Below are 66,990 nucleotides of genomic sequence, written 5' to 3'. Positions count from 1 at the left end.
TTAAAGTTAGTGCCAAGATGGGAAATATTGATTATTGGCTCTTGAGCCCGTGCGAAATAATTTTGAACACCGGCTTGCTCATTTGACGAATTGGCCTGATTAGCGGAAATTGGCCTTGCAGGATTTGAAGGGCTTGAATTGCTGAAAAAGGGGTTGTTTCGGTGCAACAACGTGTGATGCCGGCCACGGCAAGTAAAACAATGTGCGTGCTTTTGCTGATGTCCCTTTGCAAAGCAGTTTAAGCATAACTACTTCCGTTTAATGTAGGCTGACCGGTCGTCAACCGACATTTGGAGAAAACGCGGACATACACGGGACAGGATGGTTTTCCTTGTTGCACAAGTCGCAACTTTTCGATTTTGGAGCCACTTTCGACTCATAGGAATTTAGTTTTCTAGAGGCCACTTGAGTTCATCGCTTTGGAGTGCGATTGACTTGGTACGGACGGTCTCACATCATCGATGGCCTCTAGGGTTCGATGACGTTCTGTGAGGAAGGTGTTCAGCTCTGCCCATGTCGGATGTCGGCTTTCTTATGGAGCGACTGCTCCCATAAGGAGAGAGTTATCTTCGGGAGCTTGGATGAACACAGATATACCAGCAGGCAGTCGCAGTTCTCAGTGTTGATGCCTGACATTTCTAAGGCAGTCAAGCAACCTTGAACAGTACTTTGCAGTACCTTCAAGGCCGCCGCCAGATTCCTGTGGTATCGACTGCACATTAAACAGTATTTTCAATTGACTGTTTACCAACAATCGTTTATTTTTTCGAAACGCTCTATTAGGTTTTCCCACGCAGAGCGGAACCCTCGTTGGTGAGAGGCGAAATCGAAACGATGGCATGCGCGTCGCCACTTGTTTTGGCATTTAAATGGAATAACTTTTCAACCGGAGTCAGCCGTGGATTATTGATATAAATGGATGTGAAAAGATCCCGGAAAGTCGGCCAGCGAAGATAGTCGCCTGCGAAAACTTCTGTATCGCATGGAGGCAACCGACAACCAGAGGAAATGTAGGCCTGGGGCGCAGCGTTCGCGGCTGGGATGGACTGAGACGTGCCCTGCTCGATTTTATCAACGAGCTGGGCAACACACCTTTCATAGACTGAAAGCAATAACTGTATTTAGCCCTGAGAATAGGCATGTTGCCGCTTCGCCTGCTGACACAAGGCACTCTGAGCAGAGGTCGCATACCTTTTCAACTTTGTGCCATAGGGTTCGGACTTGGTCCCGACGGACGCTGAGCATCGTGACGGTTGGAGCTGCGGATTCCGGAGTGTTAATCTGAGCCTCAAATTCGCTTAAGCGGTCAGAAACCGAAATGAATTTGGCTAGCGCTAGATCGGAAGCAGCCATATTTTTAGCTAATAGACCTGGGTTTGTCAGCGGACAATTTCTTCTTATCGTCCCCGATGGGCATAATCGAAGAAATGAGAAATGGAAGGGAAGCGGTTTTGGAGCCCGGTCACACTTTTGAAAATGTAGACCGATTCCTTAGACTGCACTTAATAAATTTAAGCTTGCCGCCCTAAACGGTATAAAGCAGCGGAAAAAGACCGTATAGGATGTATGGGTGAGAAAGTGGTGTAAAATTTACGAAGTGGAAACGCCGTAGTTTAGACTAATTGGACAGGTGGCTCGGAGTGAACAGCGAATTGTATAAATGACCTGTGATTTATGGTAATTAGGTCCACCTGATTTACGGTTGGAACACTTGGAATGTGGAACACGGTGAAAAAAAATGTTTATTAGAACGTAGAAAATGTTATTTTTTTGTTTCAACTGGAAACGGAGAAAATGGAATAGTAGAATTGGAGTCTTTTCTCCGCGTTGTAAGTACTTCTAAAACAAACACAAATTATTTTTTTTATTTTAACAAAATTAAATCTAGTATACAATACTAAACCTAATAAATTTAATGAGTACTAGCTACGGGGGCCTTCGACTCGAAACTTATGGTTTATTTCTTTATATAATAAACTGAGCTTTTTGGACAAATTTGTTAATTTTTGAGATATTTTCACGAGAGGGGTTACTTAAACAATTTGAAAGACTGTGTGTACCAAATAATACAGATCTAATTGAGTGCAATCGACTGCAGGCGTCGAGAATATGGTCAACGGAGAGATAGTCCCCGCAAAGTTGGCATGTTGGTTGCGCCGTTCTCGTCAGTATGTGTTGATGTGTGGATTGTGTGTGCCCGATGCGTAGGCGGATGAAGGTCGCGCATTCCCGTATATGTACGTTCGGTGGTGGCTTAAACATGATGCAATTTGGGTTAATAACCTGGTACCTGTGCATGAAGAGCGCCCATTCGGAGAGTTTTTTTTTCTTTGAGGTATAGCTGTATTCGACTTTGGATATCCTTGCAGTTGAAAGGGGTGAAGAGAATTGACGGTGTAAGTCTCATCTCTTGGGCGGCTTTGTCAGCGAGTTCATTTCCATGGATTCCTTGATGACTGGGAACCCAGAGTAAGGTGATTTTTGTTGGATGAGAACTTAGAATGTGCCTGACTTCTTGTATTGTGAGGTCATTGTGATTCCTGTTGCGTATAGCGGAAAGAGAGGAGAGGCTGTCTGTGCAGATAACAGATTTACCAGCGTTTTTGGAGGCGAATTGGCATGCTTTGAGAATGGCGAAGGCTTCGGCTGTGAATATGGAGTTGTATGACGGGAGCCTACCTCCTGCAATTATTTTACGGTTGCAGTCGACAACCGCAAAGGTGGTTGAGGCGGTGACTTTAGAGCCATCCGTGTAAATCCAGTTTTTCTCACCAAGATCTTGTTGAGCACTCCAAAAACGTTGTTGGTATTCTAAGCGGCATGTATCCTTTGTAGCAGCATTGTAGATTTGAAGGTTTATGTTAGGCTGTTTTGAACCCCAATGTGCTGGCGATTTGAAAGACCTCCTGGGCTTAGGCAAGGGGAGGTCAAGTTCCTTGATGTAGTTGGCGCAACGTCTTAGAGTGGATATACACTTCAAATTCCTCTTTTGTTTGAAAATGGCTCCGAAGTCTTTGGTTAGCAGGCAGTTGGACGTGGTGTACAGCTTCGGGATAAGCATCAATGTAGTTTCTTCTACGCGTGATTGGATACTCGGAAGACCGGATTCTGCCAATGTGCACGCTACTGGCGATGTGGGAAATGCGTGAATGGCGCGACGGACCGCTCCGTGATATGGGGCTTGTAGCTTTTTTAAGTGCGATTTAGCACACCCGAAGATTGGCAGACCGTAGTCAATTCTAGATAACATTAATGAGCGCGTAATATCTATGAGAGTTTTAATGTGTATGAAAGAATATTTAGATGATAGAAATTTAATAATGTTAAATCTAGTTTCCAATTGTTTTCTTAAAATCTGACAGTGCTGTTGGAAAAGTAGTTTGGAGTCGAAGGTTATCCCCAAGATTTTTAAAAAGTTTACATTTATTATTGTGCGGCTATTAAAGTTAATGTCAGAAAGGTTACAACGTTGTTTCCGACAAATATGTAATGTTTGGCATTTTTCAATGGCAAGAGAGGCTCCAGAGGTTGCTCCCACAAGTTAATTTCTTGCAATATTTCTAAAAATTTTGTTCTGACTGCATTAATATTTTTTATTTTTGTAAAGATGATGGCGTCGTCTGCGTATAGTGAGATGTAAATATCTTTGTGCCGTGTTACAATGTTATTTATTTCCTCAATTGCTATCATAAATAAAACCACAGAGAGTGGCGAACCTTGCGGAATTCCATTGTGTAAAATGTGGGAGCTCAATGTGACATTGTTCATTCGAACCCTGAAGGACCGATTGGTCATGAAGGCTTTAATTAGGTTAAAAAGCCTTGGACCAATGCCCCAGCGCTCGAGTCTAAAAAGTACGGCATGAATCCCCAGCGATCGAAGGCTCTTTCAAAACCGTCGCCAAGATAGAGACGTGATTTTTGGTCGAAAGAGCGTTCGACGCGAAGTGTTGGATACGCAATAACGCGCCCATCGTGCTATGATTTCTTTTGAAAGCAACTTGATTATGGGAAATAAGGCTGTGGCGTTTAATGAACCAGATAAGTCTTTGTGCTATTATTTTCTCTAGGGTTTTACCTAGACAGGATAACAGGGAAATTGGACGGTAGCTGTTAATATCGGAAGGAGCTTTGTTTGGTTTTGGGATAGGGATAATGGTAGCTGATCTCCATGTATGTGGGTATTTTCCAGTGTTTAGCATTTCATTAAATATATCCAGAAGTTTTGTTTTTAGGTGGGGAGATAGGTTTTTGAGCATAGGGTATGATATTCTGTCGGCCCCAGGGCTTTTTCCTTTTGCTTTTGCTACTGAATTTTCTATTTCAAGCAATGTGAAATTGGAATCTAAGCATGTGGCCGCCGGGGAAAGTGAACCGATGAGATAGGGCTCTGAAAGATACCGATTTTTTTCTCGTATATACTCAGTTGAAAAACTTTGGTCAGAAGAGTATTCAGACCAAGATAAGGCAAACTCTTCGGCGATGTTAAATGATCCAGTTAGAGTACCTGAGTTGGATTTTTTATATTTAAACGGTGTGGGAGGGATGCCGGCTAGGCGTTTTATATCGGACCAGACTTTTTTTGTGGAGGATACTGGGGAGATTTTGGAAGTAAATTTTCCAAGGGAGGTACGCTTGGCCGAAACTACGGCTTTTTTAAAAGGGCGTTTGCTTTTTTGTATCTGATGAGGTTTATATCATTCATATTGGCTTTGTAGGACGAGAACAAGCATTGCTTTTGGTCGCGAAGCTGTTGAAGCTTAGCGTTCCACCATGGCACTTTGGCTTTGTGGATCACCCTTTTCGTTTGAGGAATGCTGCAGTTTGCAGCTGCTCGTATGACTTTCGTCAATTGTGCGACTTGCTGATTTAGGCAGCCCTCAGTCCAATGTGCTGCTGATTTTTCGCAATTTTTATTAAAGCATTCCAGTTTGCTAGGTCTGTCTTGTATTTAGGCAGGGGTAGAGTATTATCGGGGCGGGTAGGTGTGTTTATGTGGATGGTTATGGGAAAGTGGTCACTTCCATGGAGGTTATCTGATATAGACAGCTGCACCTATGGGCTATCTGTGGAGATATTAGTGAGATATCGATGTGGGTGAAAGTGTTGTGAGTTGAAAGGTGAGTCGGGGACCCGTCGTTAAGGACAATTAGGCTGTTTTCTAGAATTACGCTTTCGATTTTTATACCCGTTACTCGTAGAGTAAAAGGGTATACTAGATTCGTTGAAAAGTATGTAACAGGCAGAAGGAAGCGTTTCCGACTATATAAAGTATATATATTCTTGATCAGGATCAATAGCCGAGTCGATCTGGCCATGTCCGTCTGTCCGTCCGTCTGTCCGTCTGTCCGTCCGTATGAACGTCGAGATCTCAGGAACTACAAAAGCTAGAAAGTTGAGATTAAGCATACAGACTCCAGGGACATAGAAGCAGCGCAAGTTTGTCGATTCATGTTGCCACGCCCACTCTAACGCCCACAAACCGCCCAAAACTGCCACGCCCACACTTTTGAAAAATGTTTTGAAATTTTTTCATTTTGTATTAGTCTTGTAATTTTCTATCGATTTACCAAAAAACTTTTTGCCACGCCACTCTAACGCCCTCAAACCGCCCAAAGCTGCTACGCCCACACTTTTGAAAAATGTTTTCATATTTTGTCATTTTTATATTGGTCTTGTAAATTTCTATCGATTTGCCAAAAACTTTCTGCCACGCCCACTATAACGCCTACAAACGCCAAAAACTGCGTTTAAGACTCTCCTTCTCCCTTCCACTAGCTGAGTAACGGGTATCAGATAGTCGGGGAACTCGACTATAGCGTTCTCTCTTGTTTTACCTCTTGAGTTTGTGCGCGGCGAGCCCCATAGAGGACTCCATGAGTTTAGGTCACCAAGGAGTATGGTGGATCCATTCAGATTTTGTAGAATTTCTGATAACTCAGAGGATGAAAAGGTTTGACTTGGCGGGATGTACGCATTAACAATAGTAATAACTTGTTCAAAATTAAGCTGCAATGCGGAGCAGAGTACGCTGGAGTTAATGTTACGGTATGTATGTGGGACGTTCTTTTTAATAAGAACACCTATACCTTGTTTGGCTGAGGTGTTATAAGAAAAATTTTGAAAATAACCAGTATATTCTTTGGGGAAAATAAAATTTGTAAAATTACATGGAAGGTTGGTTTCTTGCAAAAATACAATGTCGGGAGCATAGTCTTTTATAAGTAGTGTTAGTTCGTTGTAATTATTGAAAATACCGTGGATGTTCCATTGTAATATAGTAATTGTCATGATTAAATTTTATTGTATTATATTATTGTTTATTTGTGGTGTGTATGAGTATGTGTATATGATAGTAAGGGTGAGAGGATCGAGACTAAGAGTCGGTATCATCCATAGTGTCGTCTGAGTCTGTTGTGTTGATTATTGTTTGTAGGTTTGAGGTGTGTGAAGCAATTGATTCGTTTGAGTTGGATCTTGAGGTCATTGATATATTGTTGTCGTCGTTGTAGGTTTGTCCGATTAGAGCATTTGCTTCCTCCCTAAGGGCGCGAGATCGTTCCATACATATTTTTAGTTTACTAGTTGGGCTAGAGTAAGAGAAATCAGTTTTGGCAGAGTTGCTTGGTGAGGAAGTAAGATTCTCTTCGAGATTCAAAGAGTTGGCACGAGAAGTGGGATATGTTGGTGAGAGAGGAGTTGGTACTTTTGCCGAGCTGGTGGGCAAGTCGGTGTTTGTAATCGCGTCTGGGTTTCGGGTTTTTGTGATAAGAACAGCGGGTGCTGGGTTCTGGCTTGCGACGGTCAAGTAGGTAGGCTTGGAGTTAGTTGTTGTGTTTTGCTGTTGATTTAGGATCGTACGAGCTTCACGGAAACTGAATTTTTTGCTTGTTTTGATGTGAAGAAGTTGTTTTTGTGTTTGATATTGTGGACATTCGGGTGAGGAAGCTGGGTGTCCGCCGGCGCAGTTTGCACAGAAAATGCGAGTGCAGGGCACGGGAAGGTGGGGGGTAAGATTGCATGATACACAGGCGGCTGAGTTCTTGCAGTGCTTTGATGTGTGGCCCAATAATTGACAAGACTTACATCTCATCGGGTTGGGTATATATTCTGAAACCTTAACTGTGTGCCAGGAAACGGTTAGTTTACTGGGAAGAGTAAAACAGTCAAACGTTACGAGGATTTTTCCAAATGGTTTGGGAGTGCCGTCGATCATTTTGGTGAACTTAAAGACGCTGTGTACATTTTGAGATTTTAGTTCCTCAACAATTTCGTTTTCTGGAATGTTAATAAGGCAGGGTGCATAAATGGTGCCTTTGACAAAGTTAAGAGTGTTGTGGAGTTTGCACTCGATTTCGCATAAGCCGGGTAAAGAGGTCACTTTGGTGAATTTGTCACTAATTTCCCTGGAGTTGACCAGCAGGAGAAGGCTACCATCGCGAAGATTAGAGATGGATATGATGTCTTTGCTGATATACATAAGGGCTCTATGGACGGCAAAGCAGTTATACTCGGATATGGTTTTCGGAGAGTTTATTGATGAGACTATTAAGAATCTCGGATTCTTGCACTGTGTTTCAGGGAGGTCTGGGAAGTCAACTGGTAGTTTCTGAAATGGTCTTTTTTTCTTAGCTTTGGGGCTAACGCTGAGGCTGGCAAAGCGATTATCCCCTAAATTGGGTGGCCCGGGGGCCATGGTTAACAAATTTATTGAAAAAAGAAAATGTGTTTTTTTGGATTTGCACGTGCGCGGTGAAAAGAAGATCAATGGAAAGGCGATAAGCTGGGCGATGGTAATTTCGCGATAAGCAAAGCACTTGCAATTGGAAAGACACAGACGTCCGCACTCGAAGAGAGATAGTCGGTGACTGAAAACACAAATTAATATCCAAGCAATACAGGAAAAAATATTTGTCGGGTGAACGACTTATATTTGGCGGGCGTATTATTTATTTATGGATTAAAAAAAATTATTGTCTTGTAGTTTTTTTAAAAAAATTTTTTTTTTAATTTGAAAAATAATTTAATTAATATTGAAAAATTGAAGGAAAACAAAACACCTTTTCCGCGTCGGCACTTGGAATAAATTTTATTTGTGGTTTGGATTTGCCGACGGGAAACAATTTACACTGTGGTATATGTTTAAAGGAATGCAGATAATATGCGCAATGTATGTCGGTAATATATGTGGATGTAATATATGTAATGTATTGTGGCACTTGCGGCAGAGCTAAAACTGCAACGCCATCTAGGTGTCATATTGCGAGGCGTGCGCCACCTGCATAACGCGTGAAGGGATTAGCGGCAGGATCACGGGTCTTACAGGGCTAATTGTCAGATTTCCTGAGAGAGAAAAATCTCTACAAATCTGGCAGATGCTAGGTTGCCGCCTTATTCTGGCGTTATCAGCAGCCATTCTCAAGTTTAAGATCGGCGGAGAAAGTTCGTTTGGTGTTTGTGGGCAATTTAAACCAAATAAGTGCAAGTCCCAGAGGCGAACCAGATTGGCAAATAGTTTGAACCGGGGAAAGCTGGGGTAAGTGGATGGGAAAGGGCTAAGATACCCAGACTTTTATCGCCTAACTCTCGTGCAGGGTTTTAAAAGAACAAAATAAACCCAGCATACTGATCCGGAAGGAAGATGCGCTGCAGCCAGGCAGCGCTAGCAATTGTAGTTTTTTTGTCAGTACACAAAAGGAGAATCTTCGGCTGCAGCTACCCAAAAAGGGCAGGGCAAAATCTGCGACCAAGGAAGGCCAACGGACCGCGGAAGAAGTAGCCGCCGATTAGTGGATTTTTGTCAGTTGGCTCGCGCGCTTCGCCAGCAGCATGTATTCATAAAGATTGAAAATCGAAAGAAAAAGTCCGATCCGCTCGCGAATGCGCTGAACGTGATTTAAAACTAATAAATAATATAAGACCCGCATTTAGGGCAAATTTAAAGAAAGTAAAAAAAAATCAAAAAAAAAAACAGGAGAAAAACCTAACTACGGGAAAAAAAAAGATAATTATGTTTTGTAAATTAGGTTAAGAATTTTTATTATTGTGGAAATGTAATGCGCAAATAATTGTGAGGAGGAGTGTCTGATTTCTTTGCTTTGTGTTTTATGTTTGTGTTAAATTTGTAAGCCACACGGAAAAAAATGTCCCAACTTTAACAAGAGAGGAAGAAAAAAATAACAGGGATACCTCATAAGAATGTGTGCGAAGTAATCAATATTTTTATATTTATAATCAAAAAGAAAAACTTTACTCCCAAAGAAATAGGTGCCGTCGCCGAAAGCGCTTTCTCCGATGGAAGTTACAAGAGAAAAGGGTGAGTCACCAAAGAAAAACCATATTGATTATTTGGCCAAATTAAAGTGAGTTCACCCCTAAGGGCATTAACGTAGATGTCCCTATTGTTTTTTATCCTTGAAACGCTTAAATAAATACTAACGTAAAGAATCATAAAGGAAATGCAAAAGAAATAAACATAATTACACTGAGCGAAATCCGAAACAGTCACTATTTTAATTCACGCATATTATTATCTTGTAATTTTCTTGTAATTTTTTTTTTATATTTTTAATCCTCACTTTTCGTACATTCCAAAACCAATAATTTAATTATATGCAAAAATTCATCTTGTTGCACTTTCGTTCCTATATATCTTATATGCCAGTTTTAAGAATGTTTATATGTACAAGTAATAAAATCCAATTTATAATGTGGTAATTCTCTAAGTTTTTGCCGCAGCTAGCATGAGGCCCTTGCGAATAGCTTAGGTTTCAGAAGGGGCCATCAGGGAAAATTATGATGATGAGATGGCCATTGACAGGGCGGGTCAGCGAAGGCCTCCAACAACACCGGAGGCTGGCCGAGATCGGTTTGGCGATAACCATTTGAACATGTTTTCCTCTTCTAGTTGTCTGTAATGTGAGTTCTCCTACTTCCGGATCAGGTTAGCTTGTCTAGCACGCGAAAATAAGTATTATAATCCGAAATAAGCAATATGGGATCGCAGCAAGACCCCACCCCCTTTTACCGACAAGCAGCAGCCGGACCATCGCTCGCGTGCGCTCGATACCCATCGAACACCATGCCTGACTTAATTATTGGATGTGATACGTTACAGTATATTTGATATATGTGGATGTAATATATGCAATGTATATGGATGTAGTATATGTTAATGTAATATATGTGGGATTGGTTTTTGGCTGTTTACCCTAATCCCACTAGTATGAAACAGCTGATCCCTAGACAACGACAACGACGATAACAACGACGAGATGAAGATGATGGCGAATTAGCGAGGTGGCGAATTCGCAAACACGACGATCAACGAGGAGAAAAAGCGCAACGCTACGAGGGCGAAGTGCTTTACGACAGCGGTAGAGAGGAGAGTTGTTTTTTGCTCGGAGAAGAAGGAAGTTGTGCGTTCTGCCTGTGTGGCTACGAGATCGACAACAATACGACGACGGTGACGATTAATTTCAATATCCTATATTATTTGTTACAAAATTCAAATAAAACTTATATTAATAATAATAAACCCACATTTATAATAAAACCCACATATATGTTGATGTAATATATTTGATGTAATATATGTAATATATGAAACTGGCGGGTAAATGTTTAACTAATATTTTATTTGGAATGGCCAGAGGGTATGTGTTGTTTGTTTTTTCGATAGCAAAGCAAATTGTATTAATAGGACTGCGGAGTTAAAGCATAAATGTGTTGCGAAAAGAATTTGGCTTGCGTTGGACACAGTGAAACGAGAACAGAATTTTTGCCACTTTTGGCGGAGCTTTGGACTTAGAAATTTTCACTGAACTTGGCACAAATTATTTTCACTTTTTCACATTTGGAATTTTGCACTTTTCGGACTGGATGAATATTAAAATATATTCGGAAATTTGGACTTAGAAATTTTCACGAATGAGGGTAAAAGGAGAACGGTGGGTAATATGGCGGCGCCCGTGGAAAAGAATAAGTACTTTTCTTTAATTGCCTTTTTTCGGAGAAATCCGTTAGATTTGACAATAAATCTTACAGCAAATTGAACGAAATTGGATTTTCGATCCTTTTGCTGCAGACCGGCAATTAAAAGGAATGGAGATTTCGTACTTATCTTGTAATTTGTTTGCTGGTGGACAAACTTGAAAATCCAGGTGATCGGGCTCGAATGGATCAGAAATGTTGGGTGTGATGGGGGTTGCTGTCCTGAAATTTTCCAAATCGGCTGAAATAGAAAACACTCGAAAGGGCGAACACTTGACTTTTCTTAGTTGCGCGGGCGCGACCGGGCGTATGTTTATTCGATCGTAATAGTTTTTACACTGAAAATATTATTCTAATTTGCTAGGCTCTCCCAAGCGCAGCGGAGACTCCTTGGAGACTCTGTGGTGAAGAGCGAGAGAGCGTAAGAGGGAGCGGAGATCGGGTGACATTCCAAACCCCGTAACTTGGACACTGCCTAAAGGGTTTAGAGACTTGCTCAGCTATTATTGCCAGAATTCGGCTGTCTCCAGATAGCTTTACATACCTTCGTGCTAGCAGAAAGGGATAGGCTTTTGCATTTAATCTTATGAATCTTTGAACATACTTTAGCACTTTGACACTTTTGCCCATCGCCTGCGGCGGCGACAGAGTCAAGCGATGGCAAACAGTTTTGGTCGGATTTTTAGACTTTGCTAGCAGCACCAGAGTGCCATTAGTGTGTGGTAAGGGGGATCCAAGCGGATCCAGGGAAGCTGAGGTCCTCATTTATGTGTGGCGACTTTGGGAAGTACCCGAGATTGTTGGCAGTTGATGGGAAAATGCGGCTTTTAGATGGTGTATGAATGAATACTACGTGCCTGAGTGGCACAGTTATGGTATATCTATGGCGTATTTTCGCAATAGCTACTTTAATAATACAAGAATATGGAATGGGAAATCAACATGAATATTCCATTACAAGTGCTTAATTGTGAATTGTAATATTAAAACAATATATTTTTATACCTGTTACTCGTACAGTACATGCGTCTGTCCGTCCGTCGAGATCCCAGAAACTATAAGCTTAAAAGCTAGAAAGTTGTGTATGAGCATGCAGACTCGAGAGACAGAGACCAGCACAAGAAATACTTATTCGCTGTATAACGGGTATCTGATAGTCGTAAAACATGACTATATAGTTCTCTCTTGTTTTTATACGACTCAAAAGGTAAATACAAATACTCAACTTCAAATCTCTCTAAACAAATTGACTGTCATTTAAATCAAATGTTTAAAAGCTTCTAGATAATTTAAAGATAAACTAAAAGCTTAAGTCCGCAATTTAAGGATATTTTACTTATACAAAACATGCACAATTGCTGTGAAGGATAAGTTTCAAATTCCGAGACCACACCACATGTATATGCAGCATTTCAAATTAAGAAAAACAGCCTTAAAAACATTGCAGAATGTTTGGGGGATTTAGTTTGTGCTAAAACAAACGTTTGCTTTTATTTTGTAGCGTGCCATTGCAACTAAATGGAAAATGAGAAATTTATAGAAATTCAAATGCAATGGCTGCCCCAAGTAAAGCTGGCTTAAAGACCCGGGCTCCGAATGGGTTACGTTACGGAATCAAACTGAAAAAGAGAGAACGCTATAACCGAGTTCCCCGACTATCTGATACCCGTTACTCAGCTAGTGGAAGTGCGAAGGAGAGTCTTCAACACTGACAGTTTTTGGTGGTTTGTGGGCGTTAGAGTGGGCATGGCAGATAGTTTTTTGACAAATCGATAGAAATTTACAAGACCAATACAAAAATGAAAAAATATTAAAACATTTTTCAAAAATGTGGGCGTTGCAGTTTTGGGCGGTTTGTGGGCGTTAGAGTGGGCGTGGCAACCTGAATCGACAAACTTGCGCTGCGTCTATGTCCCTAAAGTCTGTATACTTAATCTCAACTTTCTAGCTTTTGTAGTTCCTGAGATCTCGACGTTCATACGGACAGACGGACATGGCCAGATCGACTCGGCTACTGATCCTGATCAAGAATATATATACTTTATATGGTCGGAAACGCTTCCTTCTGCCTGTTACATACTTTTCAACGAATCTAGTATACCCTTTTACTCTACGAGTAACGGGTATAAATATATATATAATAATGATAATATTATATAAAATCGCAATAATAATAATTAAAAGAACAAAATAAGATTAGAATGTACAAATAAGTTCTTGGAGTTTACTTTTTTTGTTTTTTTTTTCTATTAATATTTTTCTATTTTACATGTCATCTAATTAGGATCTAGGTTAAAAATTGAGTTAAGTGGGAACAACAAATGAACGGTTTTGTTTAATTAGATTTAATGAATAATGATTCGGTCTTCTACGTCATCAGATACATCCAGCTCGGGAATAGTAGCGCACCATGGTTTCATCTTGTCAGAGGAGAACACAGAACTGTATTTACGTCCTGTAATCTGTATTCCGGGGATATCTCCGACGACGTAGCGATCATTTCTCAGGACCTTGACAACTTGATAGGGTCCTCGGTATCGTGGTTCTAACTTGCGTGATTCTTCCGTTGCAGCCGGCTCATTTTCAATGACTACGAGGTTACCTATGGAATAAATAGAAGGGTTAGAATGTTTAAAGTCGAATCTGTGCTTCCATTTTGCTCGTTCGCATGCGATGTCAGCGACAGCTTGCGTTCGGTTGTCGATAACAGAGTCCTTCTTCGTATCATGTTCCAGATCTGCTTGTATAGCTGCCGTTAAATGGTTTTGCACAACGTCAACAGCATTGAAGTTAAAAACGAGATCAATCGGACTAAATCCCGACGTATCATTCTTTTGTGAATTGACACTCCATTGAAGATTATGTAAAGATAGGTCCCAATCCTTCGGGTTCTCACTCATAGTCCGTACATAATTAAGGATTGTTTGATTCGCACGCTCTATTTGTCAATTTGCTCAAGGTGTTCGTACGGCGTTTTTGATGTGCTGCATCTGGTTGTTCTTACAATAATCTTCAAACTGCTTTGAAGTAAACGCTGTTCCACGGTCGGATATAATAAAGCTAGGCAAAACGAAATAACTTGATATTTCACTAAGGATGTTCAGTACGGGTGCGGTTTTTGTACTTTTTACTGCTTTTACGGTTAGGGGCTTGCTGAACGGATCAGATATAGCCAGAATATGGGTTAATCCTCGTTTGCTGGGAATGAAGGGTCCCAGATGGTCTATGTGAAGTTTTCGAAATGGTATTGGATCGGAGTCGATGTAGTGCATACATCCTTCGGGTTTTCCACCTTTCGACTTGTAGTAGCAGCATTCAATGCATGATGATATGTAGTGCTTTACATATTTTCGCATTTTTGGGAACCAGAATCTTTGTTAAATGCCCTACATCATCGTGACTTGTCCGTACTGTACGCCACCTAACTGCCCTTGAAACAACGAAAGCCTTTCCATTTTCGACTTTGCATACAGACGGTGATTTTCAATGACGTAATCAGCTTGAAGTTGCTTTGACTGATCCTTATGTCGTTGACCCTTTAAGACGGCGATAATCTCAGCAAGCGTTTGGTCATGTAGTTGCATAGTCAAAAGCCAGTCGTCAATGTCAGTTATTATAGTGCGTACTATTTCATCTAGAGGTATCTGAGAACTTAAGTCCGGAGCACGACTCAAGGCGTCAACGTGAGCCATTTTGCTACCATCTCGGTGAATGAATTCACAATGATCCACCAACGAGCTACCTGAGGTATTAATTCTGTATTCACCTTAACTTTGGCAATAGCAGAACTATCAGTAATAAGATGAAACGGTTTACGTAACGAAACGGTAAGCGTCTCTACTACGGCCAATGTCTCGAGTTTGTAGCTGTGGTACTGACTTTTAGCTGTCGGCTAAAATAACAAACAGGTCGCCAATCCTTTTGATCATGTGACTGTAGCAGCACTCCTGCCAGACCCACAGCACAAGCGTCGGTGTGGACCTCGTGATTCTCTGTAAAATCGTATAAAACCAGTACTGGTACAGAGCACAATTTTCCGATGAGTTCATGGAAAGCTTCTTGTTGAACATTCGTCCAATTAAATGTTTCTTGTTCAGTTTTCCGTAAAAGTAGAGTTAGGGGCCTAGAGAGTAACGGGTATAAAAACCTAACCCAATAGAAACAATCTATGATAAAAATTTTATTTTAAATAGTTTAATCATTTTCACAACGATAATATACAATTCTGTTGTTTCCGATGAGTTCATGGAAAGCTTCTTGTTGAACATTCGTCCAATCAAATGTTTCTTGTTCAGTTTTCCGTAAAAGTAGAGTTACGGACCTAGAGATTAAGGAGTAGTTTTCCACAAACTTTCGAAAGAATCCAGTGAGACCTAAAAATCGTCTGACCTCTTTGACATTTGTCGGAACTTTAAAATTTTACTAACCTTATTGTCGCCCGGGGTAGTTCCGTTTTTATTTACGATGTGTCCAGGGAACGTTATCTCCGATTGAAGAAACTTGCATTTGTCATAGCGAAGTGTTAAGCCACTCTCCTTAAGGATTTTGAGAAACTTTTCGAGCCGTTGAATATTTTTGGCAAATTTATAGAAAGTTACAAGACTAATACAAAAATTAAAAAATATTACAACATTTTTCAAAAGTGTGGGCATGGCAGCTTCGGGCGGGTTGTGGGCGTTATGTTGGGCGTGGCAACATGAATCGACAAACTTGCGCTGCGTCTATGTCTCTGGAGTCTGTATGCTTAATCTCAACTTTCTAGCTCAACTTTCATACGGACAGACGGACGGACAGACGGACGGACAGACGGACATGGCCATATCGACTCGGCTATTGATCCTGATCGGAAACGCTTCCTTCTGCCTGTTACATACTTTTCAACGAATCTAGTATACCCTTTTACTCTATCAAAATTAAAACCATAAATAATACTCAAGCCACTCATCCAATGCAATACCTCAATAAAATATATAAACAATTTAAACATTCATCAAGTCCTAAACATGAAACGAAAAGAATTTTGCCGGAGAAAGTATTTTCGTGGGAGAAAACAACATGTAAATGATATCATAAAATTTGTCTCTCTTATTTGCAACGATATATTATGTAAACAAGGCATTGTATTTCTTTTTTTGGTTGTTGGCTCTTCAAGTCTTTAGTAATGCAGCTATTTATATTAAATCTATTCTCTATTAATTCGTTGCGAAGAACAAAACCCAGGCCTGACCTACTTAAGTACAGTCGAAGGTAGCATCATAGTGCCAACTTAAAAACAGCATGGTACAGTGAAGGCCCAGAATATAATCCTACTTACAATTAAAAGTTAATGAATAATACTAATAGTAAATAAATCCCGACGTATCATTCTTTTGTGAATTGACACTCCATTGAAGATTATGTAAAGATAGATCCCAATCCTTCGGGTTCTCACTCATAGTCCGTACATAATTAAGGATTGTTTGATTCGCACGCTCTATTTGTCCATTTGCTCAAGGTGTTCGTACGGCGTTTTTGATGTGCTGGATCTGGTTGTTCTTACAATAATCTTCAAACTGCTTTGAAGTAAACGCTGTTCCACGGTCGGATATAATAACGCTAGGCAAAACGAAATAACTTGATATTTCACTAAGGATGTTCAGTACGGGTGCGGTTTTCGTACTTTTTACTGCTTTTACGGTTAGGGGCTTGCTGAACGGATCAGATATAGCCAGAATATGGGTTAATCCTCGTTTGCTGGGAATGAAGGGTCCCAGATGGTCTATGTGAAGTTTTCGAAATGGTATTGGATCGGAGTCGATGTAGTGCATACATCCTTCGGGTTTTCCACCTTTCGACTTGTAGTAGCAGCATTCAATGCATGATGATATGTAGTGCTTTACATATTTTTGCATTTTTGGGAACCAGAATCTTTGTTTAATCCGTGCAATGGTTTTGTCGAATCCAAAATGCCCTACATCATCGTGACTTGTCCGTACTGTACGCCACCTAACTGCCCTTGGAACAACGAAAGCCTTTCCATTTTCGACTTTGCATACAGAAGGTGATTTTCAATGACGTAATCAGCTTGAAGTTGCTTTGACTGATCCATATGTCGTTGACCCTTTAAGACGGCGATAATCTCAGCAAGCGTTTGGTCATGTAGTTGCATAGTCAAAAGCCAGTCGTCAATGTCAGTTATTATAGTGCGTACTATTTCATCTAGAGGTATCTGAGAACTTAAGTCCGGAGTACGACTCAAGGCGTCAACGTGAGCCATTTTGCTACCATCTCGGTGAATGAATTCACAATGATCCACCAACGAGCTACCTGAGGTATTAATTCTGTATTCACCTTAACTTTGGCAATAGCAGAACTATCAGTAATAAGATGAAACGGTTTACGTAACGAAACGGTAAGCGTCTCTACTACGGCCAATGTCTCGAATTTGTAGCTGTGGTACTTACTTTCAGCTGCTGTACAATGTAGGCTGTGAAAGATAAGTTTCAAATTCCGAGACCACACCACACAAAAATATATTGCAGCATTTCAAATTGAAGAAAAACAGCCTTAAAAACATTGCAAGAATGTTTGGGGATTTAGTTTGAGCTGAAAACAAACGTTTGCTTATATTTTGTAGCGTGCCATTGCAACTAAATGGAAAATGAGAAATTTATAGAAATTCAAATGCAATGGCTGCCCCAAGTAAAGCTGGCTTAAAGACCCGGGCTCCGAATGGGTTACGTTACGGAATCAAACCAAAAAAAGAGAACGCTATAACCGAGTTCCCCGACTATCTGATACCCGTTACTCAGCTAGTGGAAGTGCGAAGGAGAATCTTCAACACTGACGGTTTTTGGTGGTTTGTGGGCGTTAGAAAGGGGGGTGGCAAAAAGTTTTTTGGCCAATCGATAGAAATTTACAAGACTAATACAAAAATTAAAAAATATCAAAACAAAAAGTGCGGGCGTGTCAGGTTTGGGCGGTTTGTGGGCGTTAGATTGGGCGTGGCAAAAATTTTTTTGGCAGATCGATAGAAATTCATAAGACTAAAGCAAAACTGAAAAAATATCAAAACATTTTTCAAAATTGTGGGCATGGCAGTTTTGGGCGGTTTGTGGGCGTAAAAGTGGGCGTGGCAGCATGAATCAACAAACTTGCGCTGCGTCTATGTCTCTGGAGTCTGCGTGCTTAATCTCAACTTTCTAGCTTTGTAGTTCTCGACGTTCATACGGACAGACGGACATGGCCATATCGACTCGGCTATTGATTCTTATCAAGAATATATATACTTTATATGGTCGAAAACGCTTCGTTCTGCCCGTTACATACTTGTCAACGAATCTAGTATACCCTTTTACTCTACGAGTAAAAACCTAACCCAATAGAAACAATATATGATAAAAATTTTATTTTAAATAGTTTAATAATTTTCACAACGATAATATACAATTCTGTCGTTCCGATAGGATATATTTCAATCAAATAACTTAAGGTTGCCACCCATAGAGTTGTAGAGTGCGTGGAAAAATTTGGCATCTAAAAATTCAGTACGATTACATTTCTAACAAAAGCCACGTACTTCTTTATTTGATGTATATGATGACCAACAGTTTCTTAAAATGGCCAGCGGTGATGCGGTAAACTATCCTAAGAAAAAGAGCACAGAACCCATCTACAATCAAGATGGCTTTTCGGAATATGATATCCAAAGGCCGTGCTCCAGGTAAGAACTAAAAAAAAAGTCATATTTAATATCAATTTAATTTCATATTCAGGCTTTTCGAACCGTAAATGAACCGCACCCAAACCCCATACCCTCCAAGTTCCGCATCGACAATGTTGTTCCGGACTTTGGACTCGAGGAGAATTCTAACGTGCTTCCCAAAAACTGGCAAATGCCACCTCCAAGTTCATCAAGGATTATCAAGAGTCGACGATGCCCCAACGAAGGAAAAATATCTCCAAATGTGCGTCAAACTGTTCCAAAACCTACCGTCGATACAGAACCCTCACCGCTGACACCCATCAAGGGACTTTGGTGGATGAGTATGATACAGATCTGCTGTCGTCAGAGGATATTTGGAAGATCTATATGGATGTGAAGAAGGGGCTTATAAAGCCCTCGGATGCTATATATCCTTTGTTTTGCATGGAGTATTCGGGGGCTTCCAAAACTCCACCTCCGAGTTTAACGGAATCTCAAAACTCCAATGAATTTCCTCCGAAAACAGTTCGAGTTAACAAAAACCTATATAAAAAGAATTCTTTTGAAACTGGTTTTGGGAGGAAAGTCGGAAAAAATGAGTGGCGGGTCTTGGATCAGTGGATAGAATCGGAGGGGCTCAACGGATCCTATAATGATATAGAAGAATCGGATTCAAAGGGAAAGGTCGATAGTGACGCCAAGAAGCCTCGGATTCTGGACAATGAAGATGTCGCCTTTGCTAGCTTCACCATTGGAATCGAAGAGGAGCGGGCCATCAACGGATCCCATAATGATATAGAAGAATCGGATTCAAAGGGAATGGTCGATAGTGACGCCAAGAAGCCTCGGATTCTGGACAATGAAGATGTCGCCTTTGCTAGCTTCACCATTGGAATCGAAGAGCAGCGGGCAATCAAGGAATGGATAAAATCGGAGGGCCTCAACGAACCCCACAGTGATATAGAAGAGTTTGATATGTTATTAAGCCTAGCAAGGGAACATGAGAAGAATCGGGATCTTCTGCTTGAGTTACTAAAGCCCAAGGATCTTATCTCCCAGGAAAAGGATGTTTGGAAAAAGTTTTCTCCAAAGGTGTTCGAAATGCCGCAGAAACCTGATTCCGTAGAGCCTGAGTTGTGGAAACCCCCACCCAACGAAAAGGTTTCCGTTGAAAATATTCCAGAAAAGGAACCAGAGAAAGCAACTGAATTCATTGTGGAAAAACCAGAAAAGCCAGTTATCCTCGAGGTCAAAGACATTAAAACATTACCCCCGAGGCCCAAGGCTGAGGAAGCTACCCAGAGTTGGGTACAGCAATGCAGTGAAACCATTTCCCAACAATTGCAACTCCTCATCTATGAGGACAGTTCCAACAATCAAACTGATGCAGAACCAGAGGCCATTGACTTCGAAACCGAGATCAGCAAGGAGCAAATGAAGCCCCGAGTCCTGGGAGAAAGCAACAGAAATGTCTCAGCGGAGACTGGATGGCAGAACAGCTTCACAGTTTTCCTCGAGGACTTCGAGTACATCATTGACCAAACCATGACGGAGTTCAGGACCCCCAAGCTAAGAGACTCCGCTCAAAGTGGAACCAGCAGTTTGGATCAAAATCGGTGGAGAATTTGAAGAGATGTCTTCTGCTTCCGCCTCTGCCAGATCACTTGGACCAGTGCCTCCAGAGGATTAGAATCCTAAGGCGTCCCAAAAGGCGCAAGGTCGAGGAATTTCGCATGCACGTCGATATGAATTTTTGCAAAATGTATTGCACACTGAGTATGAATAAGAACTTGGATCTGCAAAATACGGTTAGGTTCCTAAGAAACGCCGTTTACAATAACGACATCGATGTGATCCAAATCCGGTATGAGGCCACACAGATAGCCTGGATTTGGTCCGATGGCAGTGTCTTGATAATCAATGGAAAGGCCATGCGATGCTTGCGGAAACACAAAGGGATCTGATGTTTAGGACCCTTGGGAGGGCGAACTTCAAAGCCGACCCCTCAAACAAGCTTCTACATCTGCGTCTCATTTCCTGCGCCCACTTTCCATTTGGATCTCTTTGCCGGTCTTCACTGCGTTAAGCGTTCTTTCTCCAGAGCCCCATATGAAGTATGTCTACTACGTGGACAAGGCAGTTCCCGGGGTGGCGGCCCGTGTTCATGAGACGGGAATGGTCCAGGTGTTTGCCATGACCACGGGTGAGGCGGATAATATGCTGAAGAAGCTGTACCTTCTTACGGCCAATCACCGAAAGGCCACCAAAGACGTCATCAAAAAGAAACCAATGGACTACGACTGACCAAAAAAAATGTAACTTACGAGTTACAAACAGAATGATGTAAGGATGTGATCAAAAATAGAATAGTAATTGTAATAAAGCTGAGAACGCTTTGGTAAACAATTCAATGGCTCAAAAGTCGGTTCAATCATTATTTTGTTCTTTAGAATAAATAGGCGTGGAATTCTTGCTCTGCTATCAGATATCGTTACTCTGCTATTGATTAGATTTTAATTAAACATCGATTTTACAAAGATTATACATACTGCAGAATTGCTAAGCCAACTTCTCACTAGTATCAATATACCCTCTGCCAGGGTGTGCAAAGTAAGCAGTATAACTATGTATCCTCCAAATATTTTCTGTCCCCCTAAGCAGTTTTTAATTTTGTAGTCATGCAAATTTCGTTTCCTTTCCTTGGCTTGAACATTTGTCTCAGCAGAAGTTAATTGGTTTTTTTGCGGAAGAAGTGCCGCTTGAGACGTCGACTTGGGGACTTTTTTCCCCTTTTAGTTGCTCCCGGGGTGGTTTTGTCGAATCCAAAATGCCCTATATCATCGTGACTTGTCCGTACTGTACGCCACCTAACTGCCGTTGGAACAACGAAAGCCTTTCCATTTTCGACTTTGCATACAGAAGGTGATTTTCAATGACGTAATCAGCTTGAAGTTGCTTTGACTGATCCATATGTCGTTGACCCTTTAAGACGGCGATAATCTCAGCAAGCGTTTGGTCATGTAGTTGCATAGTCAAAAGCCAGTCGTCAATGTCAGTTATTATAGTGCGTACTATTTCATCTAGAGGTATCTGAGAACTTAAGTCCGGAGTACGACTCAAGGCGTCAACGTGAGCCATTTTGCTACCATCTCGGTGAATGAATTCACAATCGTAGTCCAAGATCTTGATCCACCAACGAGCTACCTGAGGTATTAATTCTGTATTCACCTTAACTTTGGCAATAGCAGAACTATCAGTAATAAGATGAAACGGTTTACGTAACGAAACGGTAAGCGTCTCTACTACGGCCAATGTCTCGAATTTGTAGCTGTGGTACTTACTTTCAGCTGCTGTACAATGTAGGCTGTGAAAGATAAGTTTCAAATTCCGAGACCACACCACACAAAAATATATTGCAGCATTTCAAATTGAAGAAAAACAGCCTTAAAAACATTGCAAGAATGTTTGGGGGATTTAGTTTGAGCTGAAAACAAACGTTTGCTTATATTTTGTAGCGTGCCATTGCAACTAAATGGAAAATGAGAAATTTATAGAAATTCAAATGCAATGGCTGCCCCAAGTAAAGCTGGCTTAAAGACCCGGGCTCCGAATGGGTTACGTTACGGAATCAAACCAAAAAAGAGAGAACGCTATAACCGAGTTCCCCGACTATCTGATACCCGTTACTCAGCTAGTGGAAGTGCGAAGGAGAATCTTCAACACTGACGGTTTTTGGTGGTTTGTGGGCGTTAGAAAGGGGGGTGGCAAAAAGTTTTTTGGCCAATCGATAGAAATTTACAAGACTAATACAAAAATTAAAAAATATCAAAACAAAAAGTGCGGGCGTGTCAGGTTTGGGCGGTTTGTGGGCGTTAGATTGGGCGTGGCAAAAATTTTTTTGGCAGATCGATAGAAATTCATAAGACTAAAGCAAAACTGAAAAAATATCAAAACATTTTTCAAAATTGTGGGCATGGCAGTTTTGGGCGGTTTGTGGGCGTAAAAGTGGGCGTGGCAGCATGAATCAACAAACTTGCGCTGCGTCTATGTCTCTGGAGTCTGCGTGCTTAATCTCAACTTTCTAGCTTATGTAGTTCTCGACGTTCATACGGACAGACGGACATGGCCATATCGACTCGGCTATTGATTCTTATCAAGAATATATATACTTTATATGGTCGAAAACGCTTTGTTCTGCCCGTTACATACTTGTCAACGAATCTAGTATACCCTTTTACTCTACGAGTAACGGGTATAAAAACCTAACCTAATAGAAACAATATATGATAAAAATTTTATTTTAAATAGTTTAATAATTTTCACAACGATAATATACAATTCTGTCGTTCCGATAGGATATATTTCAAACAAATAACTTAAGGTTGCCACCCATAGAGTTGTAGAGTGCGTGGAAAAATTTGGCATCTAAAAATTCAGTACGATTACATTTCTAACAAAATGCCACGTACTTCTTTATTTGATGTAGATGATGACCAACAGTTTCTTAAAATGGCCAGCGGTGATGCGGTAAACTATCCTAAGAAAAAGAGCACAGAACCCATCTACAATCAAGATGGCTTTTCGGAATATGATATCCAAAGGCCGTGCTCCAGGTAAGAACTAAAAAAAAACAGTCATATTTAATATCAATTTAATTTCATATTCAGCGCTTTTCGAACCGTAAATGAACCGCACCCAAACCCCATACCCTCCAAGTTCCGCATCGACAATGTTGTTCCGGACTTTGGACTCGAGGAGAATTCTAACGTGCTTCCCAAAAACTGGCAAATGCCACCTCCAAGTTCATCAAGGATTATCAAGAGTCGACGATGCCCCAACGAAGGAAAAATATCTCCAAATGTGCGTCAAACTGTTCCAAAACCTACCGTCGATACAGAACCCTCACCGCTGACACCCATCAAGGGGACTTTGGTGGATGAGTATGATACAGATCTGCTGTCGTCAGAGGATATTTGGAAGATCTATATGGATGTGAAGAAGGGGCTTATAAAGCCCTCGGATGCTATATATCCTTTGTTTTGCATGGAGTATTCGGGGGCTTCCCAAAACTCCACCTCCGAGTTTAACGGAATCTCAAAACTCCAATGAATTTCCTCCGAAAACAGTTCGAGTTAACAAAAACCTATATAAAAAGAATTCTTTTGAAACTGGTTTTGGGAGGAAAGTCGGAAAAAATGAGTGGCGGGTCTTGGATCAGTGGATAGAATCGGAGGGGCTCAACGGATCCTATAATGATATAGAAGAATCGGATTCAAAGGGAAAGGTCGATAGTGACGCCAAGAAGCCTCGGATTCTGGACAATGAAGATGTCGCCTTTGCTAGCTTCACCATTGGAATCGAAGAGGAGCGGGCCATCAACGGATCCCATAATGATATAGAAGAATCGGATTCAAAGGGAATGGTCGATAGTGACGCCAAGAAGCCTCGGATTCTGGACAATGAAGATGTCGCCTTTGCTAGCTCACCATTGGAATCGAAGAGCAGCGGGCAATCAAGGAATGGATAAAATCGGAGGGCCTCAACGAACCCCACAGTGATATAGAAGAGTTTGATATGTTATTAAGCCTAGCAAGGGAACATGAGAAGAATCGGGATCTTCTGCTTGAGTTACTAAAGCCCAAGGATCTTATCTCCCAGGAAAAGGATGTTTGGAAAAAGTTTTCTCCAAAGGTGTTCGAAATGCCGCAGAAACCTGATTCCGTAGAGCCTGAGTTGTGGAAACCCCCACCCAACGAAAAGGTTTCCGTTGAAAATATTCCAGAAAAGAACCAGAGAAGCAACTGAATTCATTGTGGAAAAACCAGAAAAGCCAGTTATCCTCGAGGTCAAAGACATTAAAACATTACCCCGAGGCCCAAGGCTGAGGAAGCTACCCAGAGTTGGGTACAGCAATGCAGTGAAACCATTTCCCAACAATTGCAACTCCTCATCTATGAGGACAGTTCCAACAATCAAACTGTGCAGAACCAGAGGCCATTGACTTCGAAACCGAGATCAGCAAGGAGCAATGAAGCCCCGAGTCCTGGGAGAAAGCAACAGAAATGTCTCAGCGGAGACTGGATGGCAGAACAGCTTCACAGTTTTCCTCGAGGACTTCGAGTACATCATTGACCAACCATGACGGAGTTCAGAGACCCCCAAGCTAAGAGACTCCGCTCAAAGTGGAACCAGCAGTTTGGATCAAAATCGGTGGAGAATTTGAAGAGATGTCTTCTGCTTCCGCCTCTGCCAATCACTTGGACAGTGCCTCCAGAGATTAGAATCCTAAGGCGTCCCAAAAGGCGCAAGGTCGAGGAATTTCGCATGCACGTCGATATGAATTTTTGCAAAATGTATTGCCACACTGAGTATGATAAGAACTTGGATCTGCAAAATACGGTTAGGTTCCTGAGAAACGCCGTTTACAATAACGACATCGATGTGATCCAAATCGGTATGAGGCCACACAGATAGCCTGGATTTGGTCCGATGGCAGTGTCTTGATAATCAATGGAAAAGGCCATGCGATGCTTGCGGAAACACAAAGGGATCTGATGTTTAGGACCCTTGGGAGGGCGAACTTCAAAGCCGACCCCTCAAACAAGCTTCTACATCTGCGTCTCATTTCCTGCGCCCACTTTCCATTTGGAATCTCTTTGCCGGTCTTCACTGCGTTAAGCGTTCTTTCTCCAGAGCCCCATATGAAGTATGTCTACTACGTGGACAAGGCAGTTCCCGGGGGTGGCGGCCCGTGTTCATGAGACGGGAATGGTCCAGGTGTTTGCCATGACCACGGGTGAGGCGGATAATATGCTGAAGAAGCTGTACCTTCTTACGGCCAATCACCGAAAGGCCACCAAAGACGTCATCAAAAAGAAACCGATGGACTACGACTGACCAAAAAAAAATGTAACTTACGAGTTACAAACAGAATGATGTAAGGATGTGATCAAAAATAGAATAGTAATTGTAATAAAGCTGAGAACGCTTTGGTAAACAATTCAATGGCTCAAAAGTCGGTTCAATCATTATTTTGTTCTTTAGAATAAATAGGCGTGGAATTCTTGCTCTGCTATCAGATATCGTTACTCTGCTATTGATTAGATTTTAATTAAACATCGATTTTACAAAGATTATACATACTGCAGAATTGCTAAGCCAACTTCTCACTAGTATCAATATACCCTCTGCCAGGGTGTGCAAAGTAAGCAGTATAACTATGTATCCTCCAAATATTTTCTGTCCCCCTAAGCAGTTTTTAATTTTGTAGTCATGCAAATTTCGTTTCCTTTCCTTGGCTTGAACATTTGTCTCAGCAGAAGTTAATTGGTTTTTTTGCGGAAGAAGTGCCGCTCGAGACGTCGACTTGGGGGACTTTTTTCCCCTTTTAGTTGCTCCCGGGGTGGTTTTGTCGAATCCAAAATGCCCTATATCATCGTGACTTGTCCGTACTGTACGCCACCTAACTGCCGTTGGAACAACGAAAGCCTTTCCATTTTCGACTTTGCATACAGAAGGTGATTTTCAATGACGTAATCAGCTTGAAGTTGCTTTGACTGATCCATATGTCGTTGACCCTTTAAGACGGCGATAATCTCAGCAAGCGTTTGGTCATGTAGTTGCATAGTCAAAGCCAGTCGTCAATGTCAGTTATTATAGTGCGTACTATTTCATCTAGAGGTATCTGAGAACTTAAGTCCGGAGTACGACTCAAGGCGTCAACGTGAGCCATTTTGCTACCATCTCGGTGAATGAATTCACAATCGTAGTCCAAGATCTTGATCCACCAACGAGCTACCTGAGGTATTAATTCTGTATTCACCTTAACTTTGGCAATAGCAGAACTATCAGTAATAAGATGAAACGGTTTACGTAACGAAACGGTAAGCGTCTCTACTACGGCCAATGTCTCGAATTTGTAGCTGTGGTACTTACTTTCAGCTGCTGTACAATGTAGGCTGTGAAAGATAAGTTTCAAATTCCGAGACCACACCACACAAAAATATATTGCAGCATTTCAAATTAAAGAAAAACAGCCTTAAAAACATTGCAAGAATGTTTGGGGGATTTAGTTTGAGCTGAAAACAAACGTTTGCTTATATTTTGTAGCGTGCCATTGCAACTAAATGGAAAATGAGAAATTTATAGAAATTCAAATGCAATGGCTGCCCCAAGTAAAGCTGGCTTAAAGACCCGGGCTCCGAATGGGTTACGTTACGGAATCAAACCAAAAAAGAGAGAACGCTATAACCGAGTTCCCCGACTATCTGATACCCGTTACTCAGCTAGTGGAAGTGCGAAGGAGAATCTTCAACACTGACGGTTTTTGGTGGTTTGTGGGCGTTAGAAAGGGGGGTGGCAAAAAGTTTTTTGGCCAATCGATAGAAATTTACAAGACTAATACAAAAATTAAAAAATATCAAAACAAAAAGTGCGGGCGTGTCAGGTTTGGGCGGTTTGTGGGCGTTAGATTGGGCGTGGCAAAAATTTTTTTGGCAGATCGATAGAAATTCATAAGACTAAAGCAAAACTGAAAAAATATCAAAACATTTTTCAAAATTGTGGGCATGGCAGTTTTGGGCGGTTTGTGGGCGTAAAAGTGGGCGTGGCAGCATGAATCAACAAACTTGCGCTGCGTCTATGTCTCTGGAGTCTGCGTGCTTAATCTCAACTTTCTAGCTTATGTAGTTCTCGACGTTCATACGGACAGACGGACATGGCCATATCGACTCGGCTATTGATTCTTATCAAGAATATATATACTTTATATGGTCGAAAACGCTTCGTTCTGCCCGTTACATACTTGTCAACGTATCTAGTATACCCTTTTACTCTACGAGTAAAAACCTAACCCAATAGAAACAATATATGATAAAAATTTTATTTAAATAGTTTAATAATTTTCACAACGATAATATACAATTCTGTCGTTCCGATAGGATATATTTCAAACAAATAACTTAAGGTTGCCACCCATAGAGTTGTAGAGTGCGTGGAAAAATTTGGCATCTAAAAATTCAGTACGATTACATTTCGAACAAAATGCCACGTACTTCTTTATTTGATGTAGATGATGACCAACAGTTTCTTAAAATGGCCAGCGGTGATGCGGTAAACTATCCTAAGAAAAAAAACACAGAACCCATCTACAATCAAGATGGCTTTTCGGAATATGATATCCAAAGGCCGTGCTCCAGGTAAGAACTAAAAAAAAACAGTCATATTTAATATCAATTTAATTTCATATTCAGCGCTTTTCGAACCGTAAATGAACCGCACCCAAACCCCATACCCTCCAAGTTCCGCATCGACAATGTTGTTCCGGACTTTGGACTCGAGGAGAATTCTAACGTGCTTCCCAAAAACTGGCAAATGCCACCTCCAAGTTCATCAAGGATTATCAAGAGTCGACGATGCCCCAACGAAGGAAAAATATCTCCAAATGTGCGTCAAACTGTTCCAAACCTACCGTCGATACAGAACCCTCACCGCTGACACCCATCAAGGGGACTTTGGTGGATGAGTATGATACAGATCTGCTGTCGTCAGAGGATATTTGGAAGATCTATATGGATGTGAAGAAGGGGCTTATAAAGCCCTCGGATGCTATATATCCTTGTTTTGCATGGAGTATTCGGGGGCTTCCAAAACTCCACCTCCGAGTTTAACGGAATCTCAAAACTCCAATGAATTTCCTCCGAAAACAGTTCGAGTTAACAAAAACCTATATAAAAAGAATTCTTTTGAAACTGGTTTTGGGAGGAAAGTCGGAAAAAATGAGTGGCGGGTCTTGGATCAGTGGATAGAATCGGAGGGGCTCAACGGATCCTATAATGATATAGAAGAATCGGATTCAAAGGGAAAGGTCGATAGTGACGCCAAGAAGCCTCGGATTCTGGACAATGAAGATGTCGCCTTTGCTAGCTTCACCATTGGAATCGAAGAGGAGCGGGCCATCAACGGATCCCATAATGATATAGAAGAATCGGATTCAAAGGGAAACGTCGATAGTGACGCCAAGAAGCCTCGGATTCTGGACAATGAAGATGTCGCCTTTGCTAGCTTCACCATTGGAATCGAAGAGCAGCGGGCAATCAAGGAATGGATAAAATCGGAGGGCCTCAACGAACCCCACAGTGATATAGAAGAGTTTGATATGTTATTAAGCCTAGCAAGGGAACATGAGAAGAATCGGGATCTTTTGCTTGAGTTACTAAAGCCCAAGGATCTTATCTCCCAGGAAAAGGATGTTTGGAAAAAGTTTTCTCCAAAGGTGTTCGAAATGCCGCAGAAACCTGATTCCGTAGAGCCTGAGTTGTGGAAACCCCCACCCAACGAAAAGGTTTCCGTTGAAAATATTCCAGAAAAGGAACCAGAGAAAGCAACTGAATTCATTGTGGAAAAACCAGAAAAGCCAGTTATCCTCGAGGTCAAAGACATTAAAACATTACCCCCGAGGCCCAAGGCTGAGGAAGCTACACAGAGTTGGGTACAGCAATGCAGTGAAACCATTTCCCAACAATTGCAACTCCTCATCTATGAGGACAGTTCCAACAATCAAACTGATGCAGAACCAGAGGCCATTGACTTCGAAACCGAGATCAGCAAGGACCAAATGAAGCCCCGAGTCCTGGGAGAAAGCAACAGAAATGTCTCAGCGGAGACTGGATGGCAGAACAGCTTCACAGTTTTCCTCGAGGACTTCGAGTACATCATTGACCAAACCATGACGGAGTTCCGGGACCCCCAAGCTAAGAGACTCCGCTCAAAGTGGAACCAGCAGTTTGGATCAAAATCGGTGGAGAATTTGAGGAGATGTCTTCTGCTTCCGCCTCTGCCAGATCACTTGGACCAGTGCCTTCAGAGGATTAGAATCCTAAGGCGTCCCAAAAGGCGCAAGGTCGAGGAATTTCGCATGCACGTCGATATGAATTTTTGCAAAATGTATTGCACACTGAGTATGAATAAGAACTTGGATCTGCAAAATACGGTTAGGTTCCTAAGAAACGCCGTTTACAATAACGACATCGATGTGATCCAAATCCGGTATGAGGCCACACAGATAGCCTGGATTTGGTCCGATGGCAGTGTCTTGATAATCAATGGAAGAGGCCATGCGATGCTTGCGGAAACACAAAGGGATCTGATGTTTAGGACCCTTGGGAGGGCGAACTTCAAAGCCGACCCCTCAAACAAGCTTCTACATCTGCGTCTCATTTCCTGCGCCCACTTTCCATTTGGGATCTCTTTGCCGGTGTTCACTGCGTTAAGCGTTCTTTCTCCAGAGCCCCATATGAAGTATGTCTACTACGTGGACAAGGCAGTTCCCGGGGTGGCGGCCCGTGTTCATGAGACGGGAATGGTCCAGGTGTTTGCCATGACCACGGGTGAGGCGGATAATATGCTGAAGAAGCTGTACCTTCTTACGGCCAATCACCGAAAGGCCACCAAAGACGTCATCAAAAAGAAACCAATGGACTACGACTGACCAAAAAAAAATGTAACTTACGAGTTACAAACAGAATGATGTAAGGATGTGATCAAAAATAGAATAGTAATTGTAATAAAGCTGAGAACGCTTTGGTAAACAATTCAATGGCTCAAAAGTCGGTTCAATCATTATTTTGTTCTTTAGAATAAATAGGCGTGGAATTCTTGCTCTGCTATCAGATATCGTTACTCTGCTATTGATTAGATTTTAATTAAACATCGATTTTACAAAGATTATACATACTGCAGAATTGCTAAGCCAACTTCTCACTAGTATCAATATACCCTTTGCCAGGGTGTGCAAAGTAAGCAGTATAACTATGTATCCTCCAAATATTTTCTGTCCCCCAAAGCAGTTTTTAATTTTGTAGTCATGCAAATTTCGTTTCCTATCCTTGGCTTGAACATTTGTCTCAGCAGAAGTTAATTGGTTTTTTTGCGGAAGAAGTGCCGCTTGAGACGTCGACTTGGGGGACTTTTTTCCCCTTTTAGTTGCTCCCGGGGTAGTTTTTTTGATGCTGTGGCTTTGGCGTTGGTTGGTGTCTTGGTGGAAAACAGAAGGCTTAAAAGGGGATACACAAAGGATTTGAGCAATCAAGTGCGCTTTTGAGCACGCAGACCGATAACAGTTTTATTCACGCTCGCTTTTTCCAGCCTCTTATTTTCCTGGGACCTGCCATTACGTTGAGGGCTAAGAAGGAAATGTGCTTCGTTTGTTTCAAAGTCATAACTATGCTGGGTTTTCAATATGCGCCCAAAGGAACCCACACGTGTGCGCCATAAAGTCCCATAAGGAAAGAAAAAGGAAAAAGGGAAAAATAAGTAAGGAAACGGGGCATACAACTTCAAGTAGTTGGGTCCAAATGTCTGCACGGCTTTAGCCAGCAAAAACAATACGGCCCGGAAGGCGGACACAGAAAAAAGAATTCCGAGCGGTCTGGCTTTTTTCTTAAGTTTCACTTGAACGTCGAGCGCACACACGCAAGCACTCGGGTGAAGGGACATTTAAATTCTGCAGCGGAATGCACCTATGGGCATAGGGGATTCCGGGCTCGGGGCATTTTAATCATAAGACTCTGGTGCCTTTCTAGCCCAAGAGCCAATACGAATTTCGCCCACTTAATTCAATGCATATTCGCCCAGCATCCAGTTTGATTGAGCTTAAGAATGCACTTACAAGCAGCTGTACTTCGTGAACGAGGCAGTTCCTGAGCTAAAAGGATAATAATCAGAGATAAGGCAGGAGACGAAGGAAAGTCGGATGCAGCTACAGTCGCCCCTTAGGCCAAAAGGATGGTCTGGAAAAAACAGGGAAGCGGCTTGTAAGCCATTCCACAGCCACATACCTGCAAACAGGACCAACCAAAGCCAGAAAGCAGGTTAAAAGAGCCCGGAAGAAAGACAGGCAAGCAACAATGGAAGGGCTACCAAAAGGCAACTTCCAGCATAATACATGAATAAATACAAGAAACAATAACACCAATAGTATTATTTACATGAAAAAATGTGCATCAACACAAAGGCTTCGGCGCCAGGACTAGACTTAGGCTTTTCTTTTTGTTTCACGATGCTCGCTTCCTTCGAACAGGACCTAATAGGTTCAGTCGTCTTGGCCGAACACACAGGGCGTAGTCTGGAATGCGTATAAGTGAAATAATAGGTGAATACCTTCTAACTTTTTGAAATACCGTATTGCATATTTCCATACTCTATACAATTTACTAGTCTTTTTATTTTAAAAAATCCCTTTAAATGCTAAATAACGTTAAATTTATTCGCTATATTCTTCCTAGTATCCAGACATTTTGTTCTTTTCTGCCTAAAGTGTTTAGAGACTTGGCTCAGCTATTATTGCCAGAATTCGGCTGTCTCCAGATAGCTTCACATACCTCCGTGCTAGCAGAAAGGGATAGGCTTTTGCATTTAATCTTATGAATCTTTGAACATACTTTAGCACTTTGACACTTTTGCCCATCGCCTGCGGCGGCGACAGAGTCAAGCGATGGCAAACAGTTTTTGGTCGGATTTTTAGACTTTGCTAGCAGCACCAGAGTGCCATTAGTGTGTGGTAAGGGGGATCCAAGCGGATCCAGGGAAGCTGAGGTCCTCATTTATGTGTGGCGACTTTGGAAAGTACCCGAGAGTGTTGGCAGTTGATGGGAAAATGCGGCTTTTAGATGGTGTATGAATAAATACTACGTGCCTGAGTGGCACAGTGTTATGGTATATCTATGGCGTATTTTCGCAATAGCTACTTCAATACAGACACTAAAATACAGGCACTAAAAACCTTCCAATTGAATTTGTAGTGACCAACTCAAACTTTACACTGCAATAACTCTTCAAGACACCCTCGCCCTAAATTATAGCAGCTTTTGATAACCCAAAAAGTGAGAGAATTGTCTTAGACCAATCAGAACAGAATATGATCGTACGATTGTACAGCTAGGGAATGGAAAGCCTATAGCAGTGGCCACCGGCATGCAGCTTCCCAGAGCTTAATTCATTATTAGATAAAACCTCTTGGCGAACGCTCATAATTTTTGACGCTGCCCAATTAAACATCATATGCACGTGGAGATATAATTTAATTATATATATTCAATCCAATAAAAACAAGAGTGGGATATTCAAATAAATTTCTGTGTGTGATTTGTGCGAAGTGGAAAAGGTAAAAAGTGCGATATAGTGAGTTCCCATTTTTAACCCAGTTTTCATAGGGATTCGACCCAAGGCTTAAGGAAGGCCAAGGCCTATATAAGGGCATTTGCTCTACAGCCGACTTTCCCCCCCGTCTCGTCGACCCCCGCATCAGTTCATTATTTAAGCCCAGTTCGTTTCAAGAAGAGGCCAAAAGGCCGACATAACCTTCAGCCAAAAAGTTACGCAACCGGCCACTCGCCGAATGGTAACTGGCCAATGGATTGGAAGGCTAGAGCTCATCCAGATTATTCAGCTGTACAGAAGCTTAGACGGGCGGATCCGATTTAATTATATTTGGACATCATCAACATTATACAGTGAGGATCACCTCATATGACCAGCGGAGGTCTAACTTAGTGATTCCGTCTTATCGCAGCGCAGCGTAGCTGACAGCGGTCTTATCGCTGCAGTGCTGCAGTTGCATTTCGGTGTTTTGTTTTGATTCTTAATTTTCTTTTGTATTGCAATTAATAATGAATTAAATACTCGCAGATTGACGGAACTTTTGGCATTTGAATAGGAATTTAAATTAGCACCTTTAAAATTTGACCTACAGCTCGACAATGTCAACGTGAACTTGGGCCCAACTTTACGCACATCATGGAGTGGATATTTAAGGTCGTGAGTACTAAAAAAAACAACAACGATAAAAGACAATTTCATGAATTACCTATATTAAATTCTACAAAATGCCAATCGAACGTATAAATAAAATAAGATCTGCATTTGGCTAAAGATTGTATAATATATTTACTAATTTTATATTCAATTACTTATATCTACTTACTTATACTTTACTTTATATACCTTATTTTACTCACTAAATATAAACGAAAATGAAGAGTTAGAGAATGACTAGGATAATTATATGTAGGTTAAAATTTGTTAGTTTGTAAAAGAGATTTAATGGAACAGTTTACTGAAATGAATTTATATAAATGGAATTATAATTGAAGATATATTGAAAATAATGAATTGTGAATAAATAGATTTAATGGTTTGTCGAGTACTTATGTTGAACACTTTCTTAAATATGTGGTAGAGTTATTTTGAACTTGGCCAAGGGACAATGTAAATATTTTAAGTAGCATTGTCACGGTAGGGAGGGTAAAGACTTAGGGAATTATTAACATCCAAATTCCCAATACTTATCAGAATCTGTAGCTTATCTTCACACGTGTCGGCGTGTATCCGTAGTATCAATATAAAGTAATTTCATTTATTCATCAATTATCCAGTTTGAATATTGTTTTTGAATAAGACGCACTTATTAAATGTAGTAGCGTTTCGTACTATCCTAAGCTAAAAGAACCCCGACCTACGGCGAGCTAGACCCGAGCATAGCAAGAGTGCGCATCTCTAGCGAAGGAAGTACAAGGTCCTCTTTATTAGTAATTGCCACCCACTATTAAAAGACCAGCTAGTTAAAATCTGTCGAACTACGTACACTACACATTTTGGCGCCCAGACATGAAGCCCGACAAGTCCTTAACTTGTTATAGCACACTAAGCTCTAAAGTAATCCATCCACAGTTAAAACACAATATAACTAATTTCAATAAATTAACTTATTGGATTGAGAGCATCGATTTGGAAGGAATAGTAAAATTTAGGAACATGCGATTTAATTTGAAAGAGAATTGATCGACCAAGTGCAACTGTTTCGAATCCACAGAAGCTCATCACCATATGTTTCTTAACTCAACTTTATTTACAATTTGATTTTTTGGAATACATTATACTTACACTTCAATAAGTCCGTATATTGTCCGATTTTCAAGAAAACAAAAGCATGAGGCAATAGACCAGCTACAATCCACTAACAAATAGAGATACAACTAAGATTCTGATAGAAGTGATCGACATAAAGAAAGACAAACCAAATAATTACAACATATCTTAATAACAATAATATGGCAGCCAAACATAGTGCAGGTATTGCATCTGAAGTTTCACATGGCGTTGAAAATAGCTGTGCCATATGTAAAGAAATCTTAGCACCAACCGTTTTGTCAGCAACAACATCGTGCAGGCATACATTTCATAAAAAGTGCATTATAAATCACTTAAAAAGTACACAAACATGTCCAGTTTGCAATGCAGATTGCAACGAATCGAATTTATCTCACTCTAATAACACTCTGTTCGCTGAATTAGATGCTGCAACAGCTGGTACATCTGGCGTAAGCGAGTGTCAGGATAATAATGATATTTTCCCATTAAGGAGAAATACCAGATCAGGCAGGATCCGAGGTACACCTCCTAGACGAGGAGTGTCTACAAGAAATACTTACAGAGGAAATTTGGATAGGATCTTAACAGAACCTCCAACGAATTCTAGTACGGCTCTTAGTACTCACCCAGAGTTGATGAACTTTATCCAGTTTACTGTTAGCCAACAACAGGCTCAACTTATGGATAACCTTACCTCTTATTTAGGGAAGACTATAGAGACATCTATTAAAAGTCATTTGGACAACTTGCAATTACCTCAGCCCACACATACAAATTCCACACCTGACAATATCCAACCAAATACAGATTTGAGCAGGAACGTTTCCAATCAAAATCGGTATTCTCATAATTTAGACAATAATGTAGAAGAAAGAGGCGTAAACAGGAGCAATGCAAGCTCATATGTTAGCCCGGAAAAAGTATCAGGAATTATTCAAAAATGGGGATTAAAATTCGATGGTAGCAAAACAAGCATCAGGATAGATGAATTCATTTACAGGATATGCTCACTTACCAAACAAAATCTAGGTAATGATTATGGACTTCTATGTGACCATTTGTACCTCCTGTTTGCAGGAAAAGCAAGCGATTGGTATTGGAAGTTTCATCGAAACAGTCCAAATTTCGATTGAAACACATTTTGTGGCGAATTTAGGAAGAGATTCGAAGATATAGAGACAGATTATGATATTTGGGAGGGAATCCGAAAACGCAAGCAAGGAGAAAATGAAACATTTGAAGACTTCCAGGAAACCATGGAACGGTTGATTGACAGACTGCAAAATGGAGTTTCTGAAGCACAATTAGTTGAGTTATTGGTTAGAAATTCGAAGCCTAGCTTACATCACGAGTTGCTGCATCTTAAAATCCCAAACAGAGCACAACTCCGTTACGAAGTGCGCAGGCATGAACAGTTTTATAACAATCTCAGAACGTTTAAGCCAAAACCCTATCGCTCCTGCGTGGCAGAATTAACCACTGAAGAAGAGGAGACAGGTTTAGTAAGAGTAGGTGAAGAAGTAAACCAAATTCAACGTCGTAATACCCCAACTTGTTGGAATTGTGACAAACAAGGCCACAGATTTGATGATTGTATGGCTAAAAGAATTATATTTTGTTACGGTTGCGGACTTAAAGAAAAATACAAGCCGACTTGTCCAAACTGTAATCCGGGAAACCGACAAAAGGATGTTTCTCTGAGCAACAAGATACATCCGTAGATTCAGAAGTTGCTAAGTCAAAGCCAACCACTGGAATTCAGGAGATAGAACCTTTAGGTCAGCCTGATATTCATTATTCCTTTATACCCTTACACATAAGAATTCAAAATTACAATAATAAGCGTAGAGAAATATTTGGTAAAGTAGATAGTATAGGGACTCATTTAAAACCCAGACGATCTACTAGCCGATTGAGAGAATTTTGGAAGAAGGTTCGTCGTGACCGGCAGAAACTTATTTCCGCTATAGTACTTAGCTCTGACCAAAGACTCTATACGGATATTAATATAGAGGGTCAAGATTACAAGGCTTTATTAGATTCTGGAGCAACAATAAGTTGTGTAGGCGGATTAGCTGCTCAGAATTTCCTTAAACACAACAACGTAAAAAAATGTTCTGGCGAAATTCGCGCTGCGAACGGAACAAAAAGCAAAGTAGTGTCAAAACTTACAACTTCCATTAAGTATGGAGATACTTGAATTATTTATAATACCAGAACTTCAACAGGATGTATATTTAGGCATTGATTTTTGGCAAAAGTTTGGATTACTAAATAAAATTACGAGCAATCCGAACATTGCTGAGTTAGACATCGGTACTTTGGATGATGATGAAGATTCTCCAAAATATCATGAGCTGAACGAAGGAGAAAGACTTCGGCTGGAGACAGTAATAAAAACATTTCCATCCTTTGCTTCCGAAGGTTTAGGTCGTACTACCTTGTCCACACATAGCATTGATATAGGAAATGCGAGTCCTGTTAAACAACGGCATTGGCCAGTTTCACCTGCCATTGAAAAGCTGATGTTCGCTGAAGTGGATAACATGCTAGCCTTAGATGTTATCGAAGAGTCAACTAGCGCTTGGAGCAGTAATTGCGTGTTAGTAAAGAAAGGAGACAAGAACCGTCTATGTCTTGATTCTAGAGAGGTAAACAAGGTTACTCAGCGGGACGCATATCCTCTACCTCATATAGACGGCATCTTAAGCCGGTTACCACCAGCTAAATTTATAAGTGGTATCGACATGAAGCATGCATACTGGCAGATACCGCTCGACGAAAATTCTAAGCAATACACTGCGTTTACAATACCGAATAGACCGCTATATCAGTATAAAATTATGCCCTTTGGTCTCTGTAACGCGGCCCAAACTCTTTGTCGTCTTATGGATCGAGTCATTCCAGCTCATCTTAGGAATAGGGTATTTGTTTATCTGGACGACTTATTAGTTTTGTCCGAGGATTTTGAATCCCATATGCTTTTACTACAGGAGATAGCTTTATGCTTACGTAAAGCAAATCTCTTATCAATGTCAGCAAATCTAAATTTTGTATGAAGGAGATCACATATCTCGGCTTTATAATTGGGAATGGACAAATAAGAACCAACCCAGATAAGGTTAAAGCGATAGTAGAATTTCCGCAAACAACTTCGATTAAGCAGTTGCGAAGATTTCTAGGATTAGCGGGATGGTACCGACGGTTTGTAGAAAACTTTGCCACTATTAGTTTTCCGTTGACGGAACTTCTTAAAAAGAAGAATACGCTTGAATGGAACGAAGAGGCTCGAACCGCTTTTGAAAACTTGAAATCATGTCTGCCTCGCCAATTCTCATAACACCAGATTTTTCCAAGCAATTCATTTTGTTGTGTGACGCCAGCTCTTTTGGTGTTGGTTGCGTACTGGCTCAGGAGCGAGACGGAGTAGAACTTCCGATTTCGTATATGTCCGAAAAATTATCCAAAGCGCAACGTAACTATTCAGTTTCAGAATTAGAATGTCTTGCCGTTATAAAAGGAATTAAAAAATTCCGCGCGTATATTGAGGGCCAGGATAACTGACCATGCAGCCCTCCAATGGCAGATGCGACAGAAGGATTTATCAGGAAGGTTAGCTCGATGGTCAATGAAGTTGAGAACGTTTACGTTCACTATAAAACATCGTAGCGGTTCCCAGAATGTCGTTGCAGACACCTTATCCAGACAGAACGAACCAGCCATCGATGAATTTTGTCAAAATGGGCCCATAGTTGACGTAGATTCTCCACATTTCAAATCCACGGAATACTTGGACTTAATAAAGACAATAGCTAACAATCAATCAAGATTTCCCGATCTACAAATCCGGGATGGATATATTTACAAAAGAACTACTTTTGTATCAGACGATATAAAGCAAGAAAATCCATGGAAACTATGGATACCTTCGGCTTTAGTGCCCGATATATTATTTCAGGCTCATGATGCACCAAGTTCATCTCATTGTGGCATGAGTAAAACTGTTGAAAAACTAAAAAGATATTTGTTTTGGCCTTGTATGGTTACACAAATACGCAACTATATATCCAATTGTGTAATTTGTCGTACCACGAAAAGTCCAAACACGGTTCTAAAACCGCCAATGGGTAAACCGTTAACCTCAGACAGACCATTCCAAAAATTATATATTGACCTCTTAGGCCCATACCCTCGCACAAAAAAAGGTCACATAGGTTTGCTGATTGTCGTTGATCATAACACCCGTTTCCACTTTTTGTTACCTCTTAAGAAGTTCACCGCTCCTAAAATCTGTGATTACTTAAAGGGGGCTATATTCTATACGTTTGGCGTTCCAGAAGTAATACTTTCCGATAATGGCAGTCAGTTTAAGTCAAGCTATTTCCAAGCTTTTCTTACTAGTTTTGGCGTACAGCAAAAACTTACAGCCATATATTCTCCACAGGCTAACGCGAGTGAAAGACTTAACAGATCAGTGTTAGCCGCTGTAAGAGCTTATATAGGGAAAGATCACACAAATTGGGATGATAACTTAGACGCTATTAGCGGATCTTTAAGAGCGTCGTTACATAGAAGCACAGGTTCGTCACCTTACTTCCTGACATTTGGACAAAATTTGATCCTTAACGGCAAGGACTATAGTCTCCTGCGTACTCTAAATATGTTAGCGGACGACACTCGGTTGTCTAAACCGGAGGCTTTGGAACTGCAGAGACGGCAAGCTAAACTGAACCTAAACCGAGCACATGAAGAAAACGCGAATAGATACAATCTACGCACTCGGCAGATAGAATTTAAAAACGGCGATTTCGTTTACGCTAGGAACTTTTCACAAAGTAATGCCGTAAAGAAATTCAGTAGTAAATTGGCACCCGTATTTATCCCAGCTAAAGTTTATAAGAAACGTAGCTCCTACTACTACGAATTAGAGGATGAGAGAGGAAAGAAATTAGGAGTATTCCATTTGAAGGATATACAAGCTAGAAAACAAGGAGTTTCTTCAGATAAGGCTTCCTTGAAATAGTCTCGTTACCCTTATCTGTGGGTGTAGTGACCAACTCAAACTTTACACTGCAATAACTCTTCAAGACACCCTCGCCCTAAATTATAGCAGCTTTTGATAACCCAAAAAGTGAGAGAATTGTCTTAGACCAATCAGAACAGAATATGATCGTACGATTGTACAGCTAGGGAATGGAAAGCCTATAGCAGTGGCCACCGGCATGCAGCTTCCCAGAGCTTAATTCATTATTAGATAAAACCTCTTGGCGAACGCTCATAATTTTGACGCTGCCCAATTAAACATCATATGCACGTGGAGATATAATTTAATTATATATATTCAATCCAATAAAAACAAGAGTGGGATATTCAAATAAATTTCTGTGTGTGATTTGTGCGAAGTGGAAAAGGTAAAAAGTGCGATATAGTGAGTTCCCATTTTTAACCCAGTTTTCATAGGGATTCGACCCAAGGCTTAAGGAAGGCCAAGGCCTATATAAGGGCATTTGCTCTACAGCCGACTTTCCCCCCCGTCTCGTCGACCCCCGCATCAGTTCATTATTTAAGCCCAGTTCGTTTCAAGAAGAGGCCAAAAGGCCGACATAACCTTCAGCCAAAAAGTTACGCAACCGGCCACTCGCCGAATGGTAACTGGCCAATGGATTGGAAGGCTAGAGCTCATCCAGATTATTCAGCTGTACAGAAGCTTAGACGGGCGGATCCGATTTAATTATATTTGGACATCATCAACATTATACAGTGAGGATCACCTCATATGACCAGCGGAGGTCTAACTTAGTGATTCCGTCTTATCGCAGCGCAGCGTAGCTGACAGCGGTCTTATCGCTGCAGTGCTGCAGTTGCATTTCGGTGTTTTGTTTTGATTCTTAATTTTCTTTTGTATTGCAATTAATAATGAATTAAATACTCGCAGATTGACGGAACTTTTGGCATTTGAATAGGAATTTAAATTAGCACCTTTAAAATTTGACCTACAGCTCGACAATGTCAACGTGAACTTGGGCCCAACTTTACGCACATCATGGAGTGGATATTTAAGGTCGTGAGTACTAAAAAAAACAACAACGATAAAAGACAATTTCATGAATTACCTATATTAAAATTCTACAAAATGCCAATCGAACGTATAAATAAAATAAGATCTGCATTTGGCTAAAGATTGTATAATATATTTACTAATTTTATATTCAATTACTTATATCTACTTACTTATACTTTACTTTATATACCTTATTTTACTCACTAAATATAAACGAAAATGAAGAGTTAGAGAATGACTAGGATAATTATATGTAGGTTAAAATTTGTTAGTTTGTAAAAGAGATTTAATGGAACAGTTTACTGAAATGAATTTATATAAATGGAATTATAATTGAAGATATATTGAAAAATAATGAATTGTGAATAAATAGATTTAATGGTTTGTCGAGTACTTATGTTGAACACTTTCTTAAATATGTGGTAGAGTTATTTTGAACTTGGCCAAGGGACAATGTAAATATTTTAAGTAGCATTGTCACGGTAGGGAGGGTAAAGACTTAGGGAATTATTAACATCCAAATTCCCAATACTTATCAGAATCTGTAGCTTATCTTCACACGTGTCGGCGTGTATCCGTAGTATCAATATAAAGTAATTTCATTTATTCATCAATTATCCAGTTTGAATATTGTTTTTGAATAAGACGCACTTATTAAATGTAGTAGCGTTTCGTACTAAGCTAAAAGAACCCCGACCTACGGCGAGCTAGACCCGAGCATAGCAAGAGTGCGCATCTCTAGCGAAGGAAGTACAAGGTCCTCTTTATTAGTAATTGCCACCCACTATTAAAAGACCAGCTAGTTAAAATCTGTCGAACTACGTACACTACAAATTCGGGGTGCACCAGATACCAGATTACAGAATGGGAAATCAAAATAAATTTACCATTACAAGTGCTTACTTGTGAATTGTAATATTTAAACAATATATTCTTATACCCTTTACTCGTACAGTTCATGCGTCTGTCCGTCCGTCGAGATCCCAGAAACTGTAAGCTTAAAAGCTAGAAAGTTGTGTATGAGCATGCAGACTCGAGAGACAGAGACCCAGCGCAAGAAATACTTATTCGCTGTATAACGGGTATCTGATAGTCGTAAAACATGACTATATAGTTCTCTCTTGTTTTTAAACGACTCAAAATACAAATACTCAACTTCAAATCTCTCTAAACTAATTGACTGTCATTTAAATCAAATGTTTAAAAGCTTCTAGATAATTTAAAGATAAACTAAAAGCTTAAGTCCGCAATTTAAGGATATTTTACTTATACAAAACATGCACAATTGGTGTGAAAGATAAGTTTCAAATTCCGAGACCACACCACACAAAAATATATGGCAGCATTTCAAATTGAAGAAAAACAGCCTTAAAAACATTGCAAAAATGTTTGGGGGATTTAGTTTGAGCTGAAAACAAACGTTTGCTTATATTTTGTAGCGTGCCATTGCAACTAAATGGAAAATGAGAAATTTATAGAAATTCAAATGCAATGGCTGCCCCAAGTAAAGCTGGCTTAAAGACCCGGGCTCCGAATGGGTTACGTTACGGAATCAAACCAAAAAAGAGAGAACGCTATAACCGAGTTCCCCGACTATCTGATACCCGTTACTCAGCTAGTGGAAGTGCGAAGGAGAATCTTCAACACTGACGGTTTTTGGTGGTTTGTGGGCGTTAGAAAGGGGGGTGGCAAAAAGTTTTTTGGCCAATCGATAGAAATTTACAAGACTAATACAAAAATTTAAAAATATCAAAACATTTTTCAAAAGTGCGGGCGTGGCAGCTTTGGGCGGTTTGTGGGCGTTATTTTGGGCGTGGCCAAAAATTTTTTTTGCAGATCGATATAAATTTATAAGACTAAAGCAAAACTGAAAAAATATCAAAACATTTTTCAAAATTGTGGGCATGGCAGTTTTGGGCGGTTTGTGGGCGTAAAAGTGGGCGTGGCAGCATGAATCAACAAACTTGCGCTGCGTCTATGTCTCTGGAGTCTGCGTGCTTAATCTCAACTTTCTAGCTTTTGTAGTTCTCGACGTTCATACGGACAGACGGACATGGCCATATCGACTCGGCTATTGATTCTTATCAAGAATATATATACTTTATATGGTCGAAAACGCTTCGTTCTGCCCGTTACATACTTGTCAACGAATCTAGTATACCCTTTTACTCTACGAGTAAAAACCTAACCCAATAGAAACAATATATAATATGATAAAAATTTTATTTTAAATAGTTTAATAATTTTCACAACGATAATATACAATTCTGTCGTTCCGATAGGATATATTTCAATCAAATAACTTAAGGTTGCCACCCATAGAGTTGTAGAGTGCGTGGAAAAATTTGGCATCTAAAAATTCAGTACGATTACATTTCTAACAAAAAGCCTTTATTTGATGTATATGATGACCAACAGTTTCTTAAAATGGCCAGCGGTGATGCGGTAAACTATCCTAAGAAAAAGAGCACAGAACCCATCTACAATCAAGATGGCTTTTCGGAATATGATATCCAAAGGCCGTGCTCCAGGTAAGAACTAAAAAAAAACAGTCATATTTAATATCAATTTAATTTCATATTCAGGGCTTTTCGAACCGTAAATGAACCGCACCCAAACCCCATACCCTCCAAGTTCCGCATCGACAATGTTGTTCCGGACTTTGGACTCGAGGAGAATTCTAACGTGCTTCCCAAAAACTGGCAAATGCCACCTCCAAGTTCATCAAGGATTCTCAAGAGTCGACGATGCCCCAACGAAGGAAAAATATCTCCAAATGTGCGTCAAACTGTTCCAAAACCTACCGTCGATACAGAACCCTCACCGCTGACACCCATCAAGGGGACTTTGGTGGATGAGTATGATACAGATCTGCTGTCGTCAGAGGATATTTGGAAGATCTATATGGATGTGAAGAAGGGGCTTATAAAGCCCTCGGATGCTATATATCCTTTGTTTTGCATGGAGTATTCGGGGGCTTCCAAAACTCCACCTCCGAGTTTAACGGAATCTCAAAACTCCAATGAATTTCCTCCGAAAACAGTTCGAGTTAACAAAAACCTATATAAAAATAATTCTTTTGAAACTGGTTTTGGGAGGAAAGTCGGAAAAAATGAGTGGCGGGTCTTGGATCAGTGGATAGAATCGGAGGGGCTCAACGGATCCTATAATGATATAGAAGAATCGGATTCAAAGGGAAAGGTCGATAGTGACGCCAAGTAGCCTCGGATTCTGGACAATGAAGATGTCGCCTTTGCTAGCTTCACCATTGGAATCGAAGAGGAGCGGGCCATCAACGGATCCCATAATGATATAGAAGAATCGGATTCAAAGGGAATGGTCGATAGTGATGCCAAGAAGCCTCGGATTCTGGACAATGAAGATGTCGCCTTTGCTAGCTTCACCATTGGAATCGAAGAGCAGCGGGCAATCAAGGAATGGATAAAATCGGAGGGCCTCAACGAACCCCACAGTGATATAGAAGAGTTTGATATGTTATTAAGCCTAGCAAGGGAACATGAGAAGAATCGGGATCTTCTGCTTGAGTTACTAAAGCCCAAGGATCTTATCTCCCAGGAAAAGGATGTTTGGAAAAAGTTTTCTCCAAAGGTGTTCGAAGTGCCGCAGAAACCTGATTCCGTAGAGCCTGAGTTGTGGAAACCCCCACCCAACGAAAAGGTTTCCGTTGAAAATATTCCAGAAAAGGAACCAGAGAAAGCAACTGAATTCATTGTGGAAAAACCAGAAAAGCCAGTTATCCTCGAGGTCAAAGACATTAAAACATTACCCCCGAGGCCCAAGGCTGAGGAAGCTACCCAGAGTTGGGTACAGCAATGCAGTGAAACCATTTCCCAACAATTGCAACTCCTCATCTATGAGGACAGTTCCAACAATCAAACTGATGCAGAACCAGAGGCCATTGACTTCGAAACCGAGATCAGCAAGGAGCAAATGAAGCCCCGAGTCCTGGGAGAAAGCAACAGAAATGTCTCAGCGGAGACTGGATGGCAGAACAGCTTCACAGTTTTCCTCGAGGACTTCGAGTACATCATTGACCAAACCATGACGGAGTTCAGGGACCACCAAGCTAAGAGACTCCGCTCAAAGTGGAACCAGCAGTTTGGATCAAAATCGGTGGAGAATTTGAGGAGATGTCTTCTGCTTCCGCCTCTGCCAGATCACTTGGACCAGTGCCTCCAGAGGATTAGAATCCTAAGGCGTCCCAAAAGGCGCAAGGTCGAGGAATTTCGCATGCACGTCGATATGAATTTTTGCAAAATGTATTGCACACTGAGTATGAATAAGAACTTGGATCTGCAAAATACGGTTAGGTTCCTAAGAAACGCCGTTTACAATAACGACATCGATGTGATCCAAATCCGGTATGAGGCCACACAGATAGCCTGGATTTGGTCCGATGGCAGTGTCTTGATAATCAATGGAAGAGGCCATGCGATGCTTGCGGAAACACAAAGGGATCTGATGTTTAGGACCCTTGGGAGGGCGAACTTCAAAGCCGACCCCTCAAACAAGCTTCTACATCTGCGTCTCATTTCCTGCGCCCACTTTCCATTTGGGATCTCTTTGCCGGTGTTCACTGCGTTAAGCGTTCTTTCTCCAGAGCTCCATATGAAGTATGTCTACTACGTGGACAAGGCAGTTCCCGGGGTGGCGGCCCGTGTTCATGAGATGGGAATGGTCCAGGTGTTTGCCATGACCACGGGTGAGGCGGATAATATGCTGAAGAAGCTGTACCTTCTTACGGCCAATCACCGAAAGGCAACAAAAGACTTCATCAAAAAGAAACCAATGGACTACGACTGACCAAAAAAAATGTAACTTACGAGTTACAAACAGAATGATGTAAGGATGTGATCAAAAATAGAATAGTAATTGTAATAAAGCTGAGAACGCTTTGGTAAACAATTCAATGACTCAAAAGTCGGTTCAATCATTATTTTGTTCTTTAGAATAAATAGGCGTGGAATTCTTGCTCTGCTATCAGATATCGTTACTCTGCTATTGATTAGATTTTAATTAAACATCGATTTTACAAAGATTATACATACTGCAGAATTGCTAAGCACTAGTATCAATATACCCTCTGCCAGGGTGTGCAAAGTAAGCAGTATAACTATGTATCCTCCAAATATTTTCTGTCCCCAAAGCAGTTTTTAATTTTGTAGTCATGCAAATTTCGTTTCCTTTCCTTGGCTTGAACATTTGTCTCAGCAGAAGTTAATTGGTTTTTTTGCGGAAGAAGTGCCGCTTGAGACGTCGACTTGGGGGACTTTTTTCCCCTTTTAGTTGCTCCCGGGGTAGTTTTTTTGTTGCTGTGGCTTTGGCGTTGGTTGGTGTCTTGGTGGAAAACAGAAGGCTTAAAAGGGGATACACAAAGGATTTGAGCAATCAAGTGCGCTTTTGAGCACGCAGACCGATAACAGTTTTATTCACGCTCGCTTTTTCCAGCCTCTTATTTTCCTGGGACCTGCCATTACGTTGAGGGCTAAGAAGGAAATGTGCTTCGTTTGTTTCAAAGTCATAACTATGCTGGGTTTTCAATATGCGCCCAAAGGAACCCACACGTGTGCGCCATAAAGTCCCATAAGGAAAGAAAAAAGGAAAAAGGGAAAAATAAGTAAGGAAACGGGGCATACAACTTCAAGTAGTTGGGTCCAAATGTCTGCACGGCTTTAGCCAGCAAAAACAATACGGCCCGGAAGGGCGGACACAGAAAAAAGAATTCCGAGCGGTCTGGCTTTTTTCTTAAGTTTCACTTGAACGTCGAGCGCACACACGCAAGCACTCGGGTGAAGGGACATTTAAATTCTGCAGCGAAATGCACCTATGGGCATAGGGGATTCCGGGCTCGGGGCATTTTAATCATAAGACTCTGGTGCCTTTCTAGCCCAAGAGCCAATACGAATTTCGCCCACTTAATTCAATGCATATTCGCCCAGCATCCAGTTTGATTGAGCTTAAGAATGCACTTACAAGCAGCTGTACTTCGTGAACGAGGCAGTTCCTGAGCTAAAAGGATAATAATCAGAGATAAGGCAGGAGACGAAGGAAAGTCGGATGCAGCTGCAGTCGCCCCTTAGGCCAAAAGGATGGTCTGGAAAAAACAGGGAAGCGGCTTGTAAGCCATTCCACAGCCACATACCTGCAAACAGGACCAACCAAAGCCAGAAAGCAGGTTAAAAGAGCCCGGAAGAAAGACAGGCAAGCAACAATGGAAGGGCTATTAAAAAGGCAACTACCAGCATAATACATGAATAAATACAAGAAACAATAACACCAATAGTATTATTTACATGAAAAAATGTGCATCAACACAAAGGCTTCGGCGCCAGGACTAGACTTAGGCTTTTCTTTTTGTTTCACGATGCTCGCTTCCTTCGAACGGGACCTAATAGGTTCCGTCGTCTTGGCCGAACACACAGGGCGTAGTCTGGAATGCGTATAAGTGAAATAATAGGTGAATACCTTCTAACTTTTTGAAATACCGTATTGCATATTTCTATACTCTAACATACTTTAGCACTTTGACACTTTTGCCCATCGCCTGCGGCGGCGACAGAGTCAAGCGATGGCAAACAGTTTTTGGTCGGATTTTTAGACTTTGCTAGCAGCACCAGAGTGCCATTAGTGTGTGGTATGGGGGATCCAAGCGGATCCAGGGAAGCTGAGGTCCTCATTTATGTGTGGCGACTTTGGAAAGTACCCGACATTGTTGGCAGTTGATGTGAAAATGCGGCTTTTAGATGGTGTATGAATGAATACTACGTGCCTGAGTGGCACAGTGGTATGGTATATCTATGGCGTATTTTCGCAATAGCTACTTCAATACAGACACATAGCACTAAAAACCTTCCAATTGAATTCGGGGTGCACCAGATACCAGATTATAGAATGGGAAATCAAAATAAATATTCCATTACAAGTGCTTACTTGTGAATTGTAATATTTAAACAATATATTCTTATACCCTTTACTCGTACAGTTCATGCGTCTGTCCGTCCGTCGAGATCCCAGAAACTATAAGCTTAAAAGCTAGAATGTTATGTATGAGCATTCAGACTCGAGAGTGTAGCATATCACTGTTATTATTATTCGGACCAGCTGATGGACATACGAGGTAATACCGCACGCGTTGCTTCCGGCCTTGCTCAGATTCGGGACGATGGGTGGGTTTTTCTAAGTGTATTACTCGCAGTGCTGGCGTCGTATGCAAAAAGAATTATTAAATTTCGCGTGCTTCGGGAATTATAGGAAAAGGGCACTCAGATCCGAAAAGAACAAAAAAAAAGTAAAAAAAAAGGAAACATTGGGGCGATAGACAGAAAAGAATTTAGGAAACAAGGCGACTTGAAAAATTGTTGCTATGGCTGTTTTTATAGCAACTGGTATTAGCCCACCCAACCTTGACCATTTTATTCCGTACAAAAAAAAATAAATAATTTCAAATGGTCCCTATTTTCAAGTTCACGTTTTAACACCCTATCATTTTTAGGTTCAGCATGACCCCCACGGCAGAAAAATTAGCAAATCATTTCAACTTCAAAACATTTTATTCATAAGACTAAATTTTTTCCATTTAATTTCTCCATCTAAAATTGGCCTAAATCATAACTTCTAACATGAGCTTATTTATTATTTTTTTTTATTTATGTGAGAGATATGAGAATGGTGCTGTGGGTAGATAATATGTATATGTATGTATAGGGATGGATATGTATATATTTAAAATAGGTATAATAAAAAAATATAAAATAGTATATAATATGTATTAAAAATAAAATAAATGCGTATAATAAAGATGGGGAAGGCAAAAGTAAAGTTTTCCTTGCATGTTTTAATAAAAAAAGAATTCGATGGTGAATGTATGGCAGCTCAGACGGTGTTAAATTACAAGCATTGAAAAATAATTAGTTGATTGAGAATCGACATGATATTTACTTTACTGAGAGACATCGAGTTGACTTTGCGTCGATTTCTACATGCTTTTACATTTTCTTTGTTTGGCTTTTGGATTTTAGAACAATTGTTGTGCAGACTTACCTCTCCATATCCAGACGGCGAAAGCGCTTTCGGCGAATCTATGGGGAGGGGTAAAGGGGCTTTTAGATCACTTTTTCTTTTTTCTCTTTATTATTGATCACTTGATTGCACCTGGCAACGACATAATTTTCCCCTCATTTTTCTCGAAATTTTTATTTTAATTATTTTTCATTTTCTTTTGTTAGCACGCAATCATCATCGCTTTTATATATTTATCACTGGACCGATTCACTTCATTACTTTACTTATATTTTACTTATATTTCCACTATTTTATTATTAACGCACAATTTATATTTTTTTCTATTTTTTTTATAGCATATTTTTTTTCTGTTTTTTTTTCTCTTTCTCTTTTTGTTTCGATTAACTTCACATATTTACACAAAACACCATTCTCTCACATGAACATTATCTCCTCACCAAACTTCAATATTTTTCCCACTACCAAAAAAACTTATATATACTACAACAAAAAAAAATTAAATAAAATAAAAAAACTATAACTAGCCTATTCTCGATACGGCCATTCCTTGGCAAACAAACTTCACTCTTCAATATTTAAAAATTTTAACTTATACGCATATATATGCATATATATATATACGAAAATATATATACATATATATGTTATGCAACCGCCTGCATGCGGGTTGTTCATGTTATGTTTTTTTTTCACTTTATATGGCACACAAAAAAAAAGGTTTTTTTCTACATTTCCCGATTCTTCGTTCCTTATGGGTTTTCTCTGGGTTTTCCGGGCGTAGAGAGCTCTTTTCGTAAGCTATTGATGCCGCGACCAAGCCGTGATGCTCTCCATACGAATTTTCGGCAACTACTCAGCACCTGCTGACGAGCCAGGTTTGCCTTCCCCTCTCCCTCTCTTTTTGTTCTCAGCAGCAAGCTTTTTGGTACTGCGGGGTGGGGAGATTTGCGATGATCTAAGTTGAATTGTGGCCTTCTTTTCACTTTTCCTTGAATTTTACAATCGTATCTCAGCGCGTATAGGTTAATTATAACATTATGTTAATGCATACTATTCTGAAGATCGAAAAAGAAATATATTTTTTAAATCTGTGGACGGACCTTGATTACCTTTGCGCTTGCCTTTGCTTACAGTTGGGACATCCTCCAAAACCATTGCCTACTTTTAGGCCTACATTTATTTTCGCTCTTTGTATCTTTTTATCTTTGTGTATCTTTTCATCGACCAGCGCTTCTACACAAGACACCACAGCAATGGACGTCTTATACAAATGCGGGCACAAGATTAAAAAGGAAATTTGCATCTGAGCTTGCAGATGAAAATAATTGTGATGCAAATCTTCTTGCACATGCTGCAGCACTCTCTGCGCAGAAACAAAGCAGGAAGGAACGGCTTTTATTCTTAAGAAAACCATAACAACACCCGAATAATCATCTGAACCGAGAAGGCAATTTGATATACAAAAACCCATTCCACTTGCTCCAGATGAAGTTTTGGCTTCCTTCTAGAAAATTCTCTTACAAAACAGCAATACATGAACACTAGATTTATGAAAACAAGTCGCCACAGTAACATTTATCCAAACTATTATAGTCTAGTAATGGAATCTAAATTACAATGCCGTCCTGTAAATATAAACGTAACAGAAACCTGTGCCCAAGTATCATTACAAAACCTTTTGGATCATACTGCGTACAGAATTACTAAAATGCAGGCTGATGTTTTAAATCAGTTCTCAAACAGTTCTGAAACTAATATGCAGCTATGGATTTGATGGTTCAACGGGTCATTCAATATACAAGCAGAAGTTTACTACCGAAACACCTGGCAAACAGCTTTCAGATCACTCAATTTTTGTCACTTCTGTTATACCCATAAAAATTATAGACTCTTTTGAAAACAAAATTTGGAATAATTCATAAAACATTGGTTCACAATTACCAGATTAATAATTCGAGCTTGGTTCTACTAGGATACATAGGCTTCTCAAGCTTGCAACATAGCTTACAAGAAATATAGATTGTCACATTCAATTGTCGCAACTGATATATTTCATGGAGCTATAGATTTCTCGGATCCATTATTGTCTAGCCATTATTGTCACGCCCACACTTTTGAAAAATGTTTTGATATTTTTTCATTTTTGTATTAGTCTTGTAAATTTCTTTCGATTTGTTCACTTCACTTCGACAGTTCACTGCGAGTATTCTTACTCGAACCAATTCCCCCAAAAATAAGAGGGAAAGAGGGATACTTGGCCGCCGTATGCGAACACAATGCCCGAGAACCGGCGATACGGTCTGGTGATAACAAACCAGAGTTCGGACGCGGACGGTGTGGACACCGTTGCCGTAATTGTGAACGCCAACCGACGCCGATGCGTAGGTTAAACTTCTTATTTTCCTTTATTCGACTCGTCTAACCAAGAACTCGCCACAGAATGCCGCGCTTTTCTTCTTCGCCTTTTACTTATGCTCTCCTATATCTCTATGTATGCGTGAGAGGAATCTGTACATTTTTATCCCTTAATGCTTAATTATGAGTAAGTCCAATATATAGTTCTTACTTATAACCGGGATTGTACATACATATATAATACTGTGGGCCTTACGAGTATCTATCCGCAGCCGTTCGACTCCAGCATGCTAGTGGTCTGCGAGGATGAGGAAACAGCCCAATGGGTCATCTCAGCCGTCTATGGTATGTGCCCGCCGCACTCCTGCCAGCCCTTAATCGAGTTCTTCGGCCTCCTGAGGACGTGAGGAGTCGCACAACCCGGGCCTAAACACCGACAAGTGGGCCGTGGTCAATCGCTTCACCCTAGACTGCAATGATGTGGAGCGGCAGGTCCCTCAGTTCTGCGACAACATCGTGATAGAGCTGTATGTCAATGAGGAAAGTAGGGAATTCATCGCCGAACGATGCTTTACACTAAGTTACTGCTTCTGGCAACTTCGATTCAGTAAAACTTTTAACTTTTAAACTTTTTATCAATCGCCGAGCCTAACAAAAATATTACATAAATAACTGCCGACGAAATTCATCACACCAAAAACTTACCACTAGGGCTCAGCGCGGCGTATAGCGGTGGCTTAGGTTTTACCATCCTGCTGACTTCCTCTTCTCGCCTCCCAGGCTACTTAAAGACAATTTTTATATTGGATTGACAGCACCGATGACGCCTGGATTTGAAATGGCCGATCGAGCCGTTAGCTGCTTTCTCTGGGTCGTCAATATCGGCTTGCGGTAATTTGAAGCTCTAGTCAGAGAATAGACCGTGTCGTTCCAAGGCGTTTGTCGCCGATTGCTTGTGCAACCAGCAGGGAGTCTTTCCTTGGCCCTCTGTTGTCTCCTTGCCTTTCTGGCCTTGTAACCAGCCTGTTCTCTGAATTGTTCTTGTGCGCAATGTATATGCATGCGGCATTTGTTGCGATGTCCAGGATGGAATCATGAGCGAGCATTATTGCATTATTGAAGAGTGGAAACGCGATCCGGCCGTTTCGTTAGCATAACTTTAACTACAAGAAAAATTGTTGGAGCCCAAAACCAATAGAGAAATTCTCCCGGGTCATTATTTCCCAATAATCTTGACAGGTAATACGTTTTCTTAACGTTTTTTGGTCTCGACAATACTTTTTCGGTTATTTCGTTTCATTAATTCTGCGTTTAAATCATACTGCCAATTTAGGCAAAAGAACGACATCGACGCAGCAGATCTGGTCAAGAGTCAATTCTAAATCCAAATGTGTTTTTTATAGAAAATCTTTAACAAGAACAAAACTATGTTTGTAGTCACCAGCATTTAATCGAAGTACTGTAAGGACGAGGGTAAGTTCTCCGCTTATATGGTTTAATTAAACAAATAATATAGCTTAACATTTAATTATATAGACTTATGACGACGAAATTTAGATTTAGTAACAACCGCTTTTGACAACTTTTCCACTTGACTCTCGACTCTACACTCGCTACCTTCCTATCGATAACTTACTCTTGTCTAGGGTTACATTGTAATTAGGGCTGCAATGTAGAAGTATTGAAACATTTAATACCTATTTAGTACGTACAACCACTGCACTATGGTCCAGAAATAGATTTTTGGGCATAAAGTCGAAAAATTGAGTTACATGGTTTAAACTTCACACATTTTATTGTTATAGCATTGATAATTTGTGAAAAAATGCGACCACGCCCACGCTTGGCGCCCCTGCAAACTAATTAATAGTAGATTTAGAATAAATACATATTATTTCCCGAATTTCGCAAAGTATCGCGAATTTTGGAATTTTCGCGAATTTTGATTTTTTTGTGGCGTTATGTTGGTACTCATGTCTGTCACTTATGCCGACAAGCTGGGCCATTTTGAATGTACACTTAATTGTTGACAGCTGATTTGCATGCACTTGTTCTGGATCGTCTTCGATTATAACCTATTCAAAAAAATGGGTCAAAGAACCTGTATCCAATTTTGTGTAAAAAACAAAATTAAGTGGGCGGATGCATTCCGAATGTTGACTGTGGCGTTGTGGTGACGAATCGTGGGTTTATGGTTATGAAGTGGAAACCAAAGCTCAATCATCTCAATGGAATCTGCCGCACAAAGGTGCCCTAAACTGAAGAAGCCCATGAAAGGACGACGTAAACCTAGTAACATTGTAAGATACCCAGTTTTTATTGAGATTCTCTTTAATCTCTTTGAAGACATGATACAAGTATTCAATTACGACACCTGGGGGTACCTTACCACCGGAAATGAAATCGTAACACCAGGATATTGCCGATTCAGTGTTAGAATTTTTTGATAACGTGATCTTGATACACTCCCCCTATTCGCAAAATCAGAGTTGGGGATAAACACTTCTTTTTCTTCCTGAAGGATGTTTGAAGGATGTGAGCCTGACTGTTGCGATGTTGTTGACAATTGCTTTGATAAAATTGATCCTTGCGTCAGTAAGCCTTCTGATTTCGTTAAAGAAAATAGGAATCTTTGCAACAGGTACCGTTAATAAGAAATTGCCAACTGCTCTCAGATGCGGAATTAAAACAGCGCGGGACTGGTTCTTTTGATATGAAATAATACGAAATTAACCATTATCTTGTGTGTGCAAAACGGTTTGATAATACGCCTGTTTAACTAATATATGCAGGTTATCAGCCTGTTGGAATATGCAAACGTTGGAGTCAAAAAGAAAAAGCTTACATTGATATTTCAAGGCCAGTTATTGCTGCTTTATACGTGGGTGAAGTAGATTTGGCAGGTATGCTAATGGAGCTCTACAAAATTTGCCACCGATCAATAAAGTGGTACATCAGAATTTTTTAAACCCAAAGCAAAAACATATTCCCTTTATAAAATTTCAATCGGAAATTGCTCATAAACTCCATTTGCAAAAAAAAAAAAGAGAGGTCGACCAACAAATGCAGAAAGACAAAGCTCAGTAGTATATTCAAACAGTGTTTCTTCAAACAAATAAGTACAAATTTCGGATCAATCCTACAGTTATGATAACATTATGAACATTGGGTGGTTTTTGGAGAAAGGGGACGTTGCAGACAGTGCAAAAATGCAACACCAAATGCCTTAAATAAAAAACCCATATGTGCTGCAATAACAATAGAAACTGTTTTTTGGCATACCACACTTAAATTGTCATTATAAAGAAAAAGGTCTCATATTCTGTGAAGTATAAAAAATAATGCTTATACACTACTACTGCCAAACGATGCTCACCAGCACCTTTCGGTACCGCCCAAACTAATGGTCGTGGCATACTAACATTTTTTTGAAACGCTTGTATATTTTGTTTTTGAGCGTTGGGATCACGTTTGCTAGACTTATTAAAGTGATTATGCTTTATTTCGTTATGCGCTGAATAGGCAAGAATATCTCTTAACAGGTCGTTACAAGATATATAATTATTAGATCTTTTCCTTTTAAAATCGTAATCATTAATCCCGTTGATGATGTGTGTTGATATTGCTGAATCGGTTAACTCACCCTTTTTACCAATAGCTAGCATTTTATAGAAATAGTCTTGCGGTGATTCTCTGAGATCTCGACGAATTTTCGACATTTTAAGGTGAACGTCTTCGGAATTACTGAGACATGGAAAATCGTTGAGGAACTTTGACTTAAACTCTGGCCATGTTTGGAAGACTTCTTCAGTTGAGTCTACCCAATACCAAGCAGAACCAAGCATCTTTTGTTCAACTGCAAATATTAGATATCGATCATCCCAACGATATGCGGTTTGAAGGGAGTCAACGCGTCTAATGAAGTGTTGCGAATCTAAGGACTTGATGGATGATGGGTTGAATTCCGGGAGAAGAGATACCATTTCACTTATATTTCTGTACGAACTATTAATGTTTTCAGATACCGTTGGGCCGCGGTTGTATAAGAAGTTTGGCGGAATCGGGGTATATGGATTTTCGTTATTTTTTGACGATGTTACGAATGTGTATTGTATGATATAAATCATAGTGTGGCTGTAAATATGTGCCGAACGGTGCCGTTGTTGCGTTACAGTGTCCCAAATGAGCGTGGGGAATCGGAGAATTAATTTGGCTGTGACGAATAAGTATACGTTTGCGAATTAACGTGGTTTTGCGGTGTCATAGAGAAATTAACAAGTTGCGGAAAGATCGAATGTTGCGGAAAGACAGCGACATTATCGTGTTGCTGTGACGTGATAACATTAACGTGCTGCCGAGACGTAGCAACATTATCGTGTTGCTGTGACGTAACGATATTATACTGTTGCTGAGACGTAGCGTGTTGCCGAGACGTAGCAACATTATCGTGTTGCTGTGACGTAGCAATATGAGCTTGTGACGCAATCGATCGCGAAAGGACTCGTTGAGACGTGTTAGGCATACACTACACTCTATAATTTCGTTTGCGTTTTGAGCGATTTCGATTGGAGAGGAGATACCGCTCGGATGAAAAGATCTCTCTTTAAGTTCGCGCAATGGTTTCTCTAATTCGGCAATTTTTTCTGCATTGATTGGTTTCCTGCACTCGCGTACTCGTCGTCACTGTTATGGGCATTTAGTCTCTTCAATAAGTCTTCACGATTTCCTGACGTTGAGAGTCCTGCTTCTCTGCATTTATGTTGCAGGTCTTCTTGCTTACGTAATCTTTCTTCGGAGGCATGTTCGTTGCTTCGCTTCTTTGCTTTTTTATAGTCTCATTTTTCGCACGTTTTCACTTATTGCGCACTATCTTATTCCACTTCTGAGAATGTCAGATACACATCAAGAAATATGATTCGCGATGCCTATGTGTGTAAGCTTTCAGTTTTGTCAGGAATTAAGCGATTGGGTAGCGCGACTAACTTTGTGAAAGAATCGAAACGTTATAGTATTAGGTATACTTTAATTAATTAATCAAATAAGTTTTAATCGATGTTAATGTTTTTGCCGCTCGTTGCAATCACGTCCGCTTCTATTGTTGGTTCTCTCTCGACTCTCTCATGGCATTCCCTTCTTATATTTTCCAACACCGAATGTGTACATATGGGACTTATAAGGATGCCACCAGTTTGAGTTTTAATTGGAGTGTGACACAGGTTACCATTTTTATATTTCCTGTTTCCTTTTTAGGTTGGATCTAGAATTGTGGGTGATTAAACTACACTCTACCCCGGATAAAACTCTTTCTTATCTATTTTCTTACTAGGGTCGAAGCACTTACCAAACAGACATTAGAAGGTAATTTTATGTTTCTAACTAGCCATGTCAACACTTTATTTAAAGGTGTTGCTAGCGATTGGTATTGGCATTACCACCAAAGTGTACCCCAGAAATTCAGCATGAGCTTTTTTATATAAGGAGATCAGTAGCATTTCTTAGCTAAAGAAGAATATTCGCAAAAGGAAACGTTCATGCTTACTGTCAAGCCAGGATTGCGAAAATCTCTTCCTGCTCCTGATAGGTTTGTGCAGGAGGCAATTCTTGAGACCGAAGTGGAGTCGGATTCAGACACAGTTGAAATTTCCGCAATTAACTTATCCTCCTGGAATTGTAGCAAAATCGGACACAGATATCAGGATTGCTTAGCCGAACGTCGTGTGTTCTGCTATGGGTGTGGCAAAACAGACACCTACCTTCCTTCATGCCCTCATTGTCGCTCAAAAAACTACCGAGGCCGTGCACCTTTGAAAGGGGCACACAAACAAGTGGTGACGAAAGCCGCCAATACGGAGTAACCAATAGCTGCTCTGTACCCTCTCTCCCTGATTTGCCTCAACAACCAGACTATCCTTTAACCGAATTAGCTCCACCCGGCGAATCTCTCAATAAACATCAGAGACAGCCTTCGCGATCTGCACAGCGTATTAAAAATTTTTTTTTTCAGATAAAAATCGAAAAACGGTTTTTCAGCAATTATTGCCTCAGATGTACGATCATACGCAGACGTAAAAATTCTTGGCCGATCAGTATCTGGATTAATGGATACTAGTGCCTCTTTTAGTTGTATAGGTGGAAAACTAGCCGAAGAAATACTGATAGAAAAGTGTCCTTATAAACCTGTTCAAAGTATTGTTCATACTGCCGATGGAAAATCCCAAAACACCGTGGGCAAGATTCGCACAGAAATTCAGTACAACAATATGACCAAGGATATTACTTTTTACATCGTACCTTCGTTAAAGCAATCACTTTATTTAGGGTTTGATTTTTGGACAGAATATCAGCTATTACCATAGGATAAAATGAAACCTAGTCCAGAAAGTAATCTCTCAGCAGTAGATCTAGACGATGTTCGTTTTCTGACTGAAGAACAAAAACAGCAACTTGACGCCGTAGTTTAATGCTTTCCTTCTTTTGCCGAAAAGAGTATAGGAAGAACGACCATGCTTTTCCACTCCATTGACGTTGGCGATTCCGTACCTATCAAGCAGCAACATTATCCTGTGTCCCCAGCTATCAAAAAACTTATGTATGATGAACTGGATCGCATGCTTGCTTTAGGGGTTATTGACGAGTAGACCAGTGCGTGGTCTTCCCCTGTCGTATTGGTCCGCAAACTCGGAAAAGTGCGATTATGTATAGATAGCCGAAAGGGGAACCAAGTGACACGCAAGGATGCTTATCCAATGCCCATCATAGATGGCATCCTAAGCCGGTTGCCAAAGCCGGTTGCCCACTAGGGACAAGTTCGCGTGATAAAACAGCTTTTACGGTACCAGGTAGACCTCTCTACCACTTCACCGTAATGCCATTTGTTCTTACCAACGCGCTCTCAACCATGTCGAAATTTATGGGCCGAATAATTCCATGCACTTTAAAAAACGAAGTATTTATATATCTAGACGACCTTTTGATCGTATCGGATACCTTTGAACGACATGTATTAGTTCTGAATGAAATATCATCTTGTCTAAGAAAAGCTGGATTAACCATCAATGTTCACAAAAGCAAATTTTGTAGAAAGGAGGTCAGCTATTTAGGCCATATTGTAGGCAATGGCGCAATCACAATGGATATGGATAAAATTAGCGCTATCGTAGATTATCCTGTTCCTAAGTCTATTAAGCAATTGCGACGATTCCTGGGTATGACTGGGTGGTACCAGAAATTTATTCGAAATTATGCTTCTGTCTCAGAACCTTTAACGGATGCGTTGAAAGAAACACTACGTTTTAATTGGTCCAAGGCATCTAACGAAGCTTTTGAGAATTTAAACAAGAGAGAACGCTATAGTCGAGTTCCCCGACTATCTGATACCCGTTACTCAGCTAGTGGAAGGGAAAAGGAGAGTCTTAAACACAGTTTTTGGCGTTTCTTGGCAAATCGATAGAAATTTACAAGACCAATATTAAAAGGAAAAAATATCAAAACATTTTTCAAAAGTGTGGGCGTATCAGCTTTGGGCGGTTTGTGGGCGTTAGAGTGGGCGTGGCAAAAAGTTTTTGGTTAATAGATAGAAAATTACAAGACTAATACAAAAATGAAAAAATTTCAAAACATTTTTCAAAAGTGTGGGCGTGGCAGTTTTGGGCGGTTTGTGGGCGTAAGAGTGGGCGTGGCAACATGAATCGACAAACTTGCGCTGCTTCTGGACAGACGGACGGACAGACGGACATGGCCAGATCGACTCGGGTATTGATCCTGATCAAGAATATATATACTTTATATGGTCGGAAACGCTTCCTTCTGCCTGTTACATACTTTTCAACGAATCTAGTATACCTTTTACTCTACGAGAAACGGGTATAAAATTCGATTTCTGGACCACAGTTCACTGCGAGTATTATTACTCGAACCAATTCCCCCAAAAATAAGAGGGAAAGAGGGATACTTGGCCGCCGTATGCGAACACAATGCCCGAGAACCGGCGATACGGTCTGGTGATAACAAACCAGAGTTCGGACGCGGACGGTGTGGACACCGTTGCCGTAATTGTGAACGCCAACCGACGCCGATGCGTAGGTTAAACTTCTTATTTTCCTTTATTCGACTCGTCTAACCAAGAACTCGCCACAGAATGCCGCGCTTTTCTTCTTCGCCTTTTACTTATGCTCTCCTATATCTCTATGTATGCGTGAGAGGAATCTGTACATTTTTATCCCTTAATGCTTAATTATGAGTAAGTCCAATATATAGTTCTTACTTATAACCGGGATTGTACATACATATATAATACTGTGGGCCTTACGAGTATCTATCCGCAGCCGTTCGACTCCAGCATGCTAGTGGTCTGCGAGGATGAGGAAACAGCCCAATGGGTCATCTCAGCCGTCTATGGTATGTGCCCGCCGCACTCCTGCCAGCCCTTAATCGAGTTCTTCGGCCTCCTGAGGACGTGAGGAGTCGCACAACCCGGGCCTAAACACCGACAAGTGGGCCGTGGTCAATCGCTTCACCCTAGACTGCAATGATGTGGAGCGGCAGGTCCCTCAGTTCTGCGACAACATCGTGATAGAGCTGTATGTCAATGAGGAAAGTAGGGAATTCATCGCCGAACGATGCTTTACACTACGTTACTGCTTCTGGCAACTTCGATTCAGTAAAATTTTTAACTTTTAAACTTTTTATCAATCGCCGAGCCTAACAAAAATATTACATAAATAACTGCCGACGAAATTCATCACACCAAAAACTTACCACTAGGGCTCAGCGCGGCGTATAGCGGTGGCTTAGGTTTTACCATCCTGCTGACTTCCTCTTCTCGCCTCCCAGGCTACTTAAAGACAATTTTTATATTGGATTGACAGCACCGATGACACCTGGATTTGAAATGGCCGATCGAGCCGTTAGCTGCTTTCTCTGGGTCGTCAATATCGGCTTGCGGTAATTTGAAGCTCTAGTCAGAGAATAGACCGTGCCATTCCAAGGCGTTTGTCGCCGATTGCTTGTGCAACCAGCAGGGAGTCTTTCCTTGGCCCTCTGTTGTCTCCTTGCCTTTCTGGCCTTGTAACCAGCCTGTTCTGTGAATTGTTCTTGTGCGCAATGTATATGCATGCGGAATTTGTTGCAATGTCCATTATTGAAGAGTGCATTATTGAAGAGTGGAAACGCGACCTCAAGGTCTGTATTTCCGCATCCGGCCGATTCGTTAGCATAACTTTAACTTCAAGAAAAATTGTTGGAGCCCAAAACCAATAGAGAACTTCTCCCGGGTCATTATTTCCCAATAATCTTGACAGGTAATACGTTTTCTTAACGTTTTTTGGTCTCGACAATACTTTTTCAGTTATTTCTTTTCATTAATTATGCGCTTAAATCATACTGCCAATTTAGGCAAAAGAACGACAACGACGCAGCAGATCTGCTCAAGGGTCAATTCTAAATCCAAATGTGTTTTTTATAGAAAATGTTTAACAAGAACAAAATTTTGTTTGTAGTCACCAACATTTAATCGAAGTACTGCAAGGACGAGGGTAAGTTCTCTGCTTATATGGTTTAATTAAACAAATAATATAGCTTAACATTTAATTATATAGACTTATGACGACGAAATTTAGATTTAGTAACAACCGCTTTTGACAACTTTTCCACTTGACTCTCGACTCTACACTCGCTCCCATCCTATCGATAACTTGCTCTTGTCTAGGGTTACATTGTAATTAGGGCTGCAATGTAGAAGTATCGAAACATTTAATACCTATTTAGTACGTACAACCACTGCACTATGGTCCAGAATTAGATTTTTGGGCATAAAGTCGAAAAATTGAGTTACATGGTTTAAACTTCACACATTTTATTGTTATAGCATTGATAATTTGTAAAAAAATGCGACCACTCCCACGCTTGGCGCCCCTGCAAACTAATTAATAATAGATTTAGAATAAATACATATTATTTCCCGAATTTCGCAAAGTATCGCGAATTTTTGAATTTTCGCGAATTTTGATTTTTTTGTGGCGTTATGTTGGTACTCATGTCTGTCACTTATGCCAGTTTTTATTGAGATTCTCTTTAATCTCTTTGAAAACATGATACAAGTATTCAATTACGACACCTGGGGGTACCTTACCACCGGAAATTAAATCGTAACACCAGGATATTGCCGTTTCAATGTTGTTGACAATTGCTTTGATAAAATTGATCCTTACGTCAGTAAGCCTTCTGATTTCGTTAAAGAAAATAGGAATCTTTGCAACAGGTACCGTTAATAAGGAACTGCCAACTGCTCTCAGATGCGGAATTAAAACAGCGCGGGACTGGTTCTTTTGATATGAAATGCGAAATTAACCATTACCTTGTGTGTACTAAACGGTTTGATAATACGCCTGTTTAACTAATATATGCAGCCTGTTGGAATATGCAAACGTTGGAGCCAAAAAGAAAAAGCTTACATTGATATTTCAAGGCCAGTTATTGCTGCTTTATACGTGGGTGAAGTAGATTTGGCAGGTATGCTAATGGAGCTCTACAAAATTTGCCACCGATCAATAAAGTGGTACATCAGAATTTTTTAAACCCAAAGCAAAAACATATTCCCTTTATAAAATTTCAATCGGAAATTGCCCATGAACTCCATTTGCAAAAAAAAAAGAGAGGTCGACCAACAAATGCAGAAAGAGAAAGCTCAGTAGTATATTCAACAGTGTTTCTTCAAACAAATAAGTACAAATTTCGGATCAATCCTACAGTTATGATAACATTATAAACATTGGGTGGTTTTTGGAGAAAGGGGACGTTGCATACAGTGCAAAAATGCAACACCAAATGCCTTAAATAAAAAACCCATATGTGCTGCAATAACAATAGAAACTGTTTTTTGGCATACCACACTTAAATTGTCATTATAAAGAAAAAGGTCTCATATTCTGTGAAGTATAAAAAACATTGCTTATACACTACTACTGCCAAACGTTGCTCACCAGCACCTTTCGGTACCGCCCAAGCTAATGGGCGTGGCATACTAACATTTTTTGGAAACGCTTGTATATTTGTTTTTGAGCGTTGGGATCACGTTTGCTAGACATATTAAAGTGATTATGCTTTATTTCGTTATGCGCTGAATAGGCAAGAATATCTCTTAACAGGTCGTTACAAGATATATAATTATTAGATATCTTCCTTTTAAAATCGTAATCATTAATCCCGTTGATGATGTGTGTTGATATTGCTGAATCGGTTAACTCACCCTTTTTACCAATAGCTAGCATTTTATAGAAATAGTCTTGCGGTGATTCTCTGAGATCTCGACGAATTTTTGACATTTTAAGGTGAACGTCTGCGGAATTACTGAGACATGGAAAATCGTTGAGGAACTTTGACTTAAACTCTAGCCATGTTTGGAAGACTTCTTCAGTTGAGTCTATCCAATACCAAGCAGAACCTAGCATCTTTTGTTGAACTGCAAATATTAGATTTCGATCATCCCAACGATATGCGGTTTGAAGGGAGTCAATGCGTCTAATGAAGTGTTGCGAATCTAAGGACTTGATGGATGATGGGTTGAATTCCGGGAGAAGAGATACCATTTCACTTATATTTCCGTACGAACTATTAATGTTTTCAGATACCGTTGGGCCGCGGTTGTATAAGAAGTTTGGCGGAATCGGGGTATATGGATTTTCGTTATTTTTTGACGATGTTACGAATGTGTATTGTATTGATTTAAATCATAGTGTGGCTGTAAATATGTGCCGAACGGCGCCTTGCGTTACAGTGTCCCAAATGAGCGTGGGGAATCGGATAATTAATTTGGCCGTGACGAATAAGTATACGTTTGCGAATTAACGTGGATTTGCCGGTGTCATTGAGAAATGAACGTGTTGCGGAAAGATCGAATGTTGCGGAAAGACAGCGACATTATCGTGTTGCTGTGACGTGATAACATTAACGTGCTGCCGAGACGTAGCAACATTATCGTGTTGCTGTGACGTAACGATATTATACTGTTGCTGAGACGTAGCAATATTATCGTGTTGCTGTGACGTGATAACATTAGCGTGTTGCCGAGACGTAGCAACATTATCGTGTTGCTGTGACGTAGCAACCTTAGCTTGTGACGCAATCGATCGCGAAAGGACTTGTTGAGACGTGTTAGGCATACACTACACTCTATAATTTCGTTTGCGTTTTGAGCGTTTTCGATTGGAGAGGAGATACCGCTCGGATGAAAAGATCTCTCTTGAAGTTCGCGCAATGGTTTCACTAATTCGGCAATTTTTTTCTGCATTGATTGGTTTTTGTTAGTTATGTTATGTTTTGGTAGTTATGTTACTACGTCTGATTGTGGGATGAGTGTATTGTTTAGGGTACATGGTGGGCAGGTTTGTCTATTCAGTGTGAATGTTACATGTCTGCTTTTGGTCTCGTTTATCTTAATGCGCCAGTCCGCAAACCATCTTTCCACTGTTTTAAGATGACAGTCAAGTTTTTCTGTTGCCTTTGATGGGCATTTGGATAGGCTGAGTATTGCGGTATCGTCAGCAAACGTAGAGGTTGTGAGCTGATAGTTTGTAGGCATGTCCGCCGTATATAAAGTGTAAAGAACGGGGCCCAGCACACTTCCTTGGGGAACTCCAGCATTGATGACGCGGTCGTGTGAAGTCGAACTGTTACACCTGATTGAGAACACTCTTTTGAAGATAACGAACACTTTGTAGGTATTCTGCGGAAGCAGTTTTGTTATCTTGTACATTAGTCCTTCCAGCCAGACTCGGTCAAGTGCTTGTGCGACATCTAAGAATATTGCTGAGCAGTATTCCCGGTGCTCAAAAGCAGTACGAATTTCGTTTGTGATGCGATTGACCTGTTCGATCGTTCCATGATTTTGCGAAAACCAAATTGATGGGATGGTATTGTGTTTCGCATTCTTAAGTAGGGAGCTAGGTGTTTTAAAAATGCCTTTTCAAACAGTTTCGAGAGACACGATAGGAGACTGATTGGTCTGTAGGATGAGGGTTGCGTTTTGTCTTTGCCTGGTTTGGGAATCATCACTATGACCCCCTTTTTCCACCTTTGGGGATAGTATCCAAGTTTCGTAATAGCGTTAAAGAGATTGCATAAGGTCAGAACCGCACACGGTGGGAGTTCTATGATCATTTTTGGTGTCACCAAGTCGTGTCCAGGTGATTTTTGGGCTCAAGATCTTTTATTATAGATGCTATCTCACGTTGACTAAATGTTATTGGATTTATTGGTGGCTGGATTTTAATTGCTACAGGTAGGACAAATGAGTTGCTAGCAGTATTTGGTTGGAATACGCCTTGAAGGTGATCAGCGAATGCACTTGCTCTATCTTGTTCGTTGCGTATCCAGCTTCCTGAGGGGCCTCGCAGTGGAACGACTGTTTCTGCTGGTGGCTGAATATTTTTGTGTGCTTTCCACAAAGGGTTCTTCTTGCTGCTGGGTATATAGCTGTTCGATATATAGATGCTGGGCGTTTGCTTCCTCAAGCTTAAGTGCCCTGGTTAGTCTAAGTGTTGCTATTTTTAGCTGTTCCTTAGCCTTTGGGGATCTGTGATTCTGTCATTCTCTTCTTAGTCTTCGTTTTTTAAGTACTAGCTGCTCGATTTCGCAAGTTGTCTTGGTATGATTTGTCATTTTGTGTGTATCTGGAGGGGTAGAGGCCTTGGCTGCAGCAACAAGATTTTCCTCCATCGATTCGATCAGGCGGTCAATATCCTCATAGGTAGACACTGTTTGAGTTGGTACCATGTGAGTACAAACGTATTTCGTGTAACTTACCCAGTTGGTCTGTCATTCTCTTCTTAGTCTTCGTTTTTTAAGTACTAGCTGCTCGATTTCGCAAGTTGTCTTGGTATGATTTGTCATTTTGTGTGTATTTGGAGGGGTAGAGGCCTTGGCTGCAGCAACAAGATTTTCCTCCATCGATTCGATCAGGCGGTCAATATCCTCATAGGTAGACACTGTTTGAGTTGGTACCATGTGAGTACAAACGTATTTCGTGTAACTTACCCAGTTGGTCCTGTTGCCTGTCAGCCTGTAGGTCTTTTTGTGTGTATCTGGAGGGGTAGAGGCCTTGGCTGCAGCAACAAGATTTTCCTCCATCGATTCGATCAGGCGGTCAATATCCTCATGGGTAGACACTGTTTGAGTTGGTACCATGTGAGTACAAACGTATTTCGTGTACCTTACTCAGTTGGTCCTGTTGCCTATCAGCCTGTAGGTGTGCTCAGTTGTATGTGGTCGATGCCTGAGAGCAAGTAAAACTGGTGAGTGATCTGATGATAGTTCTGCAAGTGACTCAGCCGTAATATTATTTCTAGGGATCTTTCTTATTAGATGATTCGCGATGCCTATGTGTGTAAGCTTTTAGTTTTGTCAGGAATTAAGCGATTGGGTAGCGCGACTAACTATGTGAATGAATCGAAACGTTATAGTATTAGGTATACTTTAATTAATTAATCAAATAAGTTTTGATCGATGTTAATGTTTTTGCCGCTCGTTGCAATCACGTCCGCTTCTATTGTTGGTTCTCTCTCGACTCTCTCATGGCATTCCCTTCTTATATTTTCCAACACCGAATGTGTACATATGGGACTTATAAGGATGCCACCAGGTTGAGTTTTAATTGGAGTGTGACACAGGTTACCATTTTATATTCCTGTTTCCTTTTCAGGTTGGATCTAGAATTGTGGGTGAATAAACTACACTCTACCCCGGATAAAACTCATTCTTATCTATTTTCTTACTAGGGTCGAAGCTCTTACCAAACAGACATTAGAAGGTAATTTTATGTTTCTAACTAGCCATGTCAACACTTTATTTGAAGGTGTTGCTAGCGATTGGTATTGGCGTTACCACCAAAGTGTATCCCAGAAATTCAACATGAGCTTTTTTATATAAAGAGATCAGCAGCATTTCTTAGCTAAAGAAGATTATTCGCAAAAGGGAAACGTTCATGCTTACTGTCAAGCCAGGATTGCGAAAACCTCTTCCTGCTCCTGATAGGTTTGTGCAGGAGGCAATTCTTGAGACCGAAGTGGAGTCGGATTCAGACACAGTTGAAATTTCCGCAATTAACTTATCCTCCTGGAATTGTAGCAAAATCGGACACAGATATCAGGATTGCTTTAGCCGAACGTCGTGTGTTCTGCTATGGGTGTGGCAAAACAGACACCTACCTTCCTTCATGCCCTCATTGTCGCTCAAAAAACTACCGAGGCCGTGCACCTTTGAAAGGGGCACACAAACAAGTGGTGACGAAAGCCGCCAATACGGAGTAACCAATAGCTTCTCTGTACCCTCTCTCCCTGATTTGTCTCAACTAGACTATCCTTTAACCGAATTAGGTCCACCCGGCGAATCTCTCAATAAACATCAGAGACAGCCTTCGCGATCTGCACAGCGTATTAAAGATTTTTTTGATCAGATAAAAATCGAAATACGGTTTTTGTTATCCAGCAATCGATTTTTGGACAGAATATCAGCTATACCATATGATAAAATGAAACCTAGTCCAGAAAGTAATCTCTCAGCAGTAGATCTAGACGATGTTCGTTTTCTGACTGAAGAACAAAAACAGCAACTTGACGCCGTAGTTTAATGCTTCCTTCTTTTGCCAAAAAGGGTATAGGAAGAAGGACCATGCTTCCCACTCCATTGACGTTGGCGATTCCGTACCTATCAAGCAGCGACACTATCCTGTGTCCCCAGCTATCGAAAAACTTATTTATGATGAACTGGATCGCATGCTTGCTTTAGAGGTTATTGAAGAGTAGACCAGTGCGTGGTCTTCCCCTGTCGTATTGGTCCGCCAACTCGGAAAAGTGCGATTATGTATAGATAGTCGAAAGGTGAACCAAGTGACACGCAAGGATGCTTATCCAATGCCCATGATGGCATCCTAAGCC

General features: G+C 40.6%; 1 protein-coding gene and 2 pseudogenes across 1 annotated transcript; all 3 read left to right on the top strand.

Moving 5' to 3' along the window:
• The first annotated feature begins 18,784 nt into the window (after nucleotides 1-18,784).
• Nucleotides 18,785-20,964, top strand: LOC122756577 (annotated as a pseudogene).
• A 7,002-nt stretch (nucleotides 20,965-27,966) lies between these two features.
• Nucleotides 27,967-30,148, top strand: LOC122756578 (annotated as a pseudogene).
• Nucleotides 30,149-43,288: 13,140 nt separating this feature from the next.
• LOC122756576 lies at nucleotides 43,289-45,480 on the top strand (the record flags this gene model as incomplete). The annotated part of the gene is made up of 2 exons (XM_044006673.1): nucleotides 43,289-43,864; nucleotides 43,997-45,480. Coding segments are annotated over 2 exons (2,060 nt in total), but the record flags the coding sequence as incomplete, so codon positions are not given.
• Between the last annotated feature and the right edge of the window lie 21,510 nt (nucleotides 45,481-66,990).

Source organism: Drosophila santomea, unplaced genomic scaffold (assembly GCF_016746245.2).
Source record: "Drosophila santomea strain STO CAGO 1482 unplaced genomic scaffold, Prin_Dsan_1.1 Segkk24_quiver_pilon_scaf, whole genome shotgun sequence".
Classification (NCBI taxonomy): domain Eukaryota; kingdom Metazoa; phylum Arthropoda; class Insecta; order Diptera; family Drosophilidae; genus Drosophila; species Drosophila santomea.
Note: the sequence above shows the minus strand (reverse complement) of the source record. Positions and strands in the feature narration are given on the sequence as shown.